At 40.2% G+C, this 72,089-nt stretch overlaps 1 pseudogene and 1 gene segment (V, D, J or C); one reads left to right on the forward strand and one right to left on the reverse strand.

Moving 5' to 3' along the window:
* Window positions 1–25,311: 25,311 nt before the first annotated feature.
* LOC109677762 (immunoglobulin heavy variable 1-2-like) lies at window positions 25,312–25,804 on the forward strand. The segment is given in 2 exon segments: window positions 25,312–25,395; window positions 25,476–25,804. Coding segments are annotated over 2 exon segments (375 nt in total).
* An 8,344-nt stretch (window positions 25,805–34,148) lies between these two features.
* LOC109677763 (B-cell CLL/lymphoma 9 protein-like) lies at window positions 34,149–53,317 on the reverse strand (annotated as a pseudogene).
* Window positions 53,318–72,089: the final 18,772 nt, after the last annotated feature.

Genomic DNA, 72,089 nt, shown 5'->3' on the forward strand with positions numbered 1-72,089 from the left:
TGCAAAAAATCAAGGTGATCTGAGCACTGCTTGGTGTTCACAAATTGAATGCTGGATATGATTTATGGTTGTTTCCTACCTCCAGGCCAATGATCACCTCATGCAGTTGAAGGAAGCGGTCTCAGACCCTCCCGGATGTTCCAGGTGACCTGTGCTACTTATACACTCTCAGTACCTGAATATTCTGCGTCCTATGAACAGTTATAACCAGGGACAATTTGAGTTGACGGGCGCAATCTGGCCTATGAGGAAGAGTAACGGGGTGACTTCAACTTCTGGCCCAGCAGTTTAATATTCAGGGAATCAGATGAAAACCAAGTGTGCTTACGCTAAGCAGTGTGAAACCTGAAGACTGGTGTGTACTTCTGTGCCCAAGCACTGTGATCTGCACACCAAGGGAAACAACACAATCTTCACTGCAGAGGTGCTCATAGCCAATAGGGGGCGTCCATGTACACAGGGTTGGCCAGGACTCACAGGAACTCTCAGCACCACACACAGAACCAGCATAAAGCACTCAGGTGCAGGAGAGGATGACCAGGGACAAGTATGTCATCCTCAGGAACCACTGTCCTCTGGTGCCTACTAGGAAGTCAGTGAAGGGCTCGTTTCCAGTCAATTAATTATATCCCCACATCTGGGAAATGATTTGCTGACATTCAGAGTGTAAAAAAAGGGGAGGGGGTTATTGTTGAAATACAGGAATTCCCTCCATTTTTAGAATGAAATGTCTTGAAAATGATTCTTCACTTTCCAAGACTCAGGCAATGGGATCACTATAAACTGGACTGTCATGCTGAGAACTCTAATTGTTTCGATGCAGAATGATCTCCATTTTATGGAAGAATAAACTCACCACAGGTAGGAGCATCACAACTGCCCCAGATACTCTGAATTCAAGGTCACTCTTCATCGTATTATAATCTTTGTGAAAGTGGAAGAAATCAAAATGGAGACTTTTTCCACCTCAACACAAAATAAGTAAGTAAAAATAAACCATTACTTAAAATAAATAATTGAATTTCATCACTTGATAATAAAAGAAATTACTTTGTGCATGTATGTCTGATAACAAGAACTACTCAACAATAGTATGTGGATACTCCACCATATCCACATCCTTGGACACTGGACATTGCCATCTCACACAAAGAAGGCTCTTTACGATATTTCCCTGGAAACTTTCTGATGTGTTTAGGGCCAGTTCAATCTATGATTTAACTTATTGTGTTCAAGTATCATTGTGTCAAAATATATTGTTTTTTAATTGCTTAGTAGATAAAGATGGAGAAGACACAGTTTAAGCTCAGCATGGGCAATAGGAATGAGATCCCCACCTCAACAACAAGCCAGACATCTGGCTCTTGCTATTATTTGCACATTTGTGGATATCATAGATAGGAATGCATTCTTCATATTCTTCCTGGCTCCCCAGGACAGGACATGCGTACTGAAAATGAACTTCAATAATGCTTAAGTTCAAGAGAAGTGGCAATTCAGGGGTGTAGGAGGACAAAAGGAATCCTGAACTCAGACCTTCTCCTTGTATGAGAAGAGGCCTCCCCACATGCAAATTATTATTCAGTGTCTGGATTAAATGCAAATCTCAAACTAGGGGAACAACTCCTCTCCCTTAACACAGGACTGAGGTATCTGAAGAGGGCAGGTATGTGGTCTATAACATGAGACTGCTGGGTCTTCTCCTGTGCCTGGTGACAGCCCCCAAATGTGAGTGTCCCTAAAGTCACATGTGAGTCCATGGGGAGGTCGTGATTACAAGTAACTGTATTGAATGTTTCTCCTTGTCTCCAGGTGTCCTGTCTGAGATACAGCTGCAGGAGTCAGGACTTAGCCTGGTGAGGCCCAATCAGATCCTGTCCCTCACCTGTGCTGTGTCTGGTTACTCCATTACCACTAATTACTGTTGGGCCAGGGTCTGTCAGCCCACGGGGAAGGGGCTGGAGTCGGTGGGGGAGATATGTTATAATGGTAACACTTACTACAGCACATCCCTCAAGAGCCGCACCTCCATCTCGAGAGACACATCCAGAATGAATTCTCCATGCAGCTGAGCTCTGTGACCACAGAGGACACAGCTGTGTATTACTGTGCAAGAAGCACAGTAAGGGGACTTCAGTGGGAGCCCTGACACAAACCTCCATGCAAGGAACATTAGATCTGGGCTGTAGGAAGCACTGCATGTTCAATCAAACCTTTTCTCAGTCCAACAGCAGGTGTAGGTGGTACTGGTCAAGGACTTTCTTTGGTCTAGGTGGTTTTCTTTCTTCTCCAAGATCTCACATATCTAAAAGTGATGTCTCCTTCCTTATGATTTTCTGCTCTCTCATATGCTCACTGTGGCAGTAAAGAAGGAAGTGACATTCCTTCTTTGTAGATGAGATGGGACCAGTCACCAGTACAGCCAAGTAACACAATGAACCTACCTGTGTAACTTCCCACATACAGGTGAAAAACAGTCTCAGGTTGGCAGTCTGAGCCCTCCTCTCTCTGCCCCTGAGGACCCTATGATCCATGAACGATTATACCTCCTACTCCCCATGCACCCAGCAGCCCTTGATGGTCAGGATTTCCCTTTTTTCTATTCATGACTGAGGCCTCTGAAAGGAGAAGGTTTAATTGTGAGTGCAGAACTCAGGTAAAGACGAAAAAGACTTCCATTTCTTCCCTGCCTCTTGTGGGGCCCAAATAGTTGATGACCACAGGGCACTTCTCACAGCTCACACACCTCAGGTCAGAGAATGTCTGGATGTTCCAACCTGCAGGGCACCATGGTCACCAAGACAATGGAAGAGTGAGTGAAGACAGTGGTCCATGAATTAGATGGCAGTGTGGTGGATCCCAACCTCAACCCAGTACAAGAGGTTACATGACAGTCAAGCATCTGAGAGCTCCATTTCACCTGATTTTCAGGCCATTTACTTTTCCAAGTTTTACATATTGCACTAAGCAAATGTGGCACAGCTGTCCAGTGATATATGAGTAATCATCGTAAATATTGTACACTCTCCTGAGGCACTTTTCTATCAGTGGTATTTTATAGCTGCACCCTGGATTCAACCAGATAACCCATTTTCTCTATATTGACATATGTCTTGATTTAAAACACTAAAGAGGCAGAGAATCCTCTGTGATTTTGATCCTAAGATGGTCTGTGGAGGCCTGTAATATCTGTGAGTTCATGAAACATGTAGGATAGTTGCTTACTATATTCTGGTCCCAGTGGTTGAGAACTCTGGGCTAGGCAGACTCCCTACCACTTGAGTCATGGCTCCAGCCCTTTTTGATCAGGTTATGTTGGAGATAGGGTCTTGTATTTATTCCACCCTGCTATGAATCTGACCCTCCTATTTCACACTTCCTGCCATAGCTTGGAAAACAGGTGCACACCAGCTTTTTTCATTGAGATGGGGCTCACACAAGCACGTTTTAGCAGACTAGTCTGGAAACTTGATCTTTCTTATTTCAGCCTCCACAAATAACTGGAACCAGTGCTTGGCCTTATTAATTTTGATTTTATTTTACACTTGTGTTTTTCCAAAATTTGTTTTTACTTGTAAGACCCACCTCATTCAATGAAGGTTTATGGACTTTAATCAGCATTGAATTTTGTTAAGAAATTTGACTTTTGATTTAAATTTTCATATTAACATTACACTATACTATCATTTTATCTTACCTTTCTGCCCACGGACCCCTGCGCAAGAGGATTGGTTACAAACATGGCTGTAAGGAATGTGATAATATAAGCGATGTGATCTAGTTGATGTTCTGGGTAATTGGGTCCTGACTTTCAAATGTCTGTGAGTCCCTGGCCTCTTCTCTCAGTTTTGTTCCTTGGCCATGACAAGAGGTCTTTTTCCCCAATCACACTTTACTGAATTTGCAGTCTCTCACTCACACCAACAGCTTACATCAACAGTCTGCCGGTCATAGACTGAAGCCTTTGAAGCCAGGTGCCAAAGACCTTCCGCTGTTAGGTGTTAGTCATAGTGAGAGAAAGTCTTTATTATTGACTTCATGTCACACACATCCCATGTGCTCATTTGTTTAAAACTTACCATCTCACATTTCAGTTATATGTTATTCATACATGCCTTTTTGTTATTGAAATATGTGACATTTTTAATTACAGCCTGTGGTCTATTAAATAAAACACAATTACAAACACACATAAATTGGGTGCTATATTACTGTGTGCCCTACTATTCTGTACTGGGACATTGGTTTATCCCTCCCTGAGGAGAAACACTATGCAAAGAGTGAAGCTGAAAAGGAGTGTTCTGAGAACTAAGATGCCACAGAAGTCTGTAGTAACTTCTGACATTTCACTGAGATCTACAAGGCCCCAGACAGGATTATGGTTAGGTACATTCCCATTCAAGACGTGAGCAGTTTTTAATTTATCTCTATAACAAAATGATAAGGCTCTGGCCCATTACATGGTGGATGTTGAGGAGAAGAATGTGTGGGCACTACCTGGCTGAGGTCAGACACAACCATAATATGCACATTAGCTCTTTCCAAGAAGTGGAACATTCACTGGTCCAAATATTTAAATAGTATATCCACAATGATTAGCTAATCATGAAGCACAGTGATCAGAGATATTAGTGGCAACAGTACAAAGAAAGACTTATAGTGATAATTTACACCCTGAAAAACTAAATGGTAGAAGTAGAAAAGCCCTGGACATAGGTTGACATGATAGTCACCATCACAACACCATGTAATGTCAAAGAGTTGGTTCAAAATTATACTAGAAATGTAAAGAAACAAGATGTTCTGTTCAGTGCTTGGATTCTCAAAGGAAACTGAGACAGAAAGATCTCTTTCAGACTGGCATCCCCACAATAGCTTCCAGTGATGGAAGCCAAAGATGCTGCTATCTGGGTAACAAGGGAAAATTCAGTCCTTGAAGACTGCAGAGCATGGACCTCACATTTGTGTTGAATTTCATGGAAGTCTCAGTGACAATGCCAAGTTACACTTAGAACCTGGGTACCAGTGGAAAAGTCAAAAGTTTCCCTGGATTTGGTCATCACAGGGGACAGAAGGCTAGTCTTCTAAAGCCAGGTTAGCTGTTCACTTGTGACTCTGAGAATGATCCAGTGAGGACTGTGGACTGCATTACAACCTAGCACCCTGTTACCATTTCTCTGAATGATAAAGTTTACTGTGAAGACATTAACCTGCACTGAGGGCAAATCAAGATATAAATGTCTGTGCTGGCTGAGGTTGTCCTTCACAGATTAAGTCTCTTCAGGCAGAAGAAGTTTCTAAGGGGAAAATTCTTCCCACTATAATATCAGAAGAAACCAAGATTCTCCTGAGATATTGAATTTTTCTTTTTAATTTTCCTTCATAAGTTATGTTCCTGGAATTGTAGAAAAATATACATCACATGACTTACCTACTTTACTGTTTTCCTGTGGCTTCAAACTGACAAACTCCTGTTTCCCTCACCAGCTCTCTGCTCTCTTCTCTTTTCTCAAACCAGAAGCCAGTGTCCGCCAAGCAATACTAGACACAAACTCTGCCCAGCTCTGCAGGACCCTCCACTTCTTGTGTATGATTGTCACTATTCTATGACCCCTTGTAGGTCACTCCTATAGTACTCAACTTCTAGTGATTAGCTTATGTATCTTACAACCACTCAGGACGCTAAAATAAAAAAAGTTCATAGCCCTAGGTTTTGTTTTGTTATTAAAAGTTGAAAATAAAGCCAAATCTATGACTACCAAAAAATATGAAATAAATGAGTTATAAAACTGTCATTTTTCAATGTACACCTAGATAATTTTTTTTGGTTTTCTATTCATTACAAATGTATTTCCTTTGCCTTTTCTTTCCTGAAGATTTATTAATGTACAGAAATGCTACTACTATTTCTGTGTTGATTTTATGTACCTATATTGCACAGTCTAGGCACACAGATGACGTGGAATTCTATGTTGCCAAACCACTAAGAAACATTTCTCAAGTTTGGTAAAATTGGATGCCTTGAAGTCTTTCCTATCTTTTCTTTATTTAAAATAACTAGTTTTATTTCTGTTTTCCTGGTTTCATCTTTTTCAATTTTATGATGTTCTACAAAGTCATTTAAACCTGAGTTATCCATTCACATATTCATCTATTCTTAATTTTATTCTATATTTACACAATTTTTAAATTCTTTTTGTTGCTTTTGTACTTCCCTGATATGATAATTCCATTTATTTCACTTGCTTATTTTACTGATAGTTGGGTCATCTTCATCACCTTTTCTTTCTTGTTCCCCTTCTATTAATTTCCTCATTTCTCCTTCTGTCTTATTTTTCTATATTTCATGTATTATTCACTATTCTTGCTCCTCCTATTTCCATTCTGTCTCTACCCTTATTAATACCATTATGTAGCCTCATCTCACACTTCCCTTACTCTTTAATGCCTCTAATTTTCTTGGAGTAGTAGTAGTTAATATTTTGTAGTCATTTCTGTGTCAGTCCATTGTAGGTCATTTTGCATATTTTCTCCTCGCTGAATAGTGCTGGGGACTAGGCTTTGTGACTTGAGCATGTTAGGCAAATATTTGGTGACTGTGCTATGCCCAATTCACCAGGGTGAGAAGCTGCACAGCCCTGCCAAAAATCTTGGCACCACATGTGCAAATCCCAAAACATAAACATTAGAATTATTGGAAAACAAGGCAAAATGATTTTTAAATTGTCACCAATTCCACAACTATCTTGATACTGAAGTGGATGAAACCCTCAAAAAAGAAAGATTATGAGAATGATGAATGAAATCAAAGAGACATGAAAAAGAACCTGAATAAATACAAAGAGAATGCAGATAAATATCTAAGTAAAATTGTGAAGTGATTTTATATATGTCTTAAATTGTTCAAACCTATTGTACCCATCTATCAAATTGTCTTAATGAAACCCACTTGTACCTCAGTGAATGCATCTAAAAAAAGAAAGAAGTTAGAAATTATGAAAAAAAACTAAAATTTTAATTTGGAACAAAAGTTCAATACACCAAATAAAACATCCAAGTGTAAGAGTATCCAACAGAGTGGAATAAATAGAAGTCAGAGTGTTAGTCCTTGAAGAAAACTTAGGGTTTTTATATAATAATAAATTATTAGATAGTAAGTTTATGTATACTTCTCATATTCCATATGTCCTTGATGTTAAGAAAGTAGACAGTCTTTGTTTATTCCTAAGTTTAAAGACATTACTGAAATAAATGTGCCCCAATTACATTTTATTCTCCTGCAGCCTGTTCTCATTGGTGAATGCTGCATGAGTTTCAAAAATGTGACAATGGGAAGTGCATCTTGATGATGTACTTTTCATACAAAAATGAATATGTAATTTTCCAACCTATTGATATTGCCAGAAGAAGAGGATAAGTAGAAAAGAAAAAAATAGAGTAGATGTACTGATTCAGGATATAATGCATATATACCTGCAAATGTCACAATGAAACACCCCGTAGGGCTTTGTTTAAAAAATATACATGTCTGTTTCAGAAATGGAGAAAAACCAGTAGAACTTAAAAGGAAATGGTGTACAAGAGTAAATGTGGTGGAAATATTATATACTCGTTTATGAAAATGGAAATATGATGCCTGTGGGAACTATTCCAGGAATGGGAAGAGGAAGAATAAAGGAGAATCATGGAGATGTGTATTTAACTATGATATATTGTAAGAACTTTTGTAAATGTCATAAATTATCTCCAGTGCAAAACTAATATTTAACAAAAACTATAAAATGTGGATGATTATCATAATAGGATGTTCCTGAGTGACTTATGGTTGTTTCCTATATGCAGGTATCCAGGCCAAGGATCTCCTCATGCAATTGGGGAAGGAGTATTGGTCACCTCCCAGATACTGAGCCTTACCTCTGCTATCTATACGTTCTCACTATCTTAATATTCTGTGCCTGCCTGGGGTTTGACTTTGTCCAGGTAATGTCCTTAAGTGGTTTAGTTTTACCTGGGCTAAGAGGAGCAGTATCTACAGGCACAACATATAGTCCAGAGTCCACAAATTCAGGGACACAGACAAGACCCAAGCGTTCTCACAGCTGAGTAGTGTGACTATTGAGATCATTGTTTAGTGTTGTGCTCAAAGGACTGTGATTGCATGTGGTGTGAGCCCAGACAAAAGCCTCCCTGCAGATGAACACAGACCAACAAGTTTATGCATGTGGTGTAAGCCCAGACAAAAGCCTCCCTGCAGATGCACACAGATCAACAAGGTTATGCATGTGGTGTAAGCCCAGACAAAAACCTCCCTGCAGATGCACACAGACCAACAAGTTTATGCATGTGGTGTAAGCCCAGACAAAAACCTCCCTGCAGATGCACACAGACCAACAAGTTTATGCATGTGGTGTAAGCCCAGACAAAACCCTCCCTGCAGCGCACACAGACCAACAAGTTTATCACAGTGCTCATACCCAGCAAGGGGAACAAAGGTACAGCGGATTTGCCCAGGAATCCCAGGAAGTCTCAGGAACAGCAGGGTGTTCTCAACACCACCAGTAGTTGATAAGGATCAGTAAAAGTACCTCAGAACCAACAGGAGAGGACCACCAGGACCAGCAGGGGAGGGGATTCTTAGGAACCACTCACAAAAAACCTGGCAAACTGCTTCTTGATATTTAGCGTGTGCAAAATGTTTTTATATTTGAAATACATTATTTCTTTCTGGGTTTAGAGAAAAATATCTATAAAATATTTCTATGCTTTCCAAGGCTCAGAAAATGAAATCACTATAATGATGAGAAGAAATATCAATATAAATCATGATAAAAAGTGTAGTAGTTTGGAAGTATAGTCATTTTATTTTGTAGAATAATAAATTCACCATAAATAAGGGCATTATTACTGCCCCAGATATTATGAATTGATAATAACTGTCCATCATATTTTAACCATTTTGAAAGTTGATGGGATCAAAATGAACATTATAAATGAATGCACATAAGTAATTAGTTAAAATAAACATACAAGTAATACATGTATAAATGAAGAAAGGCTGTATGTAAATATTTCTACCCACCAATGTCACCATATTATCCACTTCCTTAGACAGAAGACATTTCCCCCTTACACTGACAAATCCATTTTAAGATATTTCTACAAAAACTTTCTGTGTTGTAAAGAACAGGTGTAACATATTTTTTAATCTTTGTGTTCATGTATCATTGTTTTAAAATATCTTTTCCAGATTCTAAGAAAGTGGATTTAAGAGGAATCTTGTTTGATACAACACTGTTAAAAGTTAGCCAGAGCTTCATCTCAACATCAAGCCATGTATGTGATACATTCCAGTGTTCTTCGGTATTTGGGAGTCATGGATAGAATGATCTCACGAACATTATTCCTCCTGGTACCCTAGGATAGTAAGAGAGGCCATGAGAGCCTGAGTGGAGATCACAGGGAGGATCCATCTGAAGTACAAACATACTCCCATGATGGACAACCTGGAAAGATACCCCAGGAGCCCACATGTTTTATGTACTTTGTGCTGTGAGTAAAGACTTGTCTGTCAGTCTGAGGGTGACTCTTGATTTGTTCTGAAAAGGACCCTCCTAGTTCCCTAGTGAGATGAGCAGATATAAGAAGGACTGACTACTGTGACTTAAGTCAAGCTCATATAAACCTAAACATGAGTGTCTTATGCTCCACTCTGTTAGTTTTGTTGAATTTTTCAGTTTGTTAACAAAGCACTGACTCCTTGACTCCTGATACACTCTCCTCACTGTGGAAGTGATGTTGGTGATATGCTCTTCCACCCACCTGATAGTAAACAAAGAATGTGGACTTGAACTTGACAAATAAGAACAGAGGCAGGCTTTGGAGGCCTGGAGGACAGTTTCTAAATTTGTTTTCAAAGATTGAATGGAATGAAGCTATGATATTAAGACAAAGTGATTTTTAGGAAGGGAACTGGTGAGCTCACTGGGACACAGAGTATTTGACTGGAACAATGATGGGTGGCAGGTGGGGCTGTGTGTACCAGGCTCAGTGCTATTGTGAGTTGGGTCTGGGAGAACTACCATCAAAGTGAACTTTGAACCTATTAAAAATGAAAAGCCATGGATCACCCGTGATTGAGAGTTTTCTACTTTCCATGATTTGACTCTTGGATCTACACAACATTTGGGAAGAAATAAAACTCCAGATGCTTTGTTAGTTAAATGAATCTCAGATTAATTGTTCCAATGACAGCAACTGAGTTGTCTTATAAAATATTGCTACCTCAATTCTAAATCCACATAAGGATGAAAATACTAGTGTTTTAAGGGGGTGGTACCACACACTTGGTTATTGAGTCCATAGAAAACCATGCACATTGTCTTACTACTTAGTCAAAGATCTTCCAATGTTAGAGAGTGTAGATGTATGTGAGTGACTTGTCATCTTTGCCTACCACTTGTAGTGGTTCTCAACTTGGCTGCGTTTTAGAATCAACAAGTGTCTTTAAAACTCCAATGTGAAAGCCATAAGAGAAAGTATTGTTTTATAACATCCAGCTTAGGTTAGGTTAGAGAAGCTATTATTTTCCAGCTTTCATGAGATGATCAACTAATACCTGACTAATATATTATACAAATTACCCAAAGAATGCAAATATTAAATTCCTGATAGTCCACAAGTTATTCAGACAAAACCAAATAATAGATTAAAGTGAATGAAAATTTTCAAGATAAAAATAATTTTCAGATACCACTAAGAATAAAGGTACATGGCGTGGGGAGATGGAGGTATAAATTAAGCGACAGATTAGCATGAAGCCCTCAGATTAATCTCCAATACTGCAAAAAGAAACACAAGATAAATGATCAAATACTATATTTAAAAATGATTGATATAAGCAAATTATAGGATGTCATCAATACTCTTTCCAGGGTATTTGAAATAAATTATGTGATAAAGAAAAAATTGAATGTAAAGAAGAAAAGAATATAAAGGGAGCATTAATTTTAATTTTATAATGCAATTATCAAATAATTATACATATTCCTGGGATACAGGTTTCTATATATGTACATAATGTCCAGTGTGCAAAATACCATTATTATCAGCCTTTCCACCAGCTCAAAGATTTACAATTTAATTGTGGAGATAGCATTGAAAACCCTGTCTTCTTCTTGTTCTGAAATACACAATACATGACGGTTAGTGCACAGATGCAGATGGAAGTGGAGAACTCTGTTCAATGAAATGAATCAAGCACAGAGTACATTCTTGTTCTTTTAAACGAGTCCCTTTGCCTTTGTCATCAATTCTCAGGTGCTGGCTTATGAAGTCCAGGAGCAGAGTCTATGCTGGCTGTGCTCTGTAGTGAAGAGGAATAAAAATGGAGACCTCTGTGTCTTGTGGTTGGCAGTGTGAATTTGCACATAGCAAACCAACTGTGTGGTGTTTCATTTTATAGGTTCAATGATAAAACTGAATCAAAAAGTAAGCATAAATTGTTTTCATGGCCAGAACCACAGAGATTGCTGATGCAGTCCCCAACTGGAGAAACCTTTCTGGGTTTCCCCAAAACCCGAAGACTTTGTGCCTACTGAACTAACAGGTTGTTCTTCCTGAACCTGTACCAAAAAGACCTGGTTCTTAATCCATGTCACACTGTATTTCAGTATCTCCAGTATTGAACTCTGGGTCTCACCCTAAGGACACTATATGCAAGCTGTCAAGGTTTCTATAGAGTTCATAATCTCTGCAACCATTTCCTTAGTAAGTTGTTGTAACATCAGTGAGAAATGTTGCATGGACAATGGACTCTCTGAAGACATCCAACTCAGTTTCTCATTAGAATCACTGAGGTCATCATTTTGGGGTTTCTGCCATTGGTAGCTTCCACAAACTCCAATCTGATCTCCATGCAGAGTTAATTTTGGAAGTTTGTGCTGCTCCCTTTAAGCCATTGGCTTGGTATTCCACTTTGTCTGGAACTCTCCATGCCCCATCCCCTGCCAGGGTCTTCCTTCTATCCTGAGTCCTCCTGGACCTGATACTGATCCACCTCTGGGTTCACCTTCACAGTCATTGTCAGGGAGGCCTCTGATATCACTGATTAGGGAGCTATCCAGCTCCTGTTCTGTTCCAATTCTAGTCCCACTGCCTGTGCCTGCCAGATATGTTCACCTTCATGCTGTTTCCCATACCGTGAACTAGAACCAAAGACAGCAGGAAGCTAGGGTTAGAGAGTGATTGCCTGGGGAACCAAGGGGCTGGTGTTTCTGTATTTCACACATTGAGTAGCCCCAAGTCCTAGGGAGGGATCCTACTTCCTGTCTGTATATTTAATACCCAGTATTACTCTTCTATTACTTCCCAACCATACCTAATTCTCTCCTTCTGGACACATGGACCAAGCCTTCAGGAAAGAACCAGACACATGTGCAATTCTATAGACTCCATCTTTGAGTTCTGTGTTCTAATTTCTGAAATTATCTGTTGTTCCACAGTGTAAAGATGAATGGTAAACCTCATGATAATAAGTCAAAATAGTTTTCATTTTCACTCAGACAAACATTTACAGAAAAAACAATATAACAATTTGAGAGAAATATAACAATTTGAGAGAAATACAACAAAATAAACCAGGAAGCTTTCCCTTTTTGTACATGTAATGGCAAGTATTTCCTAATGCTCTTCGAGCACTTATCGAATATTTTCATTTTGTACAGAGACACAAAAACAAGTAACAGGAATTGTTGGAGTCAGCATAACGAGAAAAGGTCTGGGGGTTTGTCTTCCCATTTTATGTATTATTCCACCAGCCTCACATGGAAAAGGATTTAGGAAACATGTGTTACATTGTTCTGCATGATTCTATTTTTCAGCTTATACTGTGTTGAATGCAAAATATTCAGCAATTATTTGGATGTGAAGCTTATATAAGGAGCATAAGGAAAAAGGTTAAATATATTTTGTTTTCTTAATCTGTGTAATAAATTCCCAAAAATTCAGTACATAAAACAACAAAGTCCTTAACTCAAACATCTTGCGGATCAGGAACTCAGCATCAGACTGCCTGTGTTCAGTCTCCTATAAATGGTATTGAAGGAGCTACCCTGGGCCGTGATTCTCAGAAGAGACTTGTGGGGGATTGAGTTCCTTAAGACAGTATGTATGTGACCCTCTATATTCATACAATGACATCTATTTGCACTTGGAAGTTACTTCAGATCTCTGAAACTTTCCTTCCTCAGTTCTCTTCTCAGCCAAAGAGAACTTTGCTGGAGTTCCAATCTGTACCTTTAGTCTTCTTTTCCTTATCAGTATTTTATGTGGAGCAAATGATTTGGTGTAAATATCCTTGACAGCTGGGATGGAAACCCACACTTGCAGACACAGTTTGGGACGGGATTTAGAAGAAGGAACTAGAAATATCAGAGAACAGGATTGGGGAACAGCTCCAGCCGAGAATTGATGGGCCTACATGACCTGTAACTAAGAAGGAGCTGGATACTGGTGGCTCATGCCTATAATCCTAGCTACTCAGGAGGCAATATCAGGAGAATTGTAATTCCAAGCCACCTGGGTAAATATTGAGACCCTGTCTTGAAAAACTCCATCTCAGAAAAGAGCAGGTGAAGTGGCTTAAGGTGCAGGCTCTGTGTTTAAATCCTATAACACAAAGATAAGATAGAGAGGTTTGAGGACTGCATGTCTACGTACCAGAAGAGAGTGAGGGTATCGTGCTTATTAAGAGAGATGTGGTTTCTGCAGATTACCAGGGCCAGTTGACATCTCTAAAACCCAGAATGAGCAAAATAGATAGAGTTCACATACTGAGAACTCCATAGTACACAATTTGAGGAGATAAGAGGTTAAAGATGAATGCAAAGAAAGTTAAAGAATATCTGCACCCTTCTTAATTTCTTACATGCTCAATGTACTGTCAAGGTTGTCATGAACCTTATTATTAAGCATAGGTTAATGATAGGATTGAGAAACCTGATGTGCATTCCTAGGAATTGAAAATATGCATTCAACTTGTCATATTTCTATCAAATTTAGTGGTTTTGAAAGAAAACTAAATACACATTTAAAGATGTTAGAAGAAATCAAAGACAAGCCAGGAAGATCATTTACTACAGTCATTGAAGTTGAGAATATTATTGTCAAAATCTCAAATCTCATGTAGGTCACAAATCACACATGACTGGTACTAACCAAAATTTTCCTAAAATACAATCACCTAGACCCCATGTACAGATTGAATTTAATTACCCTATAATTTAATATGTACACAAGTGTATCACTCCATTTCCTGGAAAATTCACTAGGTGCAAAACTTTTCATATGGGACTATATTAAGTTCCTTTTTAAATAAAATTTAAGATTATATATTCTAAGCTCATTGTGTCTTCCTGTTTGTCCAGAGCACTGTCTGGAGATCCCTCACTCAAACTTTTTCAGAGAGAATGCCTATGGGGAGCAACCAATACAAATGTGAATTAGAAATACAGAAACTCAGCCCACCATGGATAGTAAGCACCTACATCAGCAGAAAACTTTCACTTGTCATTGAGACAAGAGGTGTTTGGAGCCAGTGTCGGTGGAAACTAACCCGTTTTTTAATCTGCACCCAAGGTAGTCAGGATCCTTTCTGCCCTCTGCCCAGGGGGCCGGAATGTCACATTCACTGCCTTAGAAGCAAGTTGTTTGTCATATTCAGCATGGCAGTTTTCCATCCCCTGGAAGGTAAAGTCTTCACATACTTGGAAGTAAGATTTTATGGTAGTTATACCACTTACATTCTGTCAAAGATAAATTTTTTAATTAAAAATTTGATGTAATATATATAATCTATAAATTCTGTCATTAAAAGAAAATCAAAAGGGCTTATGAGATATATTAAACCCCCTCTAAAAGTGAACAAAGCAGTGAGAATATTAAAACTATAGTTTTGTGAACACACATAAATTTATAAGTCTGTGTTCCCTGAAAAGTAATTTTGAAAATATAATTATCAATTGGTTCTAGGAGGTAGGAACTATAAAAAAACATAAAATTAAACAATATTTACAGGATGTTGGAAAATGAAAAAAACATATAGTTCAATGTGTTCACAGGTGTGTTAACATTATTTACAAAAAAATTTTGTTGAGGCAAAACTCTTGCTATGGTATAAATTAAGTTCCATTTTAAATACAACTTAAGTGTTTATCATCTAAACACTCAGTGTCTGTGTGTCTGTTTACAGAAGTCTCTTGAGAGCAATGAGCACAGGTTTCATAGAAGGTGATCTGATCAAGCAGAAACAGCCTGTTTCCTCTGACTGTCCCTGCTCAAATTAGCAGTCCCCTCCAAGTCACCTGACACAAGATGTTTGTCTTGTCTTCCAGGAGGTATCTCACTCCACATCACTTTCCTCAGAGGAAGAGAAGACTTGGAGATCCTCTCAGAGGACACTCAGTGGGACATGGGAGCAGTGAACCTCAGATGTCTCTGCTTTGGGATGGCTGGTGTCATAAGGAGCTGTCTTCTCAGGAAATTGGGATGAGGGATCTGTCACCAACTTGGAGCTCTAGTTGTTACTGTACAATCTCTTGAAGACCATTCTGAGGGGTTGGCAAGAAGCATAGTTGGACAGTGGGTTATTGGACTCTGTGCAAGCCATGGCAGAATCCAGGTGAAATTGTTTGTTTCGTGGCTGAAGAATATAAATATATCTGTGCTGCTATTTTCTTAGACTCTTGAGGTGATACTTAAAACCAAGTATATTGTTATTTCGTATAGACTGAATTTATTCCTGATGCTTCATGCCAGGTTTTCCAGTGTTCTCCTGGGCGATATGCCAGGGTTTATATCTTGTTTCCTTGGGAGATTCTGGTCTCTTTTCATAGGTTGATGATCCAAAGTTTATTTGAGGGTTCTTGATATTTCTAAGTTCTGTGGATTGCAAGTACTCTTTATTTACATCAGGTGACTGGGTTGGTGCAAGAAAGTTAAGAATCTGGCCAATGCAATGCATTTTGGTTGCAATCTCCAACAAATTAAGGGAGCCATCCCCTGGACTTTGGTCTGTCATCCTAATAAGGAGGAATGTATCCTGACCTGAGTTCCTTAATGCTGGCCTGGTGTTGTCACTGGCAGCTAAAATCTGACCTTTATTTCGCAAGGCTCATTGTGTTCCTTTGATTGGAGAAAACCTGGGATACATGCATCCCATTTAAGGCATGTTGATGGTTGTTTAACATTTTTTAAACTTTGTTTATTCAGCAGGTGCCAGTGAGGTGAATTAGGGAGAATCATTGATGGACAATATTCCATGAAAATTTGGTGAATTGCCATTTAAACAACAAGCCAAGTCTGTGGTACATGCCAGTCGTTCTGGCTACATGTGATTCATGCTTGTGTGAACTCCATTTCTCTTTGCTCCATAGGATAAGAAGGGTGGTGCAAACAGCCTGAGTGAAGTTCTCAATTCATCATGGAGGATCTCCCTGAGGGACTCACATGTTCCCATGAATACTCAGTACCCAGACAGATAACCTCAAACCCCTGATCCTTTATATAATCTGTGCACTGTGTAGAGACTTGTTTGTGACATTTGGAGTGGTCTTTGAATTGTTCTGAAAAGGACCCTACTTGGTCACAAGGTAGGTATGCAGACATAAGGAAGACCCTATGTCTTGGTTAGAAGTTATGTGAAGCTAAACAGTGGATTTTCTTGAATTCACTCATGTTGGTTGTGATGAAGTCTCACAGTTTTGTGCACAAAGAATCTCCTGATTATTTCCTGACATTCTCTCTTCACTGTGGAAGTGATGTCAGCATCCTGCCAGCCACAATCATAATGATATTACAAGGGACAATGTGGACTTGAACATCAAATATAAGAGTAGAGGTAATTTATTGGAGTCTGGAGACCAGTAATTAAATTTGCTTTTATGGATAATGGTGATATAATCATAAGGAACAATGGATGTCACAACTCACTGCTGTGCACTTATCACTCTACAGATGGTATTAATTTTGAGTAGTTTAACAATGTGAGCATCTATGATTAATTGAGTAGTTTATATTCAGGAATAACAATGGAGAATAGGAGGAAGCTAAGGGTTTATGGGGATGATCCCATAAAAGTTGTAGAATTCTTATCTGTGAAATAGGACATTGAAGGCAGATTGCCAATATCTCTTCCACAAAATGCCTGCAATCATGACTATAAGGCACAGCATGGGCAGCATTGTCTGCAGTACTGGGGATTGGACAGCCAGCCTTAAACATCAAGATATCTCCCAGTAGAGCCACGTCCCCAGCCTTTGTTTCACTTTTGTTTGTGAAATCCCATATTGCCCAGGGTAGAACAAAATTTTATCTTACAGGAGAGTGTTAACATGCCTGATCCACAGACATCATTGTAACAAGTATTTATCTTCCTGGCTCATGTGTGCCTTGTAACACAGAATGTCTAAGAACACAAGAGAGGCCTTGTCTTCCTACAAAAGAATCAGGGCAACAATATAACAAGGTCCAGATCACCTATGAAGAATATCACTGTAGACGGAATAGAGGAAAAGAAGGAGCTGTGCTGGTGTCATCAATTTGGAACATAAACCAGGGCCTGAGTAGATGAGAGAGTTGGGCTTGGGACAAGAAAGGAGAAGGGGCTTGGATGATAGTAGGTGATGTCCCACATTTGTTTGGAAGAGACCAGGACTCAGTGTGAGGTCCACATGGTGGAGACCCAAGGCTCAGACCCCAGTCATTAGTGAGCTCCCAGCTAGTAGCCAAGCATAAGACATCACCAGACACACATCAGTTTACAGGACACCAGGGGATGCTCACAACTCAGCCAGGGAAGGACCCTGAGGAGCAGGTGCAGAGAAGTCTGTAAAGTGTTTCCTGAGTCCATCCACGGATTCCTCCTTTCACTTAACCACAAGAAATTCTGGAGACCATGCCCTACTCAGTTTTTAATGCTTGCCCAGAAGGACATAAAGAAAATCATATTCACACTAAGTCACACACACTTACATATACTCTCACTCATGGTCACGTACATTCAGAAACACACACTCACAATCACAGTCACAGACACATCCTACTACATGCATAGTGACACACACTAACACACAGTCACATATCATACTCACACTCAAACACTCACATTCACACACATTCACATGCCTTCAGTGTTTTTTCTTTATTCTCCAAAGAAAAGTTCTTATTTTCTATTCATCAAATGTATTTTTTTTCAATTTAATGTTGATGCATTTACTGATCATTCTCTTATAGACCTACTGTGCTTTCAGAATACATATATTAAATCATGTCTTTATAGTATATTTTAGACCTATATTTTCATGCTATAAACTAAATATCAAATGTTTTAAAAAATAAAACATCCAACCATGGTTCATCATTCACCATGAACAGAAAGGTGTTGCAGTGTAAATAAAAACAAGGAAATGGGCAGTGGGATTTGATCTCCATCTCACAGCACAAAGTACCATTTTCTATATGCTGTCATGTCCACCAAGTACCTCCAGGATGCTGCATCTCTGAACACCAATGGCTCTATAGAGTTCCAAGGACAGAACTTTCTAAAATTGTAAGGATTCAGGAAAATAAGGCCTCTCGTTGCTCATGAAAACCAGCCCAGTCCTGACCCTGCAGCACTGGGAGAGAAGCCCAGCTCTGGATTCTCATCTGATCCCATTCAGAGATCAGCACTGAGCACAGACCACTCACTTGGAGTTTGGGTTAAGATGGTTTGAAATGGGTTTTTCTTGTTGGTATTTCAAATGGTGATTTATGGAGAACAAGGGATACTAAGTGGGTAAGAAAAAATAAGCGAATGGACCAGTGGGTATGCATGGTAATTTCCTGACCACGATTCTGTTTTCTGGTGTCCAGAGTGAGGTGCAGGTCCTGGAGTCTTGGGGAGGCTTGGTGCATCCTGGAGGTCTATGAGGCACACCTGTATTCACCTTCAGTAACTACTTGTTGCCCTTGGTCCACTAGGCACTAGGGAAGTTGCTGGAGTGTGTTAGAACAATTAGCTACAACGGTGGTAACACAAACTATGCAGACTCTGTGAAGGGAAGAGTCACGATTTTCAGAGACAATCCCAATATCCAGCTGCACCTGCCAATGAACAGCCTGAGAACTGAGGACACGGCCAAATATTCCTCTGCAAGAAGCCTTGAGAGGACTTCGGTGTGAGCCCAGACATAAACATTCCTGTAGGGGCACTCAGGACCAGCAGTGGGCACTCAGGACAGCGAAGGATGATGTAATATCATACAGCTCAGGGTCAGCCTCTGAGCAGGTGCAGAGGGAGTTTAAGTTCTGATTTCTTCTCAGTCTCTGACAAGCCCATTCTGTATAACAGATTATTGGATGTTCTTCCAGACAAACCCTATTTTTTCAGTTATTTTTTTTATTTTTGTGTTGGATGAGGTACATCATGGTATTTACAGAAGTTCTTACAACATGCCAAACACATCATAGTTGTATACACCCCCTCCACCATTCTCCTTTATCCCCTCCCCCATTCCTGAAATAGTTTCCACAGGTCTCATATTTTTCTTTACATACATGTATACACAGTATTTTCCCTATATGGACCCTCCTGTAAGCTTTCCTCTATCCTCCCCCCCCCCTGCTTCTATTGGTACCATCCCTCCAGGAAGGACCTGTTGTACCCTCTTGTTTTCAGATTTTGTAATTGAAAAGATGACATTTTTTATTTAAGGATAGATGTAGAGAGAATTTCCTTGTGACATTTCCATATCTATATGTATAATAACCTGAATTGGGTTTTAGAGATTTCTTTTTAATTGGAGAACACCATATCTCCTTCACCAAAATTCCAGTATTTTGTGCAGGGGCAGAAATACCTCTGCTGTGGTTACTGTGACCAGACCCTCAAGAAGTGTGAGGAAATGATATGTTTCAGTCAGACGAGACCTCAGGAGGATTTCATCACAATCTTTAAGATTCATTTTCATCCTAAGGCATATGCTAGAGCAGACTCAGTGATCAATAAAAATATCGCTTTCATTTTTTGAGGTAGTCTCTTTTAAAAAAGTTTTTATTAGTTTAAAATAGTTTTACAGGTGTTTCATAGTGACACTTCCATATGAGCTTATAATGCCTCTCATACTGGTTCATCCCTCCATTTTTCACCCTCTTCCTCCATTATCACTGAGTACACCTAACTGAGGATGGAAGCCAATGCCTATTTTGACATGTTATTGGTTTGTTTGCATGGCATTCATATAAAGATGTTATTAAGATAGCATATGTCTACCTGAATAACACTTCCCCTATGTAACAATGCCAAGCAAAATATGTAAATCACTCTTCTACTGGCATCATCTGGACTTGGTCAGTGGGTATCTGCAGGAGGTCCTGGACAAGTCGGTTTATAATTTGAAACTTTGCTGATCACCTAATAGACAAATAATTTATTTTATTTCTTCCAAGAGTTTATTCTCATACTATTTTTTCACACCATCAGCATGAAAGTTCTTAAAAACATTGGAATTATTTTCTAAATCCCAATGGTCAATTGATTTACCTGGACCTCAGAAGAGGCTCAGGAATGGCTCCTGAAATCACCTAGTGAAGTCTGAAAAGCTTTCTCAAGGACCACTGACTAGACATTCCCACTGTCTGCTACACATGGACCGTGGAGGACAATTCAAATGAGCAAAAGCTATCAAGAGGTCAGGTGCCATGTCCGAAATGGAATGTAGAATGAGCATTAATCTTGTCTTCCTCTTCCTCTCACCTGCATCACATGTGTCTTTGGGGAGAGCTTCAGATAGACACTCAGTTGCTTTGAACTCTCCAGATAGGTGATAGGAACTTGGAATGCCCAGGTCACACGCGGCTGTCCATCAGAACAAGAAGCATTCATGATCTGTTCAGGGATTGAAGCTGCAACTAAGATGGAACTTCATTTCAGATCTGCTCTGAGTAAATCAGAACGAACCAGGTTGTTTAGGGAAGCCTCCCTGACTCAGAAAAAACTGAAAACCACAAACTCTCCAAATGCTTTTTATTACAATACCATGCTTAGTGTTGGGAAGAGGCACTGCATCCTGAGATGTTGACACTTATAACTGACCATTACAAATGCACTTTGTATGTGATATTTCCAATAAAACCCAGTCAGTGCCATCAATAACCTTGTGAGAATGTCTGTATCCATGTATCTCCACTGAGAGGAATGCCCTGTGCATCAGTGGGATTGCATAGTGTATAATTTTAGGAAACTTATTTGCGAGAGAAAACCCAAAGTGGTGAGTAAGGATGGGAAATCATGCCAATAGCACACATGAGACTTCATGAGAATGAGAAGGTGTGTGGATGGAATTTTCAATCATTTTTTATCTTGTGGACTAGTACCACGTCTGCAATCAGTGGAGAGCTTGAGCAAATCTAGGTCCTATGTCTTTTGCCCAGGAGAATAGAGGTAAGAAACAACCAGCACTTTGATCTTCAAAGTCTCTAGAGTGTAAGGTGCCTGGTGTGTTATTCATGGCTCATCAGGGGACTCACATCATATGCAACCACATAGTCTAATGGGCTAGAACTCACATAAAGAATTTTTTTCTAGACACTTTAACTCACAAACCTCTTGCTGAAGATCTGAAAGGGAAGAGTGCTGTTGAAAACATAGAAATAAAATGGATAATGGGATTAATGTAAAAAAATTTTATGGAAATTTGAAGGATTTTAGATTATGTGGCTGTATACACATCTTCTACCAACTGATATTAAAAGTGGATTTTATATTTACCTGATATTAAAAGTGGATTTTATATTTACCTGTGTAACTATCTCTGTAAAATCTTGCAAAGCAGAATATATGTCATCTCTGTACTATTATCAAGAGAACATGGTCAGTGGTATCTGTTACACTACCTGAAACGCTGAAGATAAAAACAATTTTCCTCTTCAGCTTATAAGATGGAGGCATGTGCCTATACTGAGCTTTGTATGCAAACAGAATGGATGTCAGCAGTCTGCATATGGATGTTCCCACCTCCATGATATAAATATCTGTTAGTTTCCTTGTCTTGGCTGAGGGCTTATGTCACTACTCTGTCATCATGGAAACTCCTGCCTCAACATGGTGGTGATCATGCAAAGCCCAAAGGACCAGCTTTCCAGCTATTCCCAGCTAAGTGAGGAGAGTGGTTTCTTCTGCAACATGTTCCCAACATTTGTGGTGTGGTATCCCAGGTCAAAAGGAATAGGGTCAAATAACGATGGACTGAATCTATGGCTTTCTCAATAAATCTTTTTGCCCTCAGATGTTTTATCACATGGAAGAAAGTTGAATAACACACAAAAAAAATTAGCAGAACTGACACCATTCTTGCAACTGTATCTGATGATATCAGTTCCTAAAAATCGAGAAGAAAGCTAGAAAATACTACTGATGTTGTAGGCTGAACTTAATTGGCAATTCTGGTGTGCTCAGAAGACCATTATCCTTATAGGAATGTGGGCAGTAGAACTAAGCTAGTGATGTTTCATGGAAGTGAGTATTCAACTAGCAATAGAAACAGGGGTCACCATGGTCCATTCGGGGGGAAAACTTGTGTATATTTTGTTCATTCCCTGAAATAAGGTGGGTAACTCAGTTGAAGCGTGGTCCCTTGCTTTTCAGGCAGAGCAAATTTCTATGAATAACTTCATTCAGCTAGGTATCTACAGATTGGTGACTAATATAGCCAGATTTACAGGCAGTTGAGAGAACAAAGCAGAGAGGGGAAGGATTCAGAAAACTTGCAGTATTACAACAGAACAGGTGTAAATATCAAGTCAAGGATTCTGCAGTTGCCCAAGAGATATTTGCAATTGCAAAGAAGATGAATAGTTTTCACAGGGATCATAGAAAGGAAGTTCTTGGAGGGCATTTCAGGAACTTGCCACACCCACCTAATGCAGTCTCAGTGAAGAAAAACTACAAAATTGTGCCAAAGACTTTCCTTTGGAGCAAATCCCTGGGGCACCCAGCTTTCACAGCACCTCTTAGACAATGTCTTCCTTCTGTTCAGGTTCCATGTTTAGCCATGTAGGCACTCAGGGACATCAGCAGCTGTGTATGACAAGACCAAGGCACAGATTTCCATGTGGCATGTGATGGTGTCTTCTAAGGACACTGGATTGCACACTGGCAGAATGTTAGAGGTATCTTCTGAGGATTCAGGGGAAAGCTATTCTGGTGGGGAGGTTTTAAGAACTCATTGTAATCATCAACTCACTACATCAGTGTTCTAACATGCTGGGCCAGTATTTCTTTCTGTTGGCATTGCTTCTCCATGTGAATTTCACAGTGACAAACACCAACCCTCATGCATATGAACCCATAAGGTAACATAGAATGCTTTGCAAACACTCACATCATTAATGCAGATCAAACACTGCCAAGATTCATGGCAATATCTGTTAAACTTTGTCATGGATTCGTGAGAGGAACCCTTGTCTTGGGACACTCATGCTGGTTGGGTCCTCCAGGAGGAGTGCAGGTTCCAAAACCCTGCCCAGGTCCATCAATAGCGGAGCTGGCAGGAGCTGCAGGGTCTGTTTAGTGCCAGGACCTCCTCAGCTCAGCACAGTCACTATGCACATGAGGCTGGTGTGACTGGGTGCAGATGGAAACACTCAGGGCTCCTGTGTCCCTGACCTGTGATGATTTCCATACATCTTACTACACTCTCATTTTAATTGGTGCAGAATGAGATGGGGGACTTGGACGTTATGCTTCAGTGTTGACACCAGAGATAGACTTATTGGGAAAATATGACTTCTCCACCATCATAAATCATGATTTTATTTTTTTAATTTTGTGAGAAACAATATATTTTATTTTTCTGACACCACAACTCTGTCAAGTGGCTTTGTACCAAATTTGATGAAGTTTACACAGAATATTTTGCATATGGGAAAGGGAGGAAATGGTAGGAACTAAAAATTTAAAACAGAAACAGAATCTTTGATAGCTTACAGCATCTGTTCCACTTCCACATTAATAAATTTCACTTGAGAATTCTTACGTAAAAGTGAACAGAAAGCAAATTTGTCAACAAAGAGCTCACTGGAAAGAGAAATGGAGGGGTGGGAGATCCTGAGGGTATCCCCAGGACAGAGTTGTCCACGTTGATTATAGGATGATGCACCCATTGAAGCTTTCACTAGAGGTATTTTCCTGGAAGAACACCAGGTATTGCAGCTGAAAAAGTGAAGAGGAGAGGAGGGTCACCAGTGGGGAAGAGTGGGGAGGAAGGAAAAGAAACTTGGAGATAGTTTTGTATACTAGGAGAGCTAGACTGTGCTGAAGAGCACTTGAACTAAAAAACAAATTTCCTAAGCTTCACTATTTCTAAAAGGTAAAATTTCCCCCTTTCCCTACCTCCTGGCAAAACTTAATTTCTTTTCTTGTGCTTTTCATTAACACTCTGATCTGAGGTCATAGATTGTTTTTCCTATACACTGGAGGGGAAAGAAAATAGTCCAAAAGTCTGAAGAAGTGTACTCCACCAAAAGTAAATAGCCCAGCATTCCTGTCCTCCTCTTTCCCCAAAGAAGAAAGTCTCTGCTAAAATCCCTTTTGCAATACAGTACCACACACACACACACACACGCACACACACACACACACAAATAAAGCCCAAATCAAAGAATAGAAACACAAAAAAAATCTGGGAGAAGACACTGCAAATGACTTAAACACATAGACAATGGTGCAGTATAGGACAGAAGGCAAGTCTCAAAGCCCAGCTACAAATTCCCAAATGTTAGTGCCACCATGGGATACCAATGTCCTTTTAAAAGTGAATATTAAATAACAACACCTGTTCACTAAATTAATAAGGGGTTTTCAGGTAAATCCACACATTCTCCAGTCCCCACCCCCTTCCCCAAAGCAGCCATTGGATTTCCATTCTCTTATTGTGTGATTAACAGTCATTTTTCCTGGAGTTCTCTGAAAGCAGCTCTCAGGACCTGGAATCACATCTTTCCAAGGGTCTTCATGTGCAAATTTAGCAGCTTAAAACATCATGTTTCTTGGCTTCAGCCAAGGATAGTATGGGGTCGAGGATGCAGTTACTCAACAGGACTAGAATGAGAACCTCTGCATCTTACTGCTACCTGGCCCAGATGTCACATAACTGCCTTTTTTCAGGCAGCATCAGCTGATTACCTAAGACATACCCACGATAATGAATATGCAAATTACCTGAGATCATCGTGGTAAATATACATAGGACTGCACTCTGAGCATCCCAGAACTATCTCCTTCATCAACAGAATCCCATGAACACCTGCCCACCATGAGCTGGAGCTTCCTCTTCCTTTTCTGTGTGGCAGCAGCTACAGGTAAGGGGCTCTGCCATCCCAGGCATGGGAAGGAGACCTAGCCTGAAACGGGATTGACACACTTTATCTCCTCTCCACAGGTGTCCACACTCAGGTACTGCTGGAGCAGCCTAAGGTCGAGTTGAGGAGGCCAGGTGCTTCAGTGAAGGTTTCTTGCAAGACCTCTGGGTTCACCTTCACTGATTACTATATGCACTGGGTGAGGCAGAGGCCCAATCAGGGACTTGAGTTGATGGGCTGGATTGACCCTGAGAATGATAAGACAAACTATGCACAGAACTTCCAGGGCAGGCTAACCCTGGCAGTGGACAGATCCTCCAGCACAGCCTTCATGGAGCTGAGCAGGCTGACAGCTGACGACTTGGCTGTGTATTACTGTGCAAGACACATTGTGAAAACCACATCCTGAGTCTGTTAAAAAACCTGAAGGAGAAGGCAGCTGGCTTGGGTGAAGATGACACAAAGTATGAGGATGAAGACTGGCCTAAGGAAAGAGTTAATTAATTGAGAAAAGGAACAACTGAGCTATGAGTCCATTCTGATTGTTTGGGAAAGTTTCACAACCCTGACGTCATACAAGCCAAATGCAGAGTCCTGGGATGTTTCCAATTAACAATGTTTTACTTATTTATTTTTTATTTTTGTTGTACTAGGGGTACTTTGCAACATTTACAAAAGTTCTTTCTATATATCAAAGTTGAACTTACCCCCTCCATCATTCTCCTTTATCCCTCTTCCTACCATTCCTGGGAGAGTTACAAAAGGACTCATTCTTCCATTTACATTCATGAGTATATGATCTTTCAACCATATTCACTCTCCTGCACCATTTCTTCATATCCTCCATCCATGGGTTCCAATTCCCCAGAAATAACCTGTTTTGCCTTCCTTTTTTAATGACTTCTTTGTTTAAGGTTGTTACACGAGGTGTTTCATTGTGAAGTTTCCATGGAATTATGTATAAGAACCTGAGTGAACCTGAATTGGTTCATACCATCTCTTTTCATTTATCCCCTAGGCCCTGTCTTATGGAAAGTTCAACAGGTTTAAAAATTTAATATTTATTCTTCTGTAGGAAGTACATCAACCATACTGACCTTCTTAACCTCCTATTGTGCTTCCATCACTTGTATGTGAATTTCCCTTAGTGTGACCTGTTTTACAAAATATTGCTTGTATTTATGTTAGGTTTATATTGTATATAGGAGAGAAAATATGAGGCTTTGACTTTCTGAGCCTGCCTAACTACACTTAAGATGATCTTCTCCACTTCCATCCATTGACTGGCAGATGACAAAATGTCCATGTTGATGCTGAATAAAATCCCATGCTACAGAAATATCACATTTTTGTTTGTGTGTGTGTGGGGGGGTACTGGGGCTTGAACTCAGGGCCTTCACCTTGAGCCACTCCACCAGCCCAATATTTGGTGATAGGCTTTTTAGAGCTAGTCTCATGAGATATTTGCCTGGGCTGGCTTCAAACAACTTCAAACTGCCTCCTGAGTAGAAGGGATTACAGGTGTGAGCCACCAACACCCAGAGATACCACATTTTCTTAATCAAAATTGTATTGACACTAACAGACATGTGTTTGTTGTCATGGAAACATATACATTAAATCCATTGGATAAGAACCATGAAGGAGGATTATTACATGACATTTTAACTTTATTCCTAGGAAATTACCACAGTGATTGTGCCATTTTATTTAGTAGGATTTAGTTAATGGAAAAAGGAGGGACTGGCTCAGAGGCTTATCCAAATCCTTCCCACACAGCCTTCCCCACTCTTGGTATCCTACCCAGAGAATAAGGGTATTGAGAATTCAAGGCCCTATCAATGGCCGCAAGACCTTCACTCAATTACTTTCTACAACAGTCATGGAGAATCAGTGGTGTTGCTCTGACAAATCATACAATATGAAGGGAGACCCAGAGTAGCTTCCAGGTATTTCAATGACATCAACATAAGTCACCTACTGAGCTGTGAAGTTGAAAATATCTTCAAATCATTATTCAAATGCAATGCTACAAACACAAGTGTACAGTTTCACTGTGAACATAGGTCTTCAAGTCAATCAAATGCACAGACAGGAACATGATTACCAGTTGCATAGTGAAACTCTATATTTGCCTGAAGTCAACTCCAGTAACGTGAGTGATGGTCCAGGGCACACAGATGATGTCCTGCCTTTCTGTGGAGGAGACCAGCACTCAGTGTGAGGACTTCATTGAGTTGATCCAAGGCTCAGATCCCAGTATTGAGTGAGCTCCTAGCTAGTAACCAACAACAGGACATCACCAGACATACATCAGCCTGCAAGACACCAGGGGGCACTCACACCTCAGCCAAGGAAGTATCCTGAGGAGCAGGTGAAAAGAGAAGTCAGTGAAGTATTTCCTGAATCCATGCAGGGTTTCCTCTTCACACTTAACAACAAGAAACTATGGCCTATCCCCTACATAGTTTTTAACGCTTGCCCAGAAGGACATGAAGAAAGTCATATTCACACTAAGTCCCACACACTCACATATACTCTCACACATGATCATGGATACTCAGAAACACACACTCACAATCACAGTCACAGACACACCCTACCACATGCATAGTGTCACACACTAACAGTCGCATGCACTCACATTCACACTCAAACACTCACATTCATGCACACTCACATGCTTTCAGTGCTTTTTCTTTTTTCTCCAAAGTCTTTATAGATATCCAAGCACAGAACTTTCTAAAATTGTAAGAATATAGGAAAATAATACCTCCTTCTGCCCATGTAACGAAGCCCTGCCCTGAGCCTGCAGCTCTCAGAGATAAGTCCAGCCCTGGATTCCCAGCTTACCCTATTCAATGATCGGCACTGAACAAAGACCACTTACCATGGTGTTGGATTTGAGATAGGTTTTCCTTGTCCCTATTTTTAAAGTTGATTTATGCAGAACAAGGGACACTGAGTGTCTAAGAAAAAGTAACAGAGGAACAGTGGGGTTTTTTGACCACGATTCTCTGTTTGCTCATGTCCTGAGTGAAGTGCAGCTCATAGAGTCTTACGGAGGCTTGTTGCATACTGGGGGTCCCTGAGACTCACCTGGATTCACCTTCAGTAACTACTGGATGTACTGTATCTGCTGGGCTCCATGGAAGAGGCTGAAGTGTGTTGGAGTAATTAGTTACAATGGTGGTAACACAAACTAGGCAGACCCTGTGAAGGGCAGATTCACCATCTTCAGAGACAATCCCAATAACCAGCTATACCTGCAAATGAACAGCTTGAGAACTGAGGACATAGTCAGGTATTATTCTGCAAGAAACACCATGAGGGGTCTTCAATGTGAGCCCAGACAGGAGCCTTCGGGCAGGGTCGCTCATGACCAGCAGGGGGTGCTGAGGTCCAGAGAGGATGATGCAATAGCAGAGAGTTCAGAGTCAGCTGCTGAGCAGGTGCACAGGGAGTTTAAACTCTGGATTCCTGTCAGGCTCTGACAATTCCCTTCTGTGTGACAGATTATTGGATTCAATCATCTTTGATTCCCAACAAAGCTTATATGTTTTATTTTTTAATTTTTTCATTGTTGTGTTGGATGGGTGTATGTTGTGGTATTTACAGAAGTTCTTACAGTATACCAAGAAGATCATACTTGAACCCAACCCCTCCACCACTCTCCTTTATCGCCATTCCTGAAATAGTTTCAACAGGTCTAATTTTTTTATTTACAAAAATGTGTACACAGTATTTACACTATTGTTGACACTTGTATACCATTTTCCCCATGCTCCACCCAGGCAAGATCTGTTGCACCCTCATGTTTTCCAATTTTGTAAGTGAAAAAAATGACATTTTTGTTAAAGATTCCTGTATAAGGAATTTCCTTGTAACATTTCTATTTACATATGTATAACAATCTGAATTTGTTTTAGAGGAGATTTCTTTTGATAAGATAAAACCTTATCCCCTAATCCAAAGTCCAAGTCTTGTGTACTTGGGAAGAAATTGCACTGCTGTGGTCACTGTGACTAATTGCTCAGGAAGTCTGATGAAATGGTATGTGTCAGCCAGAAGACATGTCAGTGGGATTCCATCTCTAGGATAATCATTGAGATTTATTTTAGACACAAGGCACAGGTTAAGCCAGACTTGGTGATCAATAAAAATATCTGCATCATTTTTTAAGATGATCACTTTATTTAAAGTTTTTATTAGTTTAAAATAATTGTCCAGGTGTTTCCTCATGTTATTTCCCTAAGAACATATAATGCTTCTCATACTGGTTCATCTCTGTGTTTTTCATCCTCATCCTCCATTATCACTGTGTACATCTTACTGAGGATGGATGTCATTGTCTATTTTGACATATTATGGGGATGTTTGCATGTCCTTCATCTAAAGAAGTTATTAAGATGGCATTTACCTACGTGAACAACACTTCCCCTACGTAATAATGCCAAGCAAATTACTTAAGTCACTTTTCCACTGGCATCAACTGGACATGGACAGTGGATATCTGTAGGATTGTCTGAACAAGTAGGTTTTTAAATTTGAAACTGAACTGAGCACCCAATAGATAAATAATTTATTTTTTTCTCTCAAAATTTTATTCTCATATTGTTTTTCTACAAGCAACATGAAATGGCTCCTGAAATCACCTAGGGAAAGCTGAGGAAGATTTCTCAATGACCAGTAAATAGGCACTCACACTGTCCCCTCTACATGGACACAGTAGGACAATTCAAAAAAGCAAAAGGAATCAAGTGATCTGATGCTATGTTCAAAATGGCATGAAAAATGAGAACTGATATTATCCTCCTCTTCCTGTCACAGAGTCACGTCCATCACATGCATCTTTGGGGAGAGCAGCTCATAGACATCAGGTTACCTGAACTCTCCAGAAAGGTGAGGACTAGGCATGTCCAGGTTATGTGGGACTGTCCATCAGAACAAGCAGAATTCATGAGCTGGGCAGGGCTCAAAGCTGCATCCATTATGGAACTTCATTATTTCTCATCTGCTCTGGGCAAATCAGAAACAACCTGCATGGTCTAGGAAAATCTCTCTGACTCAGCGAGAACTGATGACCGCGGATTAACACCATCTACAAATCCTTTATTACAATTTCCTGCTTAGTGTTGAGTGGAAGCACTGAAACTTAAGATGTTGACACTTATAACTGATCATTACACACTGGTATTCATATGTGATGTTTGCTAATAAAACCCAATCCACACCATCAATTTATTTTGAGAACGTCTGTGTCACTCTACCTCCACTGAGAAGAAGGCCCTGTGCATAGCGTAAGATTCCATAGTATATATTTTAAGAAACTTCTTTGTGAAAGTAAACGCAATGTGGAGAGTGAGGATGGGAAATTATGCAAACATGGTGCACATGAGACCCAATGGGAAGGAGAAGGTGATTGGGTGGAACTTTGCATAATTGTGTATGTTGTGTACCAATACCACTACTGCCCTTAGTGGAGAGCTTGAGCACTGCCAGGTCCAATATCTTCAGCCCAGGAAAATTGAAGTAAGAAGACAGTCAGCACTTTGGACACAGTCCCTAGAAAGAATGCTGCCTGAGATATTATTCTTGTCCCACTAGAAGAATGAGAACATATGCAACCATGTAGGTTAAAGAGCTAGAAGTCATGGGAAGAAAAATTTTGTAGGCACTGCCACTCAAAAAATCCATGCTGAAGTTCAGAAAGGGAAGAATGCTGTTGAAAACAAAGCAATGATATGGTTGATGGGATTTAGATAAAAACTGGATGGAAATTGGAAAGTTTTTAAAGACTATGTGGATGCATCCACATCATCTACCAATAAATATTATTAAGATGGGTTTTATACCTACCTGTGTAACAGAATCTCCATATAAAATTGCAAAGTAGAATGTATAAGGCATCTCTGTACTATTATCAAGAGAACATGGTCAGTGGTATCTGTTACATTGTCTGCACATGCACAAGTCTTTGATTTGAAACAGCAGTGAAAAGCTGGAGATAAAAACATTTCCCTTCCTCAGCTAATAAGATAGAGACAAGAGTCTACACTGAGTTTTCTCTGCATGCAGAATAGTCGTCACCAGTGTGAGTATGGATTGTCCCACCTCCATGATATACTCATCTGTAAGTTCCTTGTTGTGGCTGAGGACTCAGGTTACTGCTCTGGCATACTGGAAACTCCTGCTCAACATGGCAGTGATCATACAAAGCCCAAAGGACCAGCCACCCAACACCTCCTAGTTCAAAGAAGAAAGTGAATTCCTCTGCCACATGTTCCCAATATTTTTACTGTGTTGCAGCAGGTGAACAGGAATAGGCCCAAATGACAATGGCCTGAAACTCTGGGCCGACTCTATAAATCTTGTTGACCTCAAGATAGTGGGTCTATCACCATTACTGCAACTGTATCTGATAATATCACTTTCTGAGAATGGACATGCAAGCTAGGAAATAGCCATGATGTTGTAGACAGAAAGTAATGAATGAGTCTGATGGTGCTCAGAAGACCAGAATCCTGATATAAATGTGGATAGTAGGACTGTGCTAGTGAGGTTTCATGGAAATAAGTATTAAGTTAAGAATAGAACCAGATATCCACATGTTCCATTCTAGAGAAAAGTTATCTATATTTTGTCCATCCTCTGAGATTATGTGGATGACTGAGTTGATATGTGGTCCCTTGCTTTTTCCAGCAGAGCAAATTACTATCAATAGCTTTGTTCAGCTAGGAGTCTACATATTTTATGACTAATGTAGCCAGACGTATAGGCAGTAGAGAGAAGAGGAGAGTGGAAGGATTAAGGAAATTTGCAGTATTACCACAAAAAAGCAGACATAATATCGAGCCAAATAATATACAGTTACTTCAGAGATTTCTGCAGTTGAAAAGAAGACAAATAGTTTGCACAGGGATCATACACAGGAGGCTACTGGAGAACATCTCAGGGACTAGGCACATCCACCTAATGACAGCCTACTGAAGTAAAATTGTGATCTTGTGTCAAAGACTTACCTTTGAGACCAAATACCTGGGACACGTGTCCTGCACAGCACCTCCTAGAGAATGCCTTCCCTCAGATTCATGCTCCCATGTTTAGCCATGTAGGCACTCAGAGAAAACTGCAATAGTCAATGACCAAGACCAAGCACAGCTAACGATGTGGCAGACGCTGCTGTCTTTTGTGGGATACTGCATTTGCTCACTGGCAGAATGATAGAGTTATGGGGCCATGGAGGCGTCTACTGAAGTTTCAGAGGAAAGCTATTGGGAACAGAGGGGCTTTAGGAACTAATTGTTTTTATTATCAACTCCTTACCATATTGTCCTAACATGCTAGGACAGTATTTCTTTCTGTTGACTCAGCTTGTGCATGTGAATTTCACAATGATAAATACTAACAATCATGTTTATGAATGATAATGCAACATAGCATACTAGCAAGCACTTGTCATTAATGCAGATAAAACACCCTCAAGATTCCTGGCAACATCTGTAAAACTCTAGCATTTTTTCATGACAGGAACCCATGTCTTGGGACATGGAAAGTACTTGTGCTGTGTGGTTCCTCCAGAACCATTGCAGCTCCTAAATCTGTGCCTAGGTCCATCAACAGCAGAGTCAGCAGGAGCTGCATGGATTGTACAGTGCTGGAGCCTCTTCAGCTCAGCACATTCACTGTGAGTGTGAGAAAGTTGGTTTGGAGTAGAATGAAAATCTCAGGAATCCTGTGCCCCGATCTGTGATGATTTCTGAGCATTTTACTGCCCTGTTATTTTAATTGATACATAGTGAGCCTGGGGACTTGGAAGTAATGCTTCAGTGTTGATACCACATATAGACTTACGAAAATGTGACATCTGCATCAGCATAGGATGTGATTTCATTTTCTTTCATTATATAAGGAAAAAATATATATTATTTTTCTGACACTACAACTCTGGCAAGTGGCATTGTACCAAATTTTAAGAAGGTTATACAAAATATTTTGCATATGGGAGAAGGAGGAAAGTGTAGGAACTACAATATTTAAAACAAGAACAAAATGTTGGATACCTTGTGGCACCTGTTGCACTTCCACATTAATAAAATTTACTTGAGAATTCCTACTTAAAGGTAAACAGAAAGCACAGTGGACATCAAAGACATCACTGGGAAAGAGAAAGGTGAAAGGGGGGAAGTCCTGTGGGTATCCCTAGGACAGAGCTGTTCCTGCTGGAGCCAGGAGGATGCTCCTTTGAAAGTTTTGCTAGAGTTATTTTCCTGGAAGAACACCAGCTACTGCAGGTTCCAAAGCCAAGAGGAGAGGAAGGTTGCCAGTGGGGGCAGAAGGTAAAGACACACTTTGCCAAGGGACTGGAATGGAGGGGAGGAAATTAGAGAACTATGGCAATTGATTTGTATACTGGAAGAGACAAACTGTGTAGAACAAAACCAAAAACAATACTGGCAAGCCAATCCAAAGGACATAAACACACAGGCAACGTTTTAGCACAGGGTAGATGGCAATTCTCAAAGCCTAGCCATCATGGTATACCCAAGTCCTTTTAAAAAACAGAAACTAAATGAAAACACCTGTTGAGTAAAACAATAATTTCAGAGAAATCCAAACATTCTCCAGATCCTCTCCCTGTTCCCAAAAGCAGCCCTCAGGACTCTGTTCTCCTATTGCATGACCAACAGTCAGTCTTCTTGGAGTTCCCTCAAAGCGTCTTGACAAGGATTCTCATGTATGAACATAGCAGTTTAAAACATCATGTCTTCTGGGTTGCCAGGCCCATGGTTGCCCATGTCAGCAGCAATGCCCTGTGGCCTCAACTGTGGGGAAATCATCATGTTCCCTTAAGGTCTCAAAATGCCCTTCATGGACATCATATTGCCTGGAAAGGCCAGAGACCCAAGGTGGGTGTAGAGCCAGGCAGGCCCTTGTAGCAAATCATGCACATGGGACCAACTGAGTTCATTATCAGGATGGGCTGCCCAGCCAAGGTGGATTGTGGTGTTGATGTCATATGCTACTGAGGATCCATATTGCCTTGCTGGAGAAAGGCTGATGGTCTCATTGGGTTGTGCCATGGCATGGATGGAGTTGTACCATGGGGCATGTTCACAGTTCCTACTGGTCCTGGTCCACTCATGCCAGGTAATGCTAACCCTGTTGGTCACCCATCATTCCCTACATGTGCAAAAATCCAGGTCCAGGACCTAGGTGTGTTTATGGTGTGGATCCTCTCCATGAGGAAAATATCTGCCTAAGATTCTCAGATGGAGTAATATAGGGCTGATCAAACTCAGGTACTCTGGTAACTCCAGGCCAGATGACCTCCCACAGATTTGGGTCTACAAACACCAAAGACATACTGCTCCCCAGCACAGTTAAGGCATCATGACCCCTGGGCCTCCAGGCTTGCAAATTGCTACATCTGCTGAAATTTGCAGCAGGATGGTGGGAAAGGCCAAGGGTGTGTTTGCTTGGGAAATCTGCCCCTCCTGGGAAGTTGTGTTGTCTCCCACAGGGGCCAATGTGAGAGAATGGATCCTGCACTGGAGGAGAATGTACTGGAAGTAAGCCTGGGGTTAATCTATCCCTCCCTGAGGTGCCATCAGAGGCTCCTGGGACCTATGCCCCATTATAGAATTGTGTAACATCAAGCGAGGCTCCATTGGGTCCCCATGAAGAGGCATGTTGGGTCCCATGGTATTCAGAGAAAGCATCTGAATGGAGTGAGAAAGTGGTTAGGCATCCCCATTGGGCAGTGGGTTGGCATCTGTACCATGGAGCTTGGACCTAAGATTCAAAGACTCTGTGTATTGATGCCCATTATTCATTGATGGTAATTCTGGAGAACAAGCTGGAGGGGAGTTGCCACTGGAGCTGGCCACAGTCTTGAGAGCATCATGGTATAATGAGGTAGAACTGGGCATTGCAAACTTGGACATCAAAACTAAGAGAGGGTTCTGGGAAAGGGTGAATCTGGAGGCCTAGTGTAAGGTGTAAGATGTACTAGAGGGAACACTTCCAGAGGTATTCATAGAGTCATGCTTGCAGGCTGTAGGAGGTCAGGGGCCACCTGACTCCATACTTCCCAGCATGGCTTTGGGACCATGGTGTAGAAGGCATTGTAGTTTGGAGGGATCCCAGGAGTCTGGAGGGGAGGCTAGGGAGAGGAAGTCCATCCAGGTGATGGGGCAGGAAGTGACAGATACTTGAGCTCAATAGGAAAAACAGCAGCAGACTCCAGGACTGGGGGTTATTTAAGGGAACAGGAGCTGCTGGTCCTGACAGAATGCATGACAGTTGAGGTGGTGAGAGATGGCCTTGAGATTCCCCAAGGGCGAAAACAGCATGGGGGACTGGACTTGGTGCATCATGGGCAATTTCAGAAGGTTAATGTCTGGGGAATGCACGTGGCTGTGTGCCACAGATATATCCTCAATGGAGCTGTGTTGAAGCTAGTGGGGTTACCGGAAGGATTAAGAGGTAGTTGGGGCATATGGCTGAGCCATCATTTAGTCCTTTGTACAGGGTCCTATTTGTGCTCTGAGATTCTTCAAGCCACTGTTGCTGCATGGACCCTTAGACATGGTAAGGACTGGCCCGGGCACATGCAATGCTACTGTTGAGGGTGCTCAGCAAATGGCAGGAACACCATCTTCTGCTGGGCAAGCAGCAGGTCTGATCTACCTGGGTGTAATTTTATCATCACCTCAGGGCCTGGCATCGACTCTCTAATCTTCTCAGGGTTCATCTGAGATCTAGGTCCCATGTTGTCATGTGGATGAACATCTCCCTTCTCCCCACCAGGAACCATGGCAAATTCACGTTCTGATCAGTACCTATCTGTGCAGACATTTCTTCTGGAAAGTCACCTCTGAAAGGGTTCAGGTGGCCTTCCACTAGTATCTGAGGGAAATGGAATTATTCTCAGGATTCACATGGTGCTGGGAGCCTGGATCATCCTGTTCATCTCTATGCTTATCCTCCGTGGGAGACCCACCCATTTCTCTTCTATCTGCTGATGATACATCTCTTCAGACAATCCTGAGAATCCAAGGGTTGTTGTGAGGTTTAGGCCTCTGTACAAGGCCAGGCATTATCTGAAATCTGTAATACCACACAGAAGGCCAGAGCTGAGACTCTGAGAAAATGGAAGGTGGAAGATGAGATGTGAGTTACATGACTGAGAATTTGACACAAGACCAAGATAGTCACTGTTTTTTTGGCTGAAAATGGGATATGCACTCATTCCTAAGAATTTTCAAATGTTTATATGCAATCATGAAGCCCAGTAAGTTTACATTCACTTCACCACCAATATATGATACAGAATTTATTGATTCATTCCCAAAATGCTATCTTTCCACAAAACTCCAACAAGACACTCACATCTCCTTGAGAATTGCCCTCTCTGAGTTTTCCCACCAAGAGCTTACTACATAGAAAGAAGACATAAAAATAGAGGTCATGAAAACCAACCCATCCCTGACTCTGCAGCTCTGGGAGTGGAGAACAGCTCTGGATGACCAGCTGATTAACTTTAATTATTAGAAATGAAGACAGAGCAAACAATAAGGATATTAGCTGTCAAGGCATAAGATGCCCTGTTCAAAATGGGATATGGAATAAGAACAGACCTTATCCTCCTTTTCCTGTCACAGAGTCACCTCTATCACATGCATCTTTGGGAAGAGATGCTGATAAACACTGTGTTGTTTCAATCACTCATATGCTGGAGACATGTCCAGGTCACATGGGCTGTCCTTGATGTCTTAGACAGGGACTATATCTGCATCCACCATGGAACAACATCACATAAGATATTCTTGTGTAAGTCGGAATGAAGTAGGTTGCCTAGGAAAACCTCCCTGACTCAGAGAGAATCAATGACAAGGGATTAACATGATCTACAAAAAACTTACACTCTTAATATTGGGTGTAAACACTGGAGCTCTAGCCAGACACGGTAACACTTACCGTGTTACACTGATCATTGCACACTGCTATGCTATTTATATGTGATGTTTGCCAATAACACCCAGTCTATGTAATTGGTAACTTCCTGAGAATGTTTTTGTCACTCAGGGTCCATGTGGAGAAAGACCTACATGTGTGGTATAGGATTGCATAGTATATATATTTAGGAAGCTCCCATGTAAGAGAATATGAAGACGGGGCTGTGAGGTTCAGAAATTTCTCCTAAAATGGTTCATGATTGTCCCCAGGTTAGAAGTTGTTTGGGTGGAAGTTTCCAAAAAGTCTGTATTTCCTGTTCTGTGACTGCACCAGTGCCGCCTCTGCACTCAGTGGAGGGCTGGGAGCATCGTTAATTCCTGTGTCTTCTGCACATAACGATGGATTTCAGTAGGCAGTTCGGGCTTCTGTGATTCACAGACCCTAGAGTTTAAGGCAGCTCAGATGTTATTCACTATCCATTATGTCAACAAGATTATTTGAACCCATGTAGGTAGACAGCTAGCGTTCATGAAAAAAAAATATTTTGGGGAGAATACAGTTCCAAAACCCTGGATGAATGTAAGCCTGTTGTTGAAGACGTAGAGATGAAATAGTTAATGAGGTTAAAGTAAAAGTATGAATGAAGTTGGAATTTTGAAGAGTTGATGTGAATGAATGCATTTCCGCCAGCTACTTATATCATTAAGATGGACATTGCATTGTGTTTACCTGGTAACACTATCCCAATGTAATTTTTAAAGCAGAACACATAAGCCACATCTCTAATATTATCAACTACACATGCTAAACATTACCAGTTGGATTGCCTGAACCTACACAGGTTTGCAATTTGAAACACCAGTGAACACCTGAAGACAAAACAGTTTCCCTCATCAACAAATGATCCAGAGGCTGGAAGCTGCACCAGAGGTCTGCACACAGAATGAATGACAACAGTCTCTGTATGGATGGTCCCAACTGCATGATGTATATTTCTATTTGTTTCCACATCCTGGCTGTGTTCACTGATCAGTCATCATGGTAGCTCTTGTTTCAAGATGGTGATGGTCATATAAAGCCCACAGGAACAGCTCTCCTACTTTTCCTGTCTCAGTGATGTGAGATACTTACTTTGCTACCCATTCCCAACGTGTGTACTTTTCTGAGCCAGGGACAAATGAACAGGGCCAAGTCACAAGGGACTATAATTAAAAGCTGGATACTGGCTATGAAGGTGTGCAGAATGCTTCACTTCTGTGGTCACGGAGTCTTCTAATGTGGTTTCTGAGAAAAGATATTTGGGTGGGAAGGGCTTTAGGAACTTGTTGTTTTTACTATCAATTCACTACCTCATGGTTCCCCTATACTAGGACAGTATTTCTTTCTGTTTGCACAGCTTATCTGTGTAAATTTCACAATCAAGGACAACAACTCTCATATTTATGAGCCCCTCCCATACTGTAGCATATTAGGCAAATACTCTCACCATTAATGCAGATAGCATACTGCTAAGGTTCCTGGAAACACCTGTTTGAATCTGTCATGATTCATGAGAGGAAAATGTGTCTTGGGACATGAAAAGTTCTCATTCTGGGTGGGTCCTCCAGGGCCTGTGCAGCTCCCACAGCTATGTCCAATCACATAGCATAGTGGGGAGGATTTGAAGGGACTGTGCAGTGCAATGGCCTGCTTAGCACATTCGCTGTACACGTGAGGCTCATGGAAAGACTCGGTGCTACTGTGTCTCCAATCTGTGAAAATCTCCATACATCTTACCACTCTCTCATTTTAATTGATGCAGAGTGATCCTGGGGAATTGAAAGGTATGTTCCAGCATTTACATCAAAGATAGTCATATGAAAATGTGAATTCTCCACCATGGTAGGACATACTTTCTATTTTTTATAAGAAACAATATATTTTATTTTTCTGACACAATAACTCTGACTAGTGGTTTTGTACCAAAGTAAATGAAGGTTAGAAAGAACACTTTGTGCAGACAGAGAAGGAAAAGGAAAAATCACAACATTTAAAACAAAAACAAAATCTTGGATAGTTTTTAGTATCTGTCCCAGGCCCAGCTAATAAAATTCACTTTAGAGTTCCTAAGAGAAGGAGAAGAGAAAGCAAGGTGGGCAGCAAAGTCTTCAGTAGGAAAAAGAAAGATGAGGGATGTGATAATTCCAGAGGATATCCCCACTACAGAGCCATCCCTGCTGGAGACAGGAAGGTGCTCCCATGGAAGGCTTCAGTAGAGTTATTTTCCTGGAAGATAATTGGGTATTGCCACTGCCAAAGTGAAGAAGAGAGGAGAGCCACCAATCCAGGCACGAGGGAAAGAAACACACTTAACCAAGGGACTGGAAGTTTGAGGAGGAAAGGAGAAAAGCATGGTGATTTGCTTGTATACTTGAATAGACAATCTGTGCCAAAGGGCACATGGACTGAAAATCAAGTTACCTAAGCTTCATTATTTTAAAAAGAAAAATCCCCCTATCCACTGAACTTAGTTCCTTTCTTGTGCTTTTCATTAATACTCTGCTCTGAGGTCATAGCTTGGTTTTTCTCTACACTGGAGTTGAAAGAAAATAGTGAAAAGGTCTGAAGTCAGATTCTCTACCTAATGTTAGCAGTCCAGAATTCCTATTCTCCTGTTGTCCTGAAGACTAAAGTCTCTGCTAAAATACATTTTACAGTATGGTACAATACACACAAAAACAAAGCCCAAATGAAAGAACAAAACAAGAAAAGAATTCTAAAAAATACCTGCTGATTAAATGAAAGTTTGTTTTCAGGTAAATCCACACATTCTTGAGCCCTCCCCTCCTCCAAAGCAGTGCTTGGGGGTCTTTGTTCTCCTACTACATGACTAACAGTCAGTCTTCCTGTAGTTCCCTCACAGCAGCTCTCAGAACCTGGAAACAAAACTTGAACAGGATCAGTATGCCCAATATTAGCAGCACAAATCATCACATTTCCTGGGCTGCCAGGTCCTTGGCTGAACCCACACATACCCACATCAGCTGCCGTGCCCTGGGACCACAGCTGTGTGAAAATCATGATGTTCTGTTGGGGTTCCATCAGTCCTTGCTGGAATCATGCTCACAGCAGCAACTTGGTTGCTCATCACAGTGGGCTACCTGGTCATGGTAGGTAATGCTGGTGACATACTCCAATAGTGAGGTCCCATCATGCATTGTTGGATAGAGGCTCACAGTCTCACTGGTCAGTGGTCTGCCATGGATGAAGCTTTTTCAAGGGAGAAGACTGCAGTTCCTACTGGCCCTGTATCTGCCATCACAGGTAATGCTACTCCCATTATGGGGGATTGGTTATCCATCATACCTTACATATGTGAACAACCTATGTTGTGTAAATAACCCTGGGACTGTTTACAGCCTGGAATTTCCCCTGAAGAAATACATTACAATGTATGTTTAGTATTCTCAGATGTAATAATGAGGGACAGTGGGTCCAGTCTAGGTGACCTCCTGCAGATCTGGGTCTGTAAACACCAAAGACATGTCAGTCCCCAGCACAGTGAAGGCGTCCAGACCCACTCAGACTCCAGGCTGGCAAAGAGTTAAGTCTTGAGCTTTGGGACAGAATGCTGGGAAAGTCAAATGGGCCTTGTACAGGGAAACCCATCCCTCCTGAAAGTTGCATTGTTCCCACTGGGCCATTGTGAGGGAATGGGAGCTGCTGTGGATGAGACTGTGCTGGAAGGAAACCCTGAGGGAAACTCATTCCTTCTTGAGTTGCAATCAGAGGCTTCTGGGACCCATGACCTATGATAGAATTGTGTGACATTAAGCCAGGCCCCATTGGGACCCCAGGAGGAGGCATGTTTGGTCCCATGGCATTTGGAGAGGTCATCTGATTGGAGTAAGAAAGTGGTTGGCTTATTCACATTGGGCTAAGGTTGGCATCAGAACCATGGGGTTTTGACCTGAAATTTGAGGATTCTGTGTGGTGATGCCCATTCCTGGCATATTATACAGTGAAGGGAAATTGTGAGAATAAGCTAGAGGGGATTTGCCATTGAAATTGACCAGTAAAATAGCATCATGTTATAATGGGGTAGACCTGTACATTGCAAACTTGGACATTTCAGGTATAATTGGGAGTGGGTTTGGGAAAGGGTTGGCTCTGGTAGCCTGGAGTAAAGTGTAAGGTGTACTAGGGGGAACACTTTCAGGGATATTCAGAAAGACAGGCCAGCTGCCTGTATGAGGTGCGGAGGGCACCTAACTTCATACTTTCTAGCATGGCTGGGAAGGCCATGATGAAGGGAACTTTGTAGATGGAATGATCCCATCCAGGACTCTGGAAGGGTGGCTTGGCAGAGGAAGTCCATCCAGGTGATGGGGCAGAAATTGATGTAGACTTGAGGTGAACAGATGAAGCAGCAGCAGAACCCAAGACTAGCTGCCTGCACAGATATATCCAAGGACTTCCATCCCAGGCTACACTGGATTGTAGGAGCTGCATTGAGGCTAGAAGGGTTACTGGAATGGATGAAAGTTAGTTGTGGCAAATGACTGAGCTGGTTGTTGGTCCTTTGGACAGGACCTATTAGTTCTCTGAAATTCCACAAGTCACTGTTGAAGGGAGCACCCTGAGACATGGGAAGGAATGGCATGGGCACATGCCATACTCTTGCTCCTGGTGTTCACCAAATGACAGGGACACCACCTTTTGCTGGGCAGGAAGCATGTCTGATCTACCTGGGAGTAATTCCATCATCTCCTCAGGGTGTGTCACAAACTGTTTTATGTTCTGATGAATCATCTGAGAGTTAGATCCAATGTTGACATTTAGATTGACATTACCCTTCATCCCCATAGGAGTTATCCCAAACCCAAGTTTCTGACTAGGACCTATCTATGAAGGCATTCCTTTTGAAATGAGAAGTCTGGAGGGACTCAGAACGTTCTCAACTGATATCCAGCAGCAATCAAGAGTCTCCCAAAAAAGAAAAGTCCAGGACCAAATGGATTCTCTGCTGAATTCTATCAGACATTTAAAGAAGAGCTAATAACAACCCTCCTTAAACTGTTCCATGAAATAAAATGGGAAGGAACACTGCCTTACCCATTTTATAATTTCAAAGTTATTTTCTCAAAATACTGAATTCAAAACTGTTATTGTTTAGTACATGTACAAAAATAAAATACAGTGATGGTATTAAATATAAGACAAGACATATTAAATCTATGTGATTTCATATTTTTACTATGACACTATGATCATCACTGTTTCCTAGGACTCTCCTATTTCCTTTGGGGACTGCAATATATGAGACTTCCACCCAGAGCTTGCAATTTGCAGGAGGACATGAAAATACATGTCCATTCAGGTGATGGATGACATGGCTCATGAAAACCTGCCCAGCCTTGACCCTGCAGCTCCAGGAGAGAAGACCAGTCCTTGATTTCCAGATGACCCCATTCAGTGATCAACACCGAACACAGATCATTCACTATGGAGTTGGGTTGCTCTGGGTTTTCCTTTTTGATATTTTCAAAGGTGATGTATGTCAATTGAGAGTTACCTAGTGTGTGATAGGATATGTGGGGAGGATCAGTGTATACCTTAATATGCATATATTAACGTCCAGATATTCATATCCACAAAATGTGAATTATATTAGTTTACATGGCAGGCACAACTGATGGAGAACCTCATCAATAATGATTCCCATGACTCATGACACACTAGCAATTCTGGATTTTCTTGATAAGTATAACCCAAATTTTCCTAATCATAAGATTCATTTTATTTCAGAACACCAGAATATATATAACATGATCTAACACCACAAGAGAACAATGCTTGTTTGTACTGTAGCATAATTATTAATAATTACAATGCCATTGTAAAGTATATTTATATCAACACCTCTGAGTTGGTAACTTGGTTTTCCAGTATCTGTTTGAAGCATTCTTGATGTACGCATTCAAAAATTCTATTGTGAAATGCAAGTGTTAGCTGCATGTATTTTGGAACTTTTCAATGAGAAATATATGTTGGAGACATGTATTGTTTTGAAAGTCATGTTTATGGATGACAGCTCTGGTTGTTGGAAACTTATTTCTTAAAAGCAAACAGTGCTAAAGTTCCTTAGTTTTATTTGGATTAATATTGTGTTAAGTGAAACAAGCCAGACATTGACAAATACCTCCAGATAACAATTATAGAACCTAAAAATAGTTTCAAAGAAGTCTCAAGTAAAATGGACGTTAATGGTTCAGGAGCAGGGAGCTTGAGATGTTAATCAGAGGATTCATAGGTTCCATTAACCAAGAGCAGTCTCTTGACTGGGTATCAGTGTCCCACACCTATAATCCTATGTACCTGGGAAGCAGAAATAAGGAGGATCTTAGCAAAAAGTTCATGAGACCCCATCTCAACCAATATCTGAGTTATTTGGCACACACCGGTCTAAACAGGGAATGTGGAAAGGGTTAACTAGAAGGATAATTGTCCAGGCCTGCCTGGACAAAAATTTAGATCGAATTTCCAAAATAATCAGTAAAAAAAGGGTTGATGCATGGTCCCAAAGGTAGATCTGCATAGCAAGACAAAGACCATGGGTTCAAACATCAGAAACAGAAACCCAAATAAAGATTGACCTGATGTGTAATTAGGTGATTTTAGTGAACAATTCTGTATGTCATTCTTCAGAAAGTGCTAAGATTGTATAGTAGGAATTTTCTGACAGAGAAATGATATTATGTGAATTAGTGCATGTAAATATTACCTATATTTACACATTTGTCAAAGTGAGTATGTTTGAAATAGTTAATGATTTCTCATAGGTTTTGATTTAAAAGCTTTGACTTTGTTCTTTATCAAAAAATAACAGCATTTAACAGAATTGCATTAAAATAAGTGTAGTGTTAGCTGCTAAATGTATCCATTTTCTCAAATAGTTCATAAACTCAAATAAGGTTTTACATAAAACTAAAACTATAAAATAATTATAAATTTCAACCTAAATGACAGGCACAACTGGAGCATGAACACACACACAATAATTCCCAGATGTTCATAACAGCAGTGGCATATCTGATATTTCTTTGCTAAGAGTTTTATTATAATTTTTAACAGCTTGTTTTAATATTAGGATGTTTCATTGTGGTAGTTCCATCAAGAGGTGAAGCAGGATGAAAATGATGCATGCAGTTCAGGCAGGTTCTGGATTATGTTTGCAAGATTGCTGTAAAATGGGTTTTGAATGGACTCACCAAAATAAAACCATGTCCTCTCTTCTCATTGAGACCTCCCAGAACTCCTCCTTCATTGCCCTTCCTAAAACTGATGTGGGCAGTGTTGAGTGTGTTGAAATTCCTGCCAATAAGTTCAATCAACATTGGACCTTTTCACTGTCACCTGTGAGGTAGGATTTCCAATCTGGCATCACTGGAATCTAGTGTCTATTTTTACCACCATTTTCCCTCATATTTAAAAATATCTAAATCATTCAAATGCTCAGCTGCTATCAAATAAACACTCTCTTTTGACCATGATTTCCAGTAATTTGATACAATGATGAAAATATCCAGAAATTCAAATTCATTTGGCTTTAATATATGTAACTACTCCTTTACTGAATATGAACTGCAAAATATTCACTTTTAAACCTTGGCAATTGTAAATTACAAAGGTAAAAGATAGTTATTTTATTACACAGTATGCCAAAATAAGTATCATATTTAAACTATAGCACAAAATAAATTAAGATTTATGACTCAGAAATGTACTTACCTTTTATTTTTCTATTAGAAGGTCACCAGAAGATACACAAAGTTCTTAAAATAATATCACCAAAGTATATGTGGTTCTTATCAAAATGAAAAATATGCCTTTAATAGTGAAACGGTCTCTGCAGCATGCACAGGAAATTGCCTCTTCAGTTCCTCACTCTCTGCAGATGCCCTCCCTAACTGCACACACACACCATATCGAGGACATCAACAATGTGGTGATTTCGCAGGGTGGATTTACCCCTCAACTGTCTTGGGAATCCACTCCAAGAACAACTTAGTTTCTCTGGCAAGCATATTCTGCATTATATCTTGACTTCTTTCTAGTAAATTCTGTGAGCTGTTTAGCATTTGAAAAGTCAATTCTGGGCATTCCAACAGAAGGCAGCTCCTTGACTGCCATGTACCCTGGTGCACATGATCAGCCATCTGTAGAGCAATCTCGTCTTTTGCCCATTTACCATGTATGCCAAAGAAAATACAAGAAATGAGTTGGCTGCAGAAACCTCTTGAGAGAGCTTTGATCAGATCCTTCATTTTGGTTTTTTTCTTCTGTTGTTGACTCTTGTGATCCTGATCACTTCCACCTCGAGGTTTGCACCATGACAAAATCTTCTACATACAAGGAGAATAGATGCAAATAATTCACCTGTACAAGCACCTGCTGTTTGACTCTGAGCTCTATGAAGCAAACACACTTCCTTATTCTTCACCACATGTCCTAGCACTCACTTGTCCAGGTTACTGTGAGGCATGCTGATATTTTCTATTCCATGTCCTTCCAAAGTAAGACAAAGGAGACATTGCTGCTGTCACCCAGAACAGCAGTAGAAATCTACCTGCTATCTTGTTTTTAGAGATCTTCAAAGCATCCTACAGTCACAATGCCACATATAGGAGTTATCTCATCCAAATGTCAAAAGACTGAAGCTGAGATATTCTGATGTAAACCCCTGAAACTGGCCATAAGTCATAGAAGTGTATAACTTACACTTCTATGATGTATGTAAGATATCCATCAGGGATGTGATTAAAAGTACTGAAAGCCACACACCCAATAAACACAGTGTCCTCAGAATTGAGGTGTGCAATCCCCATGCAGGTGTTAATTGGTATGTGAACAGTGGGAACATCACCATAATCCTGGGTGAGTATGGGCATCCTAGACAAAGGATATGGAGAGGGTATAGGAGATCAGTCAAGGTGGACACAGACTCTGGAAGAAAGTCAGCTCTGTCCGTGACTGACCTCACTGCCCCAAAACCAGCTGTGTCAATTATCTCTGTGTATATATCTCTGTACTATGAATCCTAGAAAATATGGCTTTTATGAAGGTGTGGCTGCAATGGCTACTTAGGAGTCTAGCTCTTTGTGGCAGGACACTTAATGATCAGGTATTAGTATATTCTCAGTGCCTGTGTTTTTGCTCATCATCAGTGCACAATGTGTCTTAAACTTTGAATCAGTATTCTATCAAGGATTTGTATCAATTTTTAAGTTAGTTTTAGTTCCAGAACTATCCTAAGCTTCTCTTGTTTCTATTGAGTAGAACAATTCCAGGGGCATGGCTGAAGTGATAGAGCACCTGCCTACCTACAAACTGTGAGGTCCTAATTTCAAGCTCCAAAAAAGCCCTCCCCCCAAAAAGAGATGTACAAATATTCGCACAATTCAAAATAAAAATATGTAATGTGAATGCACACCAGTTAACATATATATTTCCAATTCATGTTTTGATTTTTTTATCAGTCTAATATCTGTGGCTAAACCTCCAGTGTCCGAATGAGTAGAAGTGGTGAGTAAAATGTGTGGTCATCCTTTTCCTCATCTTAGAGGACAACCATCCCACTTTTCACCTATAAGTGTGAGGTAAGCTGTGGATATTTTATATATACCTTCATTGTGTTGTGGTACACAACTCATTTATGGAGTGTTTTGCCATGGAAAGATGTTCACCATTGTTCTTTGTTTATTCTTTATCTGATGACATCATCACATAGATCTTTTGATTCACTCTGTTACCTGGTGCATCACCCATGTGGATTTGCATGTATAATTCCTCCCTTCATCCTAGGGACAAATCAAACTGTATCATAATGCAGGTCATTAATATGTTGTGAATAAGATTCCCAGTGTTTTTTTGTTTCGCTAGGATACTGACAACTGAGTAATGTATGAAGAATACAAGTTTACTTCTCAGAGATGTAGAGGCAGAAACCACAAGGTCATGAGTCAGAGCCTCTAAAATCCTTCACTTTAACATGGTGGAAGGCACATGTGGACAAGAGAGAGCTAGGACAGAAGGGACAAATAACATCTTTATTCAAGACCAACTCTAGCAGTAATTACACCTCTGATTCAAGAGTGAGGATGATCTATATGTGAGGACAGAACCCTCCTGAATGGATAATCTCTTAAGGGTTCCACTTCTGTAACAAAATGAACAGATGACAAACACATTGAAATTGCTACTGATACAGGGACTATTGGTGTGACTGTACCTGAGTTTTGGGTCCTATGTTTGTGGAAGAAGGCTAGATGGAGACCTTTACCATGTTGTGATCCAGGTTAATGTAATTCCAGTACAGTCTCTGAAGACCACAATGCTGACAGAAATGTGAACAGTAAATATGGTAGTAATGAAGTCCACAGGGGTGAGAATTCTATTAGGAATTGAACTATAAGTCACCAGGGCTCCATTATGGAAAATAACTTGTCTATATTTTGTCCAGGTCCTCAGATTTTTGTGGAAAGCACAATTTTTGTAGTTGGCTGGTTTATCTGTCCTGAGGAAGCATATCTCTCAGGCAGAATTCAGTAAATATCCTGGATGCTTTCATCCACATTTGCAGTGAGAATAGGAATAAAGAGCAGGTTGGAAAGATTGAAAAAAAGTGCAGTGTGTCCAGAAAGGATCACAGGTAAATATCAGGCTATGCAGGTCAACTTTGCTAAAATTATCAGTGCTATTGGGAACAAGCCATCTGTTTTGCACAGGGATAAGAGGAAAGGTTCCTGGAGGACATCTCAGGAATGGTCTGGAACTCAGCATCCCCTATAATGGCACAAGAGCAATGAACTTCCTCCCTTCCACTAGGCCCCACCTCCTGAAGATCCAACAACCCAATTGCACCACAGGATGGAAACCACGATTTTGACATTTGGACTTTTAAAATACAAGATTGTTACAACAACAAAATTAATTCCAATATCTTTGGTGAACACGAAGGCAAATAATAACACTATGAATGTTGATTGGTTTGAACTTCTCCTGTGATTTAACGTATTAAAACCCAAATACAGTGTAATAGAGTAGAGAGGTTAGACTTTAAAGAGATTTTTAAATGAAGAATGTATTCATGTATTACTGGGAAATGATACATAAATATGAAAAGAAATTCATTACATCCCTTAACAATGTCTTCCCCATGTCCAACAAGACTCAGACTAGCACACACTGCTCTCCCCCAACTTACCCATCCTTTAGAAGTGACAGATGAGAAAATGGACTAAGGATGTCTCATCTTGGTCTCCTCCCACTTCTATACTCAGGGCCTTCTCCATGCAAAGCAGCCACCAGACTCAGGATGAAAGCCCAGCCCCGGTGGAAAATCCCAGTCTCCTTCTCACAGGAGCCTTCACAGAGCATGGATGTCCTGGGTCTGTTCCTCTGCCTGCTGGCAGCTCCCTTTGGAGAACATACCAGGTCTCAGGAAAGGGACCTGGGAATGTTTTGGTTTTGGCTAAGGCAATTCTCCTTGTTAGCAGGTGACCTGTCCAGGTGCATCTGCAGCAGTTAGTACCTGGCTTGGGGAATCTCTGCAGATGCTGACCATGACCTGTCCTGTCTCTGTATTTTCTGTAACTAATTATGAGATGAACTGGCTCTGCCAGCCTTCAGGAAAGGGCCTGGAATGGATTGGAGGCATATGGAGTATTAAAAGCACATATTATAACCCAGATCTTAAATCCAGACTCAGCATCAGCAGGGACAACTCCAAGAGCCAGGTTTTATTAACACTGAGCCGCCTGAGTGTTGAGGATGCATCCGTGTATTACTGTGCAAGAGGCACAATGAGGAGACTTCTCAGTTAACCCAGACACAAGTCTCCCGGAACGGAATGAGCATGGCCAGCAGGGGGCGCACAGCACATACGGAGCCCAAGGCAGCCCCAGGAGCAGGCACAGTGGAATGCTTGAACTTTATTTCTGTTGCTTTGGTTTCTCACCCTCCCATCTCCCCAACACCACCAGGCACAGTGACTCCACAGACCTTTGTGGCCTCAATATGACACTGGTTTTCTTTTCTTGAGGTTACATATGGGGGACATTTGCGTTCTCAGTATGATCTGCAGAATAAAAATGAAGAAACCCAAGGTGTCAATACAGTTAACTGCATTGTTACATTTCATAACATGTGACACTTTCTAATACTGAATGTTAAAATAACTTCCACCCCTTCATTGTTCTCAGTAATCCTTATTGTACGTTTTAACAGCAGAGATATTCTGGTGTACACAGTTGACATAGCTGAAAACTCTATAAGAGTTATCATGTTTCTTCTGAACTTACTGCTCTTATTCCTAAAGTACATTTCCACTGTTATGTCTGTGTGTTCAGGCCTCAAGTAGCTTGTGCCATTCATTATGTTTAATAATTAGAATTAGAAAATATTGAATAAGTAGGTCTTCATAATGTTAATTATACTTTGTTTTGCTAAAAAAAAATCTCAGAATTCCTACTTAGAGACATGCCCATCTCCTTCCTGGTCATTGATGACTGATCAACTCAATTCCCTCCAAATGCATATGGATTATTTGATCACGGAAGCCTGATTTTTGTGATTACAGTACTTTTAAAGTTCTAATGTAAGATATATTTAATGAATTTGAATTTTGAATGTATCTCACATACCTGAATAAGAAGTACTATGTTTTATTCAATTATCTTTAAATGCATTCTTCTTAGTACAACTCTGTAGCAGATATACATGTGTGTAATTTAATTATTCAATTAATTTGTTATTTATTTAATTTACTTTTCTATTCATTTATTTACAGTTTTAAGAGACTGAACTCAGAGACTTGAATATATAAGGCACGTGTTCTATCTTTACAGGTTAAAGCCCCACTCCTATTATCAAATTCTTAAAATTATTAAAAAATTATTAGAATTAATAAATTTTTAAATTCTATATAATATTTAATGACAGATTAGGGTATGGTATACATGCATGCAACATGTAAGGATCTTTATCCTCACATGGAGACTTATGCCTCTATTCAAACCTTTATCATATCTCTGTGAACTTACAAACTCTTCTATTCCAGATATATACAAATATATGATATGCTGTCATAGACTAATCTTACTTGCTGTGTTATAGAACACTAGAACTTGTTCTTCTTAACAGACTCTTTGCTCCCACAATGCTCCTCATGCTTTCTTTCCTCCACCTTCCTCAGTCTCTATTGACCACTGTTCTTTTCTCTAGTTATAGGAAAAGGGAGTTTCATCTTCTGCAGATGAATGAGACCATGAGGAAGAGAATAAATCCAACAGATGGACATCCTCACTTCCTTTTCATGACAATCAGCAACTTCTCCTTCTCCACAGCTCTGACTGGTTCTCAACTTCCCCATTCACTGGTAACTGTCATGGTATATGATTTAAATTTTTACTCCTTAATTTTACCTGTCAAATTTGAAAACCTATTGGTTCCCCCCTACAACACTATATTGTGACATAAGGAGCAGTTTTCACTAATAGGACCACAAATAAAAAATGCTCTTTTTCAGCTCCAGGAACTGTCACTTGATCTACTCAGGGCAGAAACCAGGATTACACCATCCTCCCTACCACATAAGCACATGCATGCCTACTACATTTCCTGCATCGTCAGACTCCACATTGGCCTTACCACAGGTCCATCACACCTCCTTAAATTTCGTGATATTCCTTTGATAGTCAATCAAATTTCAGGGCCAGTGGCCAGCTGGAAATTAACAGTCTTACCTGGTCATGGGTATTGAGTGTCATTTCTTCTCTTCCCTTGTTTCTCACAATCCTGACCACTTTCAAGATACTATCCAGAGGATTCACATTTGTCATGTTAATCTGCCTCAACCTACTGCTATTAATCTGACATTACTTCAGGTTAGACACCCTATGTATTATCTAAGTCAAACTGTTCAATCTATTTTACAGTAAGATACAGAACCTTGCACTTAAGTCTCTCTTTATTAAATGATTTGAAGGAAAGCAGTTTTCAAGGAGCATATTGTCTAAATCAATCAATTCCTGTGTGAGATCACTGAGCTGAGGGTCCTTGACCTGCCTGTCACAGGTGTGTCAGGTCAGGACAGCAGACCAGGTGTCTAGTGTGACTTGAGTTCACAAAGGCCCTTTCTGGCTTCAGGGTGGAATGATAATGGTAAAAGCAGTGATGACATTATTGGACACCACTGGATCTCATCTGTAAGTTTACCCATATACTTAATACTGCACTGCAAAATTTAATATATTTTAAGACAAGAGATTATCATATGGAGTCCTCACCCTCAACATCTCACAGAGAGAACAGGTGGAGCTGTGCTTTTTCCTCTTCCACCACTACTCATAGCATCTCACCCATAGTAACATAATTCAGTGACACAGGACACCAGAATGGCAGCTACCATGGAGATCCTCTAAGAAATATTTCTCTCAACCAGGGAACATCTCTAAGTCCATATCATGGTAATTGCTTTTGTAAAAACATTCATTGTGCAACATTATTGTCAAATATCTTTGAAATTCTTTTCAAATTTTTGTTGAGAACATTATAGTTAATTCAGAGAACACTTGTAGAGAACTAGAAATGGCCACCTCTAGTGTAGAAGAGTGTCCCTGAAGAACAGTCACTGACTTACCATATCCCTGTGCTGAGGGTCACTCAGAAGCTGCCTCAGTTTCCACGCTCTTCTATGATTCTCAACTATAGACAGTCTGTTTACCATGATATTCTTGAAAAAAATCAGCATTTCACAGGTAAAGCAAGGATAGGAACCTGATGGCTATACATAGTCTCAAAATGGAGACCATAATAACAAGACATCTTCTATGTACCAGATAGAAAGTGCACACTAGTTAACATGAGCAAACTCCCCTTTACTTACAATAGCCTTTGAAAATCCAGGGTTGTCAGACTCAACATAACTGTGAAGATATTTAGCAAAGCCACATAGGAGGGATCAACCAAACTGAAGTGAGTTTAGTGATAAATTCTAGTATCAGTGTAAAAGTGAATTCAGAAAATAATGGTATCAGTGTCTTTAAGGGAAGAACATGTAAGAATTTCTCAGTTTGAACTGTTTGCAAAATCTCACATAAAGGTGCTGAGGAGTACAGTGGGAGGATCTCAGAGTCATAAAAATTTCAAAGTTTGGGAGGGGTATGTGGACAAAGGTGTGGTCTCCATACTGGAGAATAAAGCCCTGAAGTTTATTAAAAAAAAGAAAATCCAGGGTTGTGAAGACTTTTCACATACAAATATAAGTTTAAATCACATGGGATATCTGATGCCTTCTTAGAACTTGGAATTCCAGAATGACTGGCAGGGTGTGGACATTTGGGGTTGCTGATGGGTAACTTCAGCATAGATTAAGTACTCCAACTAAAAGGTACAATGTGTAGCAACCCTTCAGGTGGGGTATATAAAGTAGCAGTTCCCTCTGAGTGTGGTCAGTGCCTTAGTCTGTCATGAAAGCCTACTAGGGCCCAACACCAAATGACTGCTGGATACTCTAATAGCAAAATAGTTTTCTAGAACCTTCCAGGAACTCACCCCTGCAGCAAACCTAGCTCTCTGATGGCATTCTGAAGCTCCTCCAGGGCCACAACAAGCAGTGCACAGGTGTCAGTGCTGCAAAGCTAACAGACATTTCCTTGTGTCTGATGAATCAAAGGAAAATCAAATTCAGAGACATTTGATGACTTTATGAACCATTTTACAGTGTGAAGTGTTTCCTGAATACAGAGCTGGCCTAGCTGCATCTTTACAATGGTGCCACCATGTTTCATTTCAATTATGGTGGCTGTTGTGGAATCCTGACTTCATTTTATCAACACAGATTACCTGGTTTGAAGGTGTACTTCATTGCTGCTGGAAAAGTCACTGTCTGGAGTCTCTCAAGATCCATGTAGCTTGGCATGGTAGTTGCAGGATCTACAACTATGGATTTTATTACAAGTGTATTTCCTGATATGATATCAAACCCCAAAAATATCAGGAAACCTGCAGTGAGAAATTCCCTATTTATAAAAGAGATCTAGTGCCATATCAGTGTAGTCCTGTAGGTCAAGAATCATCTTCTACTTCCTCGGTGTCTCCAACCCTTCCTAAGTAAAAACATATGCTAAAATCATCAACTATCACTCCTTACTCTTTTCAAGATGAAAACTTGGGTTCCTACCATAATCTGCTCTGAAGAGAAACAATGTTGCATGTGGGAGAGAGAGGGACGTTTTCAGCTTTTCCTGGACAAGCTGCAGCTTTCATCTGTTGCTAAAGTAAATTTCTTACCATTCATGAATATCTTGGGATGTTCAGACCTGGATTGTATCCGTTTTGCCCATGGATTTTCCTCCATATTGGGCCAAGCATACTTCAGAACTATGATCCAAACATCCTGTCTAGCCAAAGGGCTGGGTTTCTCTCCAAACAGCTATTGCCTTCTGCCCAATCCCTCGTCCTGCACCACACAGGACATGCAGAGAACCACATCAGAAAGGAGGCAGCAAAGTGCCTCCACTAGGTAGTGCCTCCACCATTCTGGGGTTAGAGACACCCCAGAAACTTTCAAGAAGGAAAATCTGTAACAGACAAGTGGGGAGTGGTTCATCCCTTAAAAGACTAGTCTTGTGGAGACTTCAGCTTGCTAATCCAGCCAGTGAAAGCTGAGAAACCAACTCACATTCATGAGGCTTCGGTATCAAGTGCACACAGCAGGACTATGGATAAATGAGCCAGGCTTTGTCAATCCAAATGCCACTACAGTGTGTATGGATGACAAGAAATAGAAGTACCATTAAAATTTAATGCTTGTACTATTCGCTTTTGGGTTTTATTGTGACTTGTTTTTCACTAATTCTTTCCCATCATCTATTTGGAATAATGTCAATCAATGCCAGTCTCTTCACTGTGTTTTAGAACACAGTGAATTTGTTGTCAAAACTTCAAAACGAGAGCCAAATACTGTAGTCTCTCTGACATTTAATTACATAATACAAATTTTAAAAACTTATCAAACTGAAAATGGTGCAAGTCACACCACACAAAGTTCTTTTTTGACTATGGAAGAATGAATTTAATAAGGAAAATATACCTGAGTTTTTAATAAGCATTTTAGAAAGATACGTTTGGATTAATAGGACCTTGAAGTTTATATTTTATAAATTCTTCCCAAAGGTAATATGTACAGGTATCACCTTGGGTGGAAATTAATATGGGAGGAAACCAATATATTATATGATATTTGTCCCTTGTATCAAGTCTGGTGAAATAGCAGACATCTTTTCTGTCCTTCTTCAATCTTCTGCCATGTGTTGATGTAGAAATTAAACAAATTGAAAGCAAGGCCACCCTTGATCAGACAATATATCCACCAGAAATTATTCTTTGAATTCTGAGCTCCAGAGACATGAGAGAAAACATTGTTCCACTTGTGGGTTACAGGGTGTGAGTTGTTTTGTTGTTGAAGCAAAAATTGACAAAGACACCCTGAGTCTGTGCACCATGGATCTTCACACCCTGATGGCTCAGCACACTTGGCCTGCAGTAATTCATCAAACACATCTCCAGCTCCTTCCTCAAATGCTAGGATTTTTCCTGCAGCAACTATATGGCCTCACTTGGCCCAGCCGGGGGATATCAGGTAGAAGGATCTTGCAGCTGACTCCTCAGTTCCTCCAAGATGGTCTTCAGCTGGTAAAGTTCTTGTGCACTGTGTACCTTAACCTATTTCAGGATGTGCATCTGAGCCAAAGTTTCCAGTATCTGACTGGAGGACTGCAGCAGCTAGTCCTCAGATAGCTTCAGCTTCTTCTGAATCTCTTCTGTGCTGAGCTCCATGGCTTCTTTTTCAACCATAAGGACCTGAATGTTATCCTCCAGTTGCAAGTTCTTCTCTATTTGGTTTTGTTCCTGCACAGATTAAGGGCATCTTGTTCCAGATTCTTCTTGTTTACTTTTATAAATTCCCACTTTGTAAAGAGAATAGCCTATATGCAAGTACCTGTGCTTGTGCCCATGTTCTAGTCCTTGGAAACTGGGGTCTTCACCTGCCATCAGAGGTTGCAGTAGGGGGAATGTGGAGGCAATCTGTTTGCTTCCTGGCCTAAAACCATTTCATTGGTTTAGTCCTTGGGCACTGGCTATGAAGAACATGCCATTGGGCTCTTTATGGCACTGAACCATAACAATGAAATTAAGGCATATGATCATAAAAGAAAATGTATGAGTAAATTAGTGGCAAGCTTCAGAATAAGGGAAATATTTGCAAGTCACATAACCATCAAGATAGGTATATCCAGAATTTAAAAAATAAGCTTATACATTCAATCCTTATAAGTCTAGGATTTTCATCTGATTCAGGGACATGTAGTCTCACACACTTGCTCTCACAACCATTGTCATATTCAGGCCCTGGGCAGAGCAAAAAAAACTGTCCTCCTGGCTCCCCACAGTAGCTAGGGTTGTCTGCACATCATGAAGGCAGTTTTCAATCACATTCACATGGCACAGGATGTTTTAGAGCAAAAGAGAAGCCTGGACCTCCTTTAGCAACAGCAATGACACAAGGTAACAGACTCCAATGGGACATGAGCCTCATTCCAGCAGATGGAATGGAGAAAGAGAAACTGGAACCTATTCCAGAATCAGCCCTGAGGAAGAAGACCCAGAATCTGACTGGATGCAGGAGTTTTCACTGTGGATAAGGTGGAAAGAAGTGGATTATGATGGTTTTGTGGTCCGGAGTGTGTGGACATCCATTGAACCCAATTCAATGGCTCAAAGTACTTGTCATCAAGAGAAGCGATGTCTATGGTCATATTCTTCACCTGAGCCTCTGGTCATGCAGAACATGAGGACTGCTGACATGCAAATTATAACTTAGTGCATAACTACAGACTGTAAGTTCTGGGGGACTCAAAAGATATTAACATTGCAAATGTGAATGGGGTGAGGCTGACCAAGGGTCAGAAAAAATTTCAAATAATTAGAACTACCCTCTTTCACAGCTCTAATTACCTACCCAGAGGTTGGTATCCTATTTAGCCTGCAAACTAGAGGACTGAGAGCCTCAGACACACAGCAGCAGTGGAAGAGCAACAACAGATGACTTGGAATTCTTACAAAAATGTAAATGTTTGTTGTTGCTGGAACTGTGATATAAATACCTTTTTTACTTACAGCTACTTTTTTCTTTTAATCTTCCGTACATTCCAAAAGCAGTTTTGCCTTCTGGCTTCCAGTTCCCTCTTTTGATCTACCTACCTTCTTCCCCTCTCACAGTTGTTCACAAAACATTCAAGTTTGTAACCCAAAACTATCTGTCCTCCTCCCCTTTCACTCACCCTCCCCAACTTATGCTTTGTGCTTGACAACCTCCAGAACAAATCCTTAGTGAACAATCTCCTATCTGTTTGTTTTCTCTCCCACAATCCTCCTTCACTGCCAACCACTCCAATAGATAAAGCGATTCCCAGATATTCTTTTTGTTTTTCTATAGAGTATACATGTTTGTCTGACTGTTCAATTTTCTCCATTATTCTCCCACTACGTCTCTCCTACTTTACTATCAATTTGAAGCCTCCTATCCATTCTAATTGGTAGCTTAATCAATAATTTGTGTTAACCCAGCCAACACCCTTCCACTACATAAAATTTTCACCTTATGTTATCAACTAGACTCTTCCCTCTGAATCTGTTCCACCACAAATCTAACCGATCTTTAGCCTTACAGAACCATGAAGATTCATCATTCCTACAATTCAAAACCAAATATACTGGAATAATAGCAGTAAGCAGTACCTGATCTTAATCAGGAATTATTGCTACCTCAAAGCTGCAGTTCAATATCTGTGACAACTTAAGTAGCTAAGCACTCCAGCCCATGTGGAACAGGGTATAGAAATCAACATCTTAAGAACAAGAAGCTGAACAAATGGATATTAAGCCTCTACCACCCTATCTTGAGACAAGAAAATATACCAGAAAATTGTCACTGGCAAGTACACTAAATTGCTTCATAAAACCCCATCCACGGGACAAAATGGATTAGAACACAGAATCAAAAACAACCACAGATATATAAATCTTAATGCAAATCACATGAAGCAGCAAGACTACTAATCCTCTTCAAATGTCAACTCCACCAGTAAGGATCTAAACATCAATGAATGCAAGGAAATAGTATCTGATCTTAAAGAGTATACTACTATAAAACTAAATGAGCTCAGAGAGAATGCAAGCACACAGATAAATTAAATTAAGGAGACCATGAAAGATATGAAAGAGAATATCAACAAAGATAGAGAATCCTGAAAAACAATGAATATGAAAAGAATAACTCAATATTGCAAATAAAAATCTCACTTAAAAACCTTGTGAAGAGAATGGAGCACATTGAAAGTAGAGTATCAGTATAAGAACAAAAGGTAGAGAAATTCAATCAACAGTAAAAGAACATAAAAAATCCTAAGGAAAAATAAATGCAACATACAAGACATCTGGGATACCATGAAAAGACTAAATATATGAATTACAGGCAAAGAATAAGAATATATACAAACTAAAGGGATAGATAAACTGTGGAATAAAATGATAAATGAAAACTTCTCCAACCTGAGAATGAGAGGATCATCCAGATGCAGAAAGTTCACAGAGTTCTAAAAAAATTAACACCCCCAGACAAATTATAATTAGACCACTCAAAATAGAAAACTATGAAAAAATAGTGAAAATGCAAAACAGAAAAGACAAGTCACACATAAAGGCAAACCCATTAAAATAACAGAATATTTCTCAGCACAATCTCTAAATGCAAGAAGAGACAAATTAAAGAGAAATCAGAAAATGGAAAGATCTCCTTTGTGCATGGATTACTAGAATCAACATTATAAAAATGGCCATACTATCAAAATAAATCTACATTTTCAATGCTATCCCTATCGAAATTCCAAAGACATTCTTCTGCAAAGAGATGGAAAATTCAATTCTAAATACATATGGCAACAAAAAGGACTTCAAAAACAATTCTGAGCAAAATGTCCAATGCTGGAGGTATGACAATACCTAACTTCAAACTATAGTACAGAGCCATAACAATAAAAACAGGATTGTCACAAAAACAGACATGAAGACCATTGGATTAGAATAGAAGACACAGACATAAATTCACAAAGCTAAACTTAAGTGATTCTCAAAAACAAAACAAAAACAGGAGATGGAGAAAAGATAGCTTCTTCAATAAATGTTACTGGGAAAACTGGATATCCACATAAGACTGAAGCTAGATCCCTGACTCTCATCCTGTACCAAATTCCACTCAAAGTGGATTAAGAACCTTGAGATAAGACATAAAACTTTGACCGACCTGAGGAGGAAATAGGAAATACAATGCAACATAAAAGCACGGGAAAAACATCCTAAGCAGAACTCAAAGGCTCTATATCTGAGAGAAAGAATGAACAAATTGGACTGCATCAAACTAAAAGGCTTCTGCACCGCAATATAAATTGTCACTATGCTCAAGAGACAGCTCAAAAATTGGGAGAAAATCCTTGCCAGCTACTCATCTGATAAGGAACTGATATCCAGAATCTATAGGGAATTCAAAAAACTTATCCGCCAAAGAATCAAGATCCCAATGAGGAAACTGGCATTTGAATTAAACAGGAAATTCTCAAATACATGAAGAGGTTTTAATCTCTGGCTGTAAAACAGATGCGAATCAAATCCACATAAAAATTCCATCTCCCTCTAGTGAGAATGGCCATAATCCAGGGCAATAACAACAAAAACACTGGTGAATGCAGTGAATCCAGAACCCTTATACATTGCTAGTGGGAAAGCAAATTAGTACAGCCATTATGGAAAGCAGAGTAGAGATTCTTCAAAAAGATAAAGATAGAATTGCCATATGATCCTGTAATACTGCTTCTGGGCACATATTCAAGGAATGTAAGTAATGATACCATAGAGTCACCAGTACACTAATGATCATCACAGTACCATTAACAATAGCCAAGCAATGGAAACAACAGAGATGCCCTACAACTGATGAATTGATAAAGAAAATGTGGTATGTATACATAACGGAGTTTTACTTAGCCATAAGGAATAATGACATGTGCTTTGAAGGTAAATGGAGGCAATCAGAGGACATCAAATTTAGTGAAGTAAACCAGGATCAGAGAGACAAAGGCCACATTTTTCTCTCCTATGTGGAAGAGAGAACCAAAAGATGAACATATAAACAAAACCAAGCATGCTCATTTACATATTGACGTCCATTTATAGATTCACACATCTTATATCCATGTACATATTCATATATTTTAAACTTTATTGTGTTTTTAAGTAAATTCTTTTTACCTTCTTTCTTGATTTTTACTTCTGTGGCCCAGCCACCACAGTAATGGGACTATGGAAAGGAGCCACCACATCCAGGTTTCCATATTTAATTTTCTAGTGTCTCTTTTGTTCATGTACAAGCTCACATATAGAACATATTTGTATTAGTGAAACTATAAGTCTCAGAAAAAGAAAGAAAGGATAAGAGAATGATGGAACATCAACAATATTGTAAAACATAAAGTCTGTGAAGGTAAGAATATAACATATATTAAAAGATGTTGAGCAATGGTGATTGGGAGGTAAAAGCATAGGGGAGAGCAATGGAAGGGTTTAAGAGACCACAGTAATGTATAACCACAGAAGGGATGCACTGAGAAACTCCTTTGAGCAGAAAGTTAGATTGTAATAATGAAAGACAGGACTGTTCTTATAGGTACGTACAATGTGTGTGTGTGTGAGTGCATTATTATGGGAGAAGGAAGTGTTGAAGAAGTAGATTAAGGAGATGGTATATGGTGGATGAACTTCATATATTTACATAAAAGAACAAAGTAATTTTTATGTTACTTGTGACACTTGTGTTTGTCTTAAATGGGATCAGTAAGGGATAGATGGGGAAACGACAGGTTGAACACTACTTTTGTCCTAGAAAGGTGGGATCATCCTTAGATCAGCTTCCATCATCCCTGTAAAACCAGCTATGCCCTATTGCTATGTGAACATCTCTTGAGTTGTATACTTTTTGTTGTTGTATCATAGTAATTGTGACATTTACAGAAATTCTCACAATATATCAAACATATCATAGCTGAATTCACTTCCTCCATGATTCTTCTTCATTCCCCTTTCCTCCATTCTTGGAATAGGTTCATCAGGCCTCATTTTTCCATTTACATACATGTGTACCCAGTATTTGCACTATATTCATACTCTTAGACCCTTTCCCCACAACATCCTCCCTCCCAATTATACCATCCCCCTCCAGGATCTGCTCAGTCTTCTTGTTTTCTGATTTTGTAAATGTAAAAAGTTATATTTTGCTTTCTTGAGAACATTTTCCGTGTGTACATGTATTAAAATCTGAATTGGTTTGTCTGTTCTATTTTTCTTCATTTGATTTCTTGATTTCTTCTTTTAACTTCCCTCTGTCTTATGTGATCTCACCTTTGCATGAATGGTTTTTTATAGTATTGATGTTTTTATTTTATGCCTGTATCCCACATATCCGAGTAACCATGGGCCCTGTGTCTTTCTGTACCTGGATAACTTCAGAGGATGTTATCCATTAATTTATGCAAAAGACAAATTATCATTCTTAATGGCTGAGTAATATACTATTGTGTATAATTATCACATTTTCTAAACATTCACGAGTCTAGTACATCTTGGCTTTTTCCATAGCTTGGCTATAGTGAATAATGCTGTAATAAACATGGGTGTGCAGGTGCCTTTAGTTTAACCTGACTGACATTCAGCAGAGCCACCTCACATGGCACAACAGGACCAGGTGAGCCTGACTTTAGCCCATTCACAGAGGAAGAGGACACCCCACATGCAAATTATTATTCAAGTCTATATTAAATCCCCCACTCTGGCTGGGGAGCTCACAGCTGTCTCCACACACAAGGATGAGTTCTCTGGAGAAGGCAGGTCTGTGGTCCAAAAAATGAAACTATTGGCTCTTCTGTGCATTGTGACAGCTTCCCATGGTGAGTGTCCCTATTGTAACAAGTGGGTTCCATGCAGAATTTGTGACTGGCAGTTAATGACAAATGATTCTTCTTTTGTCCAGGTGTTCTTTCCCACATGCAGCTGTACGAGTCAGGACCTGGCCTAGTGAAGCCCTCACAGACCCTGACCTTCACCTGTGCTGTCTCTGGTTACTCCATCCAACCAGTTACTCTTACTGGAACTGGATCCGGCAGCCACCAGGAAAGGAGCTGGAGTGGATAGGGCATATGAACTATGATGGAGTCAGAAGATACAGCCCGTCTTTCAAGAGCCAAATGTCCATCTCCAGAGTCACATCCAAGAACGAGTTCTCCCTGCAGCTGAGCTGTGTATTATTGTGCTGGAGCCACAGTGACGGGACTTCAGTGTGAGCACAAACACAAACCTCTCTCTGGGGGTTCCCAGGATCATCAGGAGGTGTTTGAGAACTTCAAGGGTCTTTCATGACTGAGCACGGTGTTTGCCCCAGGAGCAGGTGCTGAGGAACGATTGAACAACTCTCAGAAGCTGTAGGCTCATGCTCAGTCAGTACTAAAATTACAGCTCTCTAAATAATAATTCTAGAGTTCTCCCTCTGACATTTAACAGTGTTCTTTTACTCAGGTCAGTCTACATGACATTCTAGCTCCACAATGCTATTTATTGATGAAGACTTTGTTTACACTGAGTTTTACTATACAATAATATCATTTGTAAATTTTATGAACATTCATTGTCACGTATGGGTCTCATCCACCCTCAGATGGATTCCATGTCCTCCCTTCCCAATGACATCCTCCCTATCCCAGTGTATTCAGAGTCCTTCCCTTTGACTGATCTTTGATATGCTGAGCAGGTTGACCTTGGTGCTCACACATTTCTAGAATTTTCTAGAAGACCTTTTCCAAGAAGACCTTTGGCCATGTATGAATGGTTTCTACTGTCACACATAAGGACAGGACTCTCATACTTGTGTGTCCAATTTAGAGACCATCCATACTGACAAATATCCCATGATTATAGCACAGCATAAACCAAAGTAATTACTGAACACAATGTATTAACAGGGCTGAGAAGGGAAAAGACTGTCATAAGAGTTGAATCTGGTCAAACCTCATAGACGTGTATAACTTCAGGATGCATTTGACAAATGTAGGCCATCCTTCATGTAATGTGGCTTAAAATCCCCACACATACACACTCATACTCACCCCCATACATACACTGAAACACATGCAGTCACATGTACAAATTCACAGTCACTCCCTCACACTCATACACTCACAAAAAGACACATGCTCATAAACTCAAACAGTCATATTTACACTCTCACACTCACATAGCCACTCAGAAACACTTAAACACATGTAAGTACAGTCATTCACAGACATTCACAAACTCATTCACATACACATTCACACACAAAGACATGATAACACTCTCATGCAAACACTCTCACACTCCTGTGCACACACATACTGAACAAGTAAGTAAACAGACACTCTCACACACTCACACTCATGCACACTAACATGCCCCCGTGGCTGAGGTTGCCAGCTCTGAGGACCCAACACTTCAGATTAGCCTCTCCTCTCTCTGCACTAAGAATCCATTGTGGGAGATAAAGAGTCGTATTGCACAGTGGAGGGAGGGAGGTTGGTCTGAGAGAATTTATGCCATGGGCACTGTTGTGATAGCCCAGGGATCACACACAGTACTAAGTAGGAGAGATTGTGAGCCCTCTCCTCGAACACTAAGAAAGATGCAGGAACATAAGAGCCTGTGACAGGTTCAACATGTACATTCCTTCAATATTCAAATGATGGAGTTTAAGAAACAGGACGAGGATATTAACAGGATGTGGCTTGGTAAAGTAATCACTCTATGAGGGCCCTTCCTGCATAGTGGGATTGGTGCCATTAAACATGAAATTGAGGGTATGAGGTTATACCACCATTAACATCATTCCTTCACGCAGAGACACAGTATTTGTCCCTGCCATGTGGTGAAGCAAAAACTAAATGTCAGGTTGGCAGCAGAGAGCCAGACTTACCAGACACTTACCAATCAAGATCTTGATGTTGGCCTTCTCAGGACCTGAACAGTGAGTGGCAAATATCTATGATACAATCATCACTGTGTGTGTTGTTTTCTTAAAGCAGCACATAGACAGGTGTTGTATCAGGACTGTGTGGTGCAGCTTTAATACATACCTGAAGGTGCAGAATCTTATGTGGAAATAAGCAATATATAAGGATAAGTAGAAATGATTTGGAGGTATAAGCTAGAAAATGTTAGATTGTCATGAATGCAGTATTGGGAGTGAATCCTGTGCACACTCAGAATAGTGTGCTTGATGAAATCAGACTTTGGAAAATAGAACATATGAGGAGGATACTGGTGAGAAAGAAGAAACCAGGAGCTGTTCAGCAGGAAAATGAGGGGATGAAAGCAGGTGATTCCAAGGCTACCACTCCTATTACAGAGGGAGGTTCAGGGACTTGAGGGAAGAGAAGTGTCATCAAGACTCAGACAGCTCGTGTGACATCAGGCCTAACTGCAGTGACTTCAAGGTTGTGACACATGCATTGTTGTGATGCCTTCCTCGACACCCCTACTGTGATTCCAATGTGACCATGTACAGTGTATACTTCAGTATTGATGGTGCAGAGACCACAGACTAGAAACCTCAATGGTGAACATGTGGTAACATTCATCCAGTGCTCAGAGGCTAATAGTTGTGGGTGCATAACAATATCCAGCTAACTTGCAAAGTATATCCAAAAAGTAGAAGAGATCGACAGAAAACAAAAGAAGAGAGATACTGCAGAGGGCCTCAATGGAGGTAGGGCTTGCAGAAATATGGGGATAGGACAACCTCAGGTACTTTCCAAAAGGTACAGTGCTTAACTGAGCTGTGGGTTGGGTCTTAAGTCCCCAGCCCCTCAGTCACCGACTGCCCATCCATGTGGGACAGCTTCGCACACACATCCACAGAGTTGAATGCTATTTCATTAAGTGCACCACACAGCTTATGCAGGTGTGGGTGACAGGATATTGAGGTCACAACCTCCAGTCCAGTGTGCATGGACAGCAAGACATTAAATCAAAGGAGAACGTTCCAGATCCTAAAATACAATGCTGTCTCAGTAGGAGATAGGATTCCTAGGACTTTTTGTTATTTGCTTCATTCTTTTTGTCCATTCCCGAATTTGAGACTCCAAAACACACTTGACATTGCAGAACCTCTCAACCCTTAATTTGCAAGTGAAACTGTGGGGAATCAAACCTGGAATTTCAGTCGTGTATGGTTCAGATCACATTTATTGGATTCTTGGACTTAGACCTTAATATTGATGCTGAATGAGCTAACACTTTGAGGCTATTTATATGGAATGTATGCATTCCATATAAATGTGAGGACAGTAATTTGTGTGTAAGAGATGGAAAGCTATGTCCTGAATTCATGACTTCTTTACATCCACACATTATAACATAAAGCCCCAGCTGATATTATTAAGAGCTGGAGTTCTTGGCAGGAAAGTAGGACAGGAATTCTCTATCCTTACAGACAGAATAGGTGCTCTGCTAAAGTAGGTTTAATAGAGGGAATTTTTCTCTTCTGCCAAGTAAAAAAAGTCTACACCTCTTCAGCCACGTGGGGTACCTAACTTTGAGCACCACCTCCTACGAGACAACAAATTTCACGGCTCCTTAATTGGGAACTTTTCATTCGTGAGAAACCTGAACATTCAATTTTCATTGGTGATAGATTCTACTGTAATTTATTACAGTCATGAGAGTGGACTCTCATTATAGAAAATTCAGATAATGTGGCTTCAGTGCTCTTGGCCTTCAATAATTCATGCATAATTTCCATTTTAATCTCCATTCTCAGCCATGTGACACCCACTGAACTCTGCCCTAAGTAAAATAATGCTTGTTCTAGTTTCTGCCCCAAAGACCTGAATCTCCAGATTCCATATTTGCTGTTGGGCCTGTGAAACCAAGTCTTTGAAGTGCTGAAGGGAATTTTTATTTTTCAATTTGTCCAAGTTTCCTGTTATTATTGTTTTGGTTGTTGAAAGAACAAGAAAAATGTTTTCAAAAATTGCTAAATATGAAAGATGGCAAGTGGCTTACATTATATTACAGAAAATTATAAGCTTTTAGAATCACCTGCAGAGGGGATTTGAAAAATAAATTGAACATCTTTCACAGGCTGGGAAATTATTCCAGATACAAAACAATGAGTGCCTTGTCATACAAAAATGTAGCAGTACTTGAAGGAAGATTCTGAGTTAAAATAACAATTTATTAAAGTGTGTAATTTATGTGATATTCATATAAATTATTAGAAATAGTACTCAAGTACAGCAACATAAAAAGTCTCTGAGCTGAGTGTAAACAGGAAAGTTGGAGGAAGGTTGGAAGTGTAGATTACATGGAAACCATAAGGAAGAATTTCAGTTGAAATGTTTATGGGCTTGACATTGCTGACAACTTTGTATTTGTTCATGTAGATTAATATTTAACATGTTCATACTAAGTGCATAAGCAAGTTACTATATGATCTCTTATGAGTGAGGTTACTACAAATGCAAGCATATGTCTTTAGATAAAGTCTGACAGACTTGAAGACAATGACAAAGGAAATGACAGGGATTCATTAACATAACACTTTATGAAGACTGGGGTCAGGGTGTCCAAATGTTCCACCAAAAGTTATGCTAGGTGAACATGGAGATAGTATGGCAGACTGGGCTGTGAAATAAGTTTGATTTCCCCAAAGCATTAAACCAATACTGAGAATTTGTTGAAACAGTGATGTCTCCTGGACAACAAGCTAATATCAGAAAAGAAAGAAGTTGTTTATTCTACATATTGGGGAAATTTAAAGCCATGTGCCATCTTGAAAAGCCCAACTCAAACAGCATACAACACCAGCGTAAGCAGTACAAATTCAGGGTGAAATCCCACCCTAATTGAGTGACTCCAGCCTCCTCTCAGCACCCTTCATAGAGCATGGAGGTTTGGGGGCTGCTCCTCTGCCTGGTGGCAGCTCCATGAGTTGAATGTCTCAGAGGTCTCAGGAGAGGAACTTGGACAAGAGATTTATGGTGTGTGTAACTGATGGTGTTGCTTCCTGTCCCAGGTGTCCTGTTGCAGATGTAGAAGTACTTGGCTCCTGTCCCTCAAGAACAATGTTGCTAGATTATTTTGAACAGCTTGGTTTTCAGGTTGTTCCATATGTTCCAAGATTTATACCAATGATGGCCATAAGCAAGGGATTAACAAGTCAACAACAAAAAGCACCAAGAAAGCAGAACACTGAGTGGGTTGACCTGAAACTAGAAGTTCTGGGAAGTGTTGCCTCATCAGCATTATGTGTGATGAAGCTATGGAGCAGATCAAGACCAGCTAGAGGACTGAATCCTGAGACCCTAACATTGCCTAAGGTGTGGGCATTGTCTGCTGAAGTTGAAACACAGAGAGATTCATTCCCATGTGGTGAGGATCAGGGCAAGGTCAGTCATGTCCTCACTAAAGCTGACTGGTCACATACTTCAAATGGTGCAACAGGAGAAAAGATTGAACTTGAAGTTTATGGAGTTTCTGGAGGATAGCATGAGCGTTGATATTTTAAACACTTATGAACTGTGTACATGGAAACAGTTACCTAGACCAGCAGGTTTTCAGTGCATGTGAAAATGAGGATTTTACTACGTTTTTTGCAATGAGATCGTTGTGGTTCAGGTGCCATCTATATTCACTAATTTTTTATCACATCTTAGCAAGAATTTTATCCTTAATTTCCATGTGGAAATTATCAGATAAATATTCAACTATTGAAAGTTGGCAGTGACTTTGTAAGTACAGGACATGATAAATATATTTATTTGAAATATTAAATTATATCACTTTGCTGAATAATTTAATCCTACCTACTTATTAATCAATAATAATCCTCAATTGACCATGTCCTCTTGATGACATATTCTGTGTTGCTGATGTAATGTTTTCATTGGTTCTCCATTGATGACTCCTCCATTTTTCCTATATCAATCAATCCTCAACCCAGTGATGCTGCATGAAGAGACCAGGATCAGTTACTCTACAGGTCATCCTGCACTTCATGCTATCTTTTTCTGCCCTGGTTCTGCTGGCCCTGGCCAGGCACAGCCTGGCTCAGCCTCAGGCTACAAGTCAGCTCTGTCTCTGCTCCCAGGATTCTCACTCTAGTTCCAACATCTCACTGGACTCTGCTCTCATGATGATTAGGGTGCAGGAAACACAAGTACAGTCATCTCAGGATAGATTCATAACCCAAGTCACAGCACGGAGGGAAGATATAGTTCCCATGTGAGGAAGTCTGTTCATTCTTGAGAAAATATCTCCTCTCTGCTGGGTCTTCCTGCAGTGAGCAGCAGCTCTCAAATATCAGACAAGATGAAGCACCTCAGGGATCATAGGAAAACAAAATAGGACAGTTTTCCTGCATGTAAAAAACTAATCATCCAGATAAGTACTCAGTGTTCATTCATTAGGATGATGGATTTTAAGCTGCAATACTTCATTCACTGCAGCAAGATTCATATTGAATAAGATATGGAATCAACCCACATCCATCAGGGGGTGAGCAAATATTAGTAATTTGGTATGTATACAATGGAGTACTATTTGGTCAAATTATGAAGAATCGTCTATCATTTGTGACAACATGGATGAACTATGAAACTATCATATAAAGTGAAATAAGCCAGGCACAACGTCAGTCATATTTTTCCACTTACCTTTTGAACATACAAGAGTTGTTTCTTAGTGAATTATGGAATAGAATGGAGGTTAGCAAAGGCTGGATTACTGAGTAGATGTTGGTGTAACTACATGAAATCAACAGATCACCATTGTTCATGCCTGTAATCCTATCTACTCAAAGGCAGAGATGAGGAAGAACATAATTACCGGCCAACCAGGGCCAAATGTTAGTGAGAATCTGTCTCAACTCACAACTTCCAAATGGTGGCCGAAAAGTGTGATTCCAGCTGTGTGGGACACTGTATGTAGGAAGACAGTGATCTGAGGCTACACCAAAAAACCTCAAGACCTTGCCTGAGAAACAGCTAAAATAAAATAGGAATGGGGCATGGGTTAAATTGTGGAGAACCTGCCCAGTAAAGAGAGTCCCTGAATTCAAACTCCAGACAACCAGACAAAAATCCTTAAATTTCACTGAGACTTGAATAAACATTTCACAGGAACTACTTTACCACATGACAATTATTGCAAGCAACCTTTGGTTGTATTCTTTAAAAACTGCAGAGAGAGTAGATTTTGGTTCTTATTTATAGAGAATTATGTATGCATCATTCATTCACTTACCTCTATTGTAGTAGTTTTCATAAAACATTAACAATTTAAAAAAATTAACAGTCAACCCCATGTGTGAAGGAGAGCCCAGGATCAGCAGAGGGTGTTCAGCACCAGATGGATACTTTCAGGATGCCCTGAACTCAGGGTCATCATCATGAGTGGTGCAGAGAGAGGTTAAAGGCTGATTTCCTGCCAGAGTCTGTAACTGGTTTTCTATAAAACAACTACAGGCACCATGCAATATTCTCTGCTTCTTTTTCAAGTGTTTGCATAGTAAAAGTTCCTTTTAATTGAACACATCCTCACCTTTACAAAGTACCTGTGTTCTGTATAGGGATAGAGGAACTTCTGCTGTAGTCACTGTGAAGAGACTCTGAAGAAGCTCCAGGGATTCTGGTGAGATTTTATTCAAACTAAAAGGAAAACTGATAAGGACAATCTTTGAGATCCATTTGAGATTCAACTCTTAGACTATCCAGGCTCAATGACCACTAAACTATGTTTTATGTCCCATTCTCATCCTCCTTTATATTTTTGATATGTAGCATTCCTACCTGCAAATAGATGCCATTGTCTCTTTTTGACTAACTTTATTTTACCTGACACGTTATTCTCACATTTGTATTTTTTTCCTCAGATGCATAGTTTTTAAAAATGACATTATTTTCTAAATCCAATGGCCAAAACTTTTACTTTGAACTCAGATGAGGCTCAGGTATTGTTCCTGAACTCACCTAGGAGAATCAGAAGCAGTTTTCTCACTGATAAGTGACTGGATACTGCCAGTGTCCCCTCTACAATGACAGAAAAGTATAATACAGATGATCATGGGCCATCAAGGGTCCAAATGAAATGTTCAAAATGCAAAGTGGAATAAAAACTGCTCTTGTCCTCTTCTTCTCTCACAGAGTCACCTCCATCATATGCATCTTAGAAAGACATGCTGATAGACACCAGGTTACCTTGATCTCTCAGGAAATGTGATGGGGGCTTGGACTGCCCAGATCTCATGGGGCTGTCTGTGAGAACAAGCAGCCTTGATGTGCACAGCAGGGCCTGAAGCTGAATCTATCATGGAACTTGATCATTTCAGATCTGCTCTGAGTTAATTACAACCAAGCAATATGTCTTAGGAAACCTCCATGACTCAGAGAGTACTGATAACCACAGATTACCACCATCTACAAAACCTTCACTACAGTTCCATGCTTAGTGTTGGGTGGATCGCTGGAGCTGTAGCCTGACAAGTTGGCAGTAACAGCTGAGCATCACTCACTGCTATTTATATGGGATGTTGGCCAATAAATCCCAGTCTATACCAAAAAATAACTTTGTGAGAAAGTGTGTCACTCAGGGTCCACTGAGAAGAGTACTCTCTGCAGGTTTATGAACTACACAGTGTATATACTTAGCAAACTCCCTTGTGAGAAAAAGTACAGAAGGGCCTGGGATGTTGGGGAAATGTCCCTGACTGATGTGGTGTACCTATGATCCCATGGGAAGGAGGTGTCTGGGTGGAAATTTTCTGAAAATCTGTACTTTCTGTCCTGGAACTGCACTAATACCACCTCTGCACTCAGTCTAGAGCTGTGAGCATGGCTATGTCCTGTATCGTCCTCACAAGACAAGGGATATAAAAAGACAGTCAGAGCTTTGGGTTTCACAGTCCCTAGAGTGTGAGATGGCTCAAATGCTTCTCAGTGTCCACTATGGGACCAAGATCACTTGAAACCATGTAGGTAAAAAGTCTAGTGAGCAGAAAAGATAATTATGGTATTCTGTGATTCCTAAACATTTTCTGATATTCTGTAATGGAATATTGTTGTAGAATCATGAGATGAAATGGTTGATAGAATTAATTTAAAATTTTAGATGGAAGTAGGAAGAATTGAAAAAGACTTTATGGGAATGGATGTGAGACAAGCTAAAATAGAGGAATAAAATGTTATATAACTCAGGCGTCATGTGACCTTCCTAATGACAGTGGCAGAGCCCTTTTCAACTGAAAATCCTTGGCTTAAAATGTATGTGTTGATCACATTCTACACATACAATTCAAATACCTAAGAGCTAACTTAAGTGCATGTTCTAATAAATCAAATCTGTAAATTACTCTAGCCCAACCCACAAGAGCAGCCCAGATTTCTCTTCCATGGCTTAAAACATAAGATCTCTCTCACTTTCCCCTCTAGCCCCTGTGGTTTTCCACCCTAGCTGGCACAACCACACCATGAAACTTCCCTGACCATAATAACTTCATTATTTTCCTTACTACATCTACATCTTCCACTTGGATTATATCCGTGTAGGATACAAGAATCTAGGTGTATCTGACCCAAGCTTCCAGAGACTGCCTGGTACAGCTGCAAATGTATGCCCTTCACCTATAGATACTATTCAGAGGGACAGTATAATACATGAGGAACAGCCTTTTTAATATTGCTAAGAAAAATGCACAACTCATCCTTCTAATAGCATCAACTGGACATGGTAAATGTGTTTCTGTATGATTGTCTGGACCTGCAGAATTTTTTAATATGAAACTGCACTAAGAACCTGATCAACACATAATACCCCTCTCCATCTACTGATATGAAGAATTTGAATAACTACACCAATCTCTGTCTGCACAAATCCCCATGTCACCCAAAGGACTGGCATAGACCCATGGACAAGAAACGAGGAAGAAGTGAGGGGGATTATCAGTGGTCCAGTTCAGAAAGGGTTCAAATGTAGCCTGCAACATTGAGCAGGGCACTGCCCTGTTTCTAATTATGGCTGCAAGTGCTTACAAACTTTATTTGGCTCAATCCACAGGGAGATTTACCCTGGCAAGTAATATTTCTCCAGAGTCAGCTTATGTAGGGTGTCCTCCACTGTGTTCACTTCAGTAATCACAACCTATCCACTCTATCTCTCATTACTTAGTGAAGATTAGTATTTGAATTATTTAAATCACCCTAGATTCAAAAGTAGTTCAACATCATGACTAGGTCAAGCCTTTATTATGACTGTGATGATTATTGTGATGAAAGGGAGATGAATATAAACCTGCTCTTCAACTCAGGTCATTGGAACTTCCCAGGTATCTTGTGTAGCCCCCTCCCAAATATTTACTATGGGCATGTCTTCCAAAAAGCAGGTGATTTAACAGCTTTTGCAAGCTACTTCTTGGTTTTAAGAGTATAAGCAAGGTGGACTTGGAAAAGCATGACCAGAGATCAATGGCCAACACGATTGTCCACACCCATAGACTTTAA

This window comes from Castor canadensis, chromosome 3 (genome assembly GCF_047511655.1).
Source record: "Castor canadensis chromosome 3, mCasCan1.hap1v2, whole genome shotgun sequence".
In the NCBI taxonomy this organism is placed as follows: Eukaryota; Metazoa; Chordata; class Mammalia; order Rodentia; family Castoridae; genus Castor; species Castor canadensis.